This window comes from Capsicum annuum, chromosome 11, assembly GCF_002878395.1.
Source record: "Capsicum annuum cultivar UCD-10X-F1 chromosome 11, UCD10Xv1.1, whole genome shotgun sequence".
In the NCBI taxonomy this organism is placed as follows: Eukaryota; Viridiplantae; Streptophyta; class Magnoliopsida; order Solanales; family Solanaceae; genus Capsicum; species Capsicum annuum.
In genome coordinates this window covers 110,840,222-110,912,310 of record NC_061121.1, presented here as the reverse complement: position 1 = coordinate 110,912,310, position 72,089 = coordinate 110,840,222, and the positions used below count along the sequence as shown (strand labels likewise).

General features: G+C 34.7%; 3 protein-coding genes across 10 annotated transcripts; 2 read left to right on the top strand and 1 right to left on the bottom strand.

The window, feature by feature from the left end:
• The first annotated feature begins 6,956 nt into the window (after nucleotides 1-6,956).
• On the top strand, nucleotides 6,957-7,415 carry LOC124888881 (secreted RxLR effector protein 161-like). Its single transcript, XM_047400170.1, has one exon. It carries the CDS (start codon nucleotides 6,957-6,959, stop codon nucleotides 7,413-7,415), a length of 459 nt encoding a protein of 152 aa, XP_047256126.1.
• A 12,734-nt stretch (nucleotides 7,416-20,149) lies between these two features.
• Nucleotides 20,150-25,156, top strand: LOC107847730 (indole-3-acetaldehyde oxidase). 8 transcript variants are annotated; one of them, XR_007046781.1, is made up of 5 exons: nucleotides 20,173-20,381; nucleotides 21,364-21,480; nucleotides 21,834-21,933; nucleotides 22,956-23,054; nucleotides 23,655-23,714. XR_007046781.1 is itself a non-coding variant. In XM_047398906.1 (3 exons), the coding sequence occupies exons 2-3, from the start codon at nucleotides 23,726-23,728 to the stop codon at nucleotides 24,791-24,793; spliced, it is 342 nt and encodes a 113-aa protein (XP_047254862.1). In that variant the 5' UTR covers nucleotides 23,146-23,164; nucleotides 23,655-23,725; the 3' UTR covers nucleotides 24,794-25,156. The 8 variants fall into 8 exon arrangements, 2 of the variants coding, with proteins under 2 accessions (XP_047254863.1, XP_047254862.1); XR_007046779.1 differs by lacking the exon at nucleotides 23,655-23,714 and adding an exon at nucleotides 23,321-23,487 and having other exon boundaries at nucleotides 20,173-20,414; XR_007046780.1 differs by lacking the exon at nucleotides 23,655-23,714 and adding an exon at nucleotides 23,321-23,487 and having other exon boundaries at nucleotides 20,171-21,480; nucleotides 22,956-23,163.
• A 4,314-nt stretch (nucleotides 25,157-29,470) lies between these two features.
• On the bottom strand, nucleotides 29,471-30,987 carry LOC107847094. Its single transcript, XM_016691336.2, has 2 exons — nucleotides 30,477-30,987; nucleotides 29,471-29,955 (listed from the first exon to the last, which is right to left on the bottom strand). The coding sequence occupies exons 1-2, from the start codon at nucleotides 30,698-30,700 to the stop codon at nucleotides 29,652-29,654; spliced, it is 528 nt and encodes a 175-aa protein (XP_016546822.1). The 5' UTR covers nucleotides 30,701-30,987; the 3' UTR covers nucleotides 29,471-29,651.
• Between the last annotated feature and the right edge of the window lie 41,102 nt (nucleotides 30,988-72,089).

Sequence of the window (72,089 nt, the reverse complement as noted above, 5' to 3'; positions counted from 1 at the left end):
TCCTCTCATCAGTTCTTAATTCTCACATATCTGTATGTAGGTTTCTCTACCTTCTAATTCATTTATCTTTTTTCGTATTTTATTTATTCCTTCAACAAGCTATAATTTTCTATGTTTTTTTTTAGTAAATATGCACTTTTTGATAGAATGGATAATTTTAATTTAATTTCATCATGTGCTTTTAGAAAAAATTATTTTTATTGTGTATTTTGCTTTCCGAGAATAAAGTTCATGTGTTGGTCAAACGCCGTAATTTTTTCGATCAGTTGATGACCATCTTGGATAGTAACACACATACAAAAATTAATGTATTGAAGTAATTGACATTTTTGCTGAATTTTGAAGCAAAAGTGGAAAATGGAGTTTAGGGTTTTGGGGGAATAGATAAACAATGGCGAAGAGGCGGCAAGGGGGAGGCTCAACTACTAGGAGTGTAGATTTGAAGGGATTAGATATTAGGGTTTGGGGGTAGATATGTATATATGTTAAAAATAGTTGGGCCTTTAATTATTACTAGCAAAATGTGAACTTTGATCCTTATACTATTGAGTATTAACAAATCATTATCATTTGTTCTTTTTAGTTGTCATACCAAATTTTACGATCTGCTCAATTTTTTCTTAAAATAATTTGCATAATTATTTAAAAATTAATTTAATATATATGTCTTTAAATATCTACTTTACAATTTCATCCCTTCGGTGATAGCTATTTGCACGTCCATTTCTATATTTGACTGTGTGGTAAGTACAACTTATTTAATTTCTTTATTAAATTATAAATATTCTTATTCATGATTTCTTTATAATATAAAACATGAAATGCTTATTTTTCTCTATTAATGAGTGTATCTTATATTTTTTTTAAAGTCACATGCTCCACATAAATATAGTTATTACTTGATATGAATGTGTAATGAACTTTTACTTTTATTGTTTTTTTTCAAGCATTCATAAAAATATTTCGGCAGCAAAAAATATCGTGTAGTAGAGATTCTAAAACTGACCAAACTTTCAAAAAAGCAGGTATCGATAAAAATCCTAGAAGACATGAATTATATAAACTGATGCTATTTGAAAAAATAAGATGCTCTTTTGGGACATTGACAAGCAAGAAGAGCAGAGTTGAAATGATAAGGATTGTCAAAAGGTTTACTAACAATGATTTGGCTTCTGCATCGTCTTCCATTTTTATTAATGTTTCTGCTGAACAAAGATATCTTTTTAAAAAAGAATCAGCACTTCCATCAGAATCAGGATTGAATTGTTGTGTGACATAGTAAATGCATACCAAATTATTATGGATTGTTGATAAATCAATTTTAACAAAAAACAAAATACGTTACAATATGTTGTCTTTCCCCAAGGAGTCCCATCAAAATACCTACTTGTTTATGTCGATTATTCACAAATATAGTTCACAACAACTTAGGTAACTGAAACTTTTATCCTAATAGCTTTTGTGTTTGTTTTCTTTGATTAAAAATGTCTTACCATATTCTGTATTGAATGAAATTTCAACACATCCTTCAAGGATAACACCTAAATGTGAATCGTGGTTGGAAAGAGATGCATTCTTTCAATGGAAAAAGGTGTTTATATTTAGATTTTGAACTTCTAATTAAATTAATTTAATCATTAAGTTTAAATTAACAGATATTGATTATGAATGCTCTAAAGATTTAACATAACAGGAAGAAAAAATGCATCTGCTATTGTAAAATTCATAAATGCATATGTACCAATGTAAATAGACAACAATCACTATAATATGTGAATGTCATGTGAGCATCCAGTAGTATAATATTTCCACGGTTGTATAAAACATACATTTTGAAATCTTATGATATGTCTGTAATAGTGATATTGTTGTATATTAAAATGTATTTATTTAATTATGCGTTGGGCCCATGCAAAACACGGGCATCCTTATCTAGTATTTATAGAAAGATGAATATGAGGACGACCAATGGTATATTTGTAATTTAGTAGAAAATAAAGGGCAAAATTGTAGTTGTATTCACAATTATTAACTCTAGAAGCATCTGTTGAGCAACATAAATTGTAGAAGTAAATTTCAGAGAATTCTTTATATTTTTAATTTTTTTCACACTTTTGATTTCCATTACCTCATTTGGATATCAAGTTCATGTGTGCTTTCTAGCATATTTCTCCTAATTCGCTTCTCTTCTGAATTATATCTTTTGTCTAATTATTCTATGTTATACCTTTCATCAGTAGCATTGCTTTTCTTTTTTTGCCTTTTCAAGTTCTTTTCAAAAAAATATATTTTTGTGACTTATTTCACTGTTGTTGAAGTTGAATGATATATTAAACTCTCAGTTAAAATAGAGCATGGTTGTAATTTATTTTCTTTAAAATTCTTTTCAAATTTTAGAATCTGACCATTCAGATTCTGTTCAAATCCAATTTGCTTACTTTTTTTTTCCTTTTGTTTCCAGCCACAAAAAAAAAAAATCAATTTTCGCTTCTATCTCCTATCAAATTCTTTCATTGTTGTTTCTTACACCTATTTGTGAAGGTATGCTCAAATGATTTGGTGTTAATACTTGAGTTCTTAAACTGTTTTTATCTCGTTGACTCATTAGTAAGTTCATTGTGGGCTATCTTCAGCTATAAGCAACACCTAATGTCAACTTTCTGCACGTGGACAATCAAGGGCATTTTTGTCATATTAAAAAAGAAAAGTGTATTGCTTGCTTATTTTGTAAGCCTCAAAGTTTGTACATTCATTTTTAGTGACAAAAAAATCCTTTTTTTGTAAATGTCTATCATATCCCAAAGTTGTATAATATCTCACGACACTCCACAGTTTTCTTCATAATTTTCTATACATATTTTTTGTGAGTTCTAATACACAATACTCATTTCTATTTTCATTTATAAGTGGTAAAATTTCAATTTCATTTTGTTCATGAAATGTCCATAGGTAAGTATGAATTAAATTATTTCTTTGCACATTTGGTTATAGTAAATTATTTAGTAGAGAAATAAAGAAACAAATAATTATATTACTCCCTTCATTTAAAAAAGAATGACCCATTTTAACTTGACACAAAGTGTAAGAAATAAAGAAAATTTTTGTATCTTATGGTCATAAATTAAAGTTATTTCAAATGTACCAAAATACTCTTTATCTTGTGGTTCCAAGCATGATTCGTAGAAAGTTAGAACTAAAGAATTTCCAAGAAAAGAAAAATTCACCCTTTTTAAAATAAATTAAAATAAAAAATAGGTCTTTATTTTTTAAATGAAGGGATAAAAAAAACATCTACAAGACATTCATCTATCCACAATTCACACAATTTAAAAATAATTTCAAGTTGAACTTTCTTCGATATCTAAAATAATTTTAAAATATAATTTGTTAAACCTTAAAAAGTAATTTAATCAGTGAGTCTTGTTCATACTTAATTATGATATATGAGAATTTATGTGATAATTTTTTATTAAAACTAAATTAAAATAATATACTTGAATCAAATGGAAAAAATAATTTTAAAGTTAAAGAGAAATTATATTTGAAATTTATTTCATTTAAATATTTTTTTTTCAATCGTGGTATCCAGATGAACTTTCTCTTCAAATTATTGAAAATTAATTTATGTTTAAGGTAACACTTACAAATATAACTAAGAGTATAACATTTTTTTCATAATTTTAAAATATTTTCATATAATTTTTTATGTGGACCCCAATACAACTCTATTTTAAATGAAAAAAATCTACATATAATGGTCATTTCATTAGAATGTTTTCAATGTCACAAATGATGTAATCTTTCACATGGATTCCACACACCTCGACTATACTTCTATTTTAATATGTAATATAAAAAATTAAGTGCATTATATCAGAATTTCTATTTTAATACATCTTATTCTCAATTCAAATTATATATTTTTCTTTTTAATCTGTTTTAAAGAAGAATTGACAATTTTATTTGGTTAGTATGTTATAACTTTATCAATATTTTAGTCGTGTTGAATTTCATTTATTTGACAAAAGTTCACAAGGTATACACTTCTATTTAAAGTTGCTATGTCTTGCTTTGATGATAAACAACTTACAACAAGGGACCAGGTCCCTGGATCTTCAACGCTAAAGTATAGTTGACACGCGTCTGCACAATTTTGCCATCTAGTGTAACTAATTGCGCAGGTGCTGCTTGTACTGTTTAGGACACCTGGTCCAATTTCATTTTAACCCTAATCATTACTCTACTATAAAAGGAAAAGGATACTTCTCAATTGATAGTTTTTGCAAGATTGAAAATCGGAGTGTTAAGAAGAAGAAAAAGCAAAAACTCATTTTTAGATCAAGCTCTCAATTCAGTGTGTTCTTAAAAAAAAAATTGCTCTTGAGTCAAATATTGGTCTGTAACTGAACTACTTATGCTGTAATAGTAATGTTTTCTTTTTTGCTTTGAGTGTGCTTAGGTAGATTTGCCTGAGCCTGTGACTGATTAGATTTAATCAGTGTTGAGAGAGTCTTGGAAGAGTTGTCAAGGTGAGGATATATTAGAGTTATTGCAAGCACGATGAGCCTAGAGTTAGGTTCAAATCGAGTCTGTAATTAAGAGTTTAATTATAGTGGATTGTTGAAGAGCTTGTAAGGGCAAGCTGTGGTTTTTCCTTCCTTGAGAAAGGGATTTACATGTTAAATCAATGTGTTTCTTTATTTTCTTCAAAACCTTAGCATCTTTGTTGCTTCAATTCTTTATTGTCTGTGACTGACTTTGAGGGAGCTGGTCCCTCACAGTGTGGTACAGCCCTCCCAGTTCCAGCAGTTGGTATCAGAGCATGTTCACAACTAGTGTGTTTTGGTTATCATGGCTGCTTCACTTAATCTAAAAAGGGGAGAAAATGTTCCTATATACAAGAAAGTGAGAACAATTGTGGGAGTTATTCTAAAATCCTGGGAAAGCAGAACAAATGCTATCACTAGGCAAGGAGTGGAGAGGAAAGAAACAAAAAGGGAGATATACCTGACATTGAAGACTTTAGAGTCTGACTCAAGTGAGAAAGAAACTAATATTGTCCTTCTGGTAACAAGGATTGTTAGAGCAATGAAGAAAAATGGTCAGCTTAGTAAAAGAGATGGCAAAATTAAAGTGTGTTACAAAGGTAGTAGTTGTGAAGATTTCATTGGGGACTACCCAATGCACAAAATGGATTATCAAAAATTGCTTAAAACTAGAGGTAAAAAAGATTAAAAAAAAGAATCAGAATCCTAAAAAGTCAAGAAGAAAGGATGCAGCTAGCTATATAGTGAAGCAGGTTTTGACTGCATGGGAAGACTCCTCCAGTAAATTTGAGAAAGAAAAAGAGTATGGAGATGGTTTTATGCTGAAAATGGATGATATAAAAATCACCTCTGGTTCCTTATTTTCCCTTATGGCAACTGCTGAAGATAAAGAAGAAAATAGGTTAGTTGAAGATAGAACATACCACTCATAAAGATTGCCAGAACTATGTTGATTGATAGTGGACTTCCAAAGAGCTTTTAGGCTGAAGTTGTAAGTAATGTCTGTTATGTGACTAATAGGTGCTTGATCAGATCATCCCTTAAAAATACTCCATATGAATTGATGTCCAAAAATAAGCCCAAACTTGACCACTTCAGACCTTTTGGGCGCAAGTGCTTTATGCTGAATAATGGAAAGAGTGCACTGGGAAAATTTGACTCTAAAATTAATGAAGCTGTGTTTGTGGGCTATTCCTCAACAAGCAAAGAATATAGAATCTTTAACAAAAGAACATTGTGTGTTGAAGAAAGTTTTCCCATGGTCTTTGATGAGTTAAGAAATCTTATGAACTCAAGTGATGCTGAAAATTCAGAAATTGAAGAACTTATTCATGTTTAAAGGGATGATGTTGCTGAAGATGAGGCTCAAGGGCTAAATTATGCAGATAAGAATGATGAAAATGATAGTGATCCATGATCTAAGGCACAGATCCCAACTTCAGTAGAAGAGAAACAAAAAGGGACTAGTCAAGATTTATAGGGACCTGGTCTCAGTGGAAAAATCTTAGAAGGACAAATCGGAGACACAAATCTTCTCATCCACTTGAAAATATGACTACACCTTTGGAAATAGGAGTCTAAACAAGAGCTCAAGCTAGAAATTTTATGGCATTCTCAAAATTTTATCCCAAATTTAACCTAAGAATGTAAAAAAAGCTCTGAAAGATGCTGATTAGATCAATGCAATGTAGAAAGAACTTTAATAATTTGAAAGAAGTAAAGTCTGGCATCTGGTCCTAGGCCTGTTGACAGGATAATTATTGGGACCAAATGGGTGTATAGAAATAAGCAAGATGAGCATGGAACTATCAATAAAAAACAAAACAAGGTTGGTTGTTCAAGGTTATAACTAGGAAGAAGAGATTGACTATGATGAGACTTTTGCAACTGTGGAAAAATTATAGGCAATCAGATTTCTTATTTCATTTACTACATATATGGGGTTCAAATAATTTCAAATGGATGTCAAAAGTTCTTTTCTGAATGAAAACTTAAAGGAAGAAGTATATGTCAAACAACCACAAGGATTTAAAGATATAGACTTTCCTCATCATGTGCTCAAACTAGACAAAGACCTCTATGGTTTGAAGCAAGCACCAAGGGCCTTGTATGAGAGACTCTCAAAGTTTTTCCTAGAAAATGGCTTCACAAGAGGGAGAATTTAAAATATATTATTTCTAGACTAAGGCCAGCAGCCTACTGATTGTTCAGGTATATGTTAATGACATAATTTTTTGTGCTACTTCTGAATCCCCATGTTAAGAGTTTGTAAAGCTAATGGGGAGTAAATTTGAAATAAGTATGATGGGTGAGTTGAGCTTCTTCCTGGTGTTGAAGATTAAACAAACTTCTCAAGGGACAATGATGTGTTAAGATAAGTACATCAAGGAGTTACTGAAGAAATATTACATGGGAGATTCCAAGCCAATTGATACTCCAATTGGAACCAGCTCAAAAATGGATAATGCTGAACTATATCCTTCAGTAAAAGAGACAATGTATAGAGGGATCATTGGATCCTTGCTATACCTCATTGCAAGTAGGCCAGATATTGTATTCAGTGTAGAAATATATGCCAGATTTCATACCTACCCAAATGAGTCTCATTTGAAAGATGAAAAAGGAATTCTTAGGTATTTGAAGAGGACAACAGACTGGGTCTTATATTATCCATCTGGTGATAGTTTTAACTTGGTGGGCTATACTGATGCTGACTATGCAGGATATTTAGTAGATAGAAAAAACACCTCAGGAATGACACATTTTCTTGGTTCATCCTTAATTTACTGGGGATCTAAGAAGCAAAACTCTGTTGCTCTATCTACTACTAAAGCTGAATATATGGTAGCTGTCTCTTGTTGTGCTTAATTGCTTTGGATCAAGCAGCAACTGAAAGATTTTGGTATTGTCTCAGACACTATCCCTCTAATGTGTGACAATACAAGTGCTCTAAACATGGCTAAAGATCCGGTGCAACACAAGAGGACTAAGCATATTAATGTGAGGCATTATTTCCTAAGAGACAATATTGAGAAAAGGGCTACCTGTATGAATTTTTGCGAGACTGAGGATAAGATAGCAGATATCTTTACTAAGGCACTTCACAAGGAATAATTTGTGAAGAACAGGTTGAAGCTAGGTCTGATCAAAATGATCTGACTTACTATATAAATTAGTGTTCCTCCATAAAATTAGCTATGATCAGGAGACATGTATCCTTGGTAAAATGTGTATTTGGTAGTCCAACTCAGTACCATACCTTTGTAGGCATACACCCATGGGAACAACTTTGGAAGAACACAGATAAAGTATACACAAACGTATGAACTCACTCAAAGAAAGAGAGAGATATAGTCCCATCTCTTAGGTTAGTATTATGAATGTGCATGTATTTTTTGTTCTGTTAGGAAAGGTCGCATGTTCTCTCTCACTGTCAAAAAATTTTCCTTATCCAAAATAGAAAAGATGAATCAATTTGATATCAAACTTATCTTTCTTGAAAAAAGCTCATCTTTGTATTAGCTACATGGACCCTACCCAAATCAGCTATCCTAACCATTCAAAGTCAAACCTTTTTTATGAAGATTTATCCCTGAAAACACATGATTCCTCTGACGGTGTTATAACTAGTAATGCTTGGGTTGCTAAAAATCACATTTTGCTGTCACATAACCCAAGAGGAAGTTTGAATAGTCCTAATAAACAAAATGAAAGCCTAAAAACAAAAGTCTTCAGAGTAAAATCTAAAAATCCTACTGAAAAGCACTAGACTTTTGAGGTAACTGGTCCCAAGAAGAAGAGAATGACTGATGATGAACCTAGTAGGGCTTCTAAAAGAAGAAAAGCAAGAGACAATTACTAAAGATGTAGAAATTGGGAGATTATAGGTACAAATTCAGCAATTTTTCAAAGGAGGGCCCAAGGGTCCTTGCAGATCTTAAGAGTAAGAATGATAAACTCAAGAAGAAGGTTACAAATCTAACCAATGAGGTTCTGATCTTGAATACAGATATCAGGATGCTAACTAAAGAGTTGTTACACTGTCTTAGGATGGCCTTACTTAATCCAAACATTCTCTTTAAATCCTTCATTTTTATAACTCCTCCAACTTCTGTGGCATTTTTTATGGAATAAAAAATATATCTCTTGCTCTGTAGTGATACCTAAGTTGTTAAGTATAACAGAGTTCTTATTTTTGTGCTCTTTATCTATTTTTAACTTTAATGCTAAATGTTGTTCTTTATGTTAGTGTTTCCCCAGTGGCCATGAGTTAACTAGCCTATGCTTACTCTTACTCTTGAGTTAATGTCCTTACTTTTCAATGATGCCAAAAGGGGGATTACTAAATTCAAGTGATTGTGTAGGAACTAACCAGGTATAAATTCCATGTAGATAGAGAGAAGTGTGTGATGAGCAATAGAGAAGGTATGAAGGCATATTGATAGGGGAAGGGTGATTGGTAATTTTTTATATGTTGATAGAGAGAAGTGTGTGATGAACTATAGAGAAGGTATTGAAACACACTAGATTTTGACCCTCGGAAAATTCTTAAGCTTTAAACTCACCTGTCTTAGTAATGACTTATCATACGAGTCATATGGTGTGGATAGGGTCAGGTGACCCTAGTTGTAAAATGTCCAGTGGATGGTGGTTGGGTTTTCTATCCTAGTTACAACTTAGTGGTACGATTCATTTAGGGTGGTGATGAGTCTTTAGGACAGACCTTAATCAAATCAGTAACATAGTGGCTTGACTTGGCTCTGAGTATGAGTGGCTCACTAAGAGCCATAAGGATAGGTTACGAGTGGTAGGGTTGAGTCATATATTGTCCAGCATCTAATCCCTTGGGTTTTGTCGTGGATACGACTAGACCATATGAGTCGTATAGTCAAGTCACGAGTGGGATCATGGAGCTATAAGAAGGACATTATATTGATACCCAACTCACTATTTAGGATACGACTCATGGCTACGAGTCGTATACTGTGGTGATGAGTTAATGTGTAGACTCGTAACCAAAGATGACGTTTTATAGCTTTTAAGTTAAAGGAACTTTGGACATTTCCAACTTAAAACCCTTAAGACCCCACGTCCCCAAAATATTTTTGGGGCATTCATTCCATACTTTAAAAGGTTAAACATCCACTTTATCCTCTCAAGTAATATTTGACTAGGGTTTTTCCAAAGTGGTCATCTCAGGGTTTAGGAGTCAAATTCTCTTCATGAATCTTTGTAATTCATGTATGTTACTTCTCTCTCATTGTTATTTTTTAAAAAAAATATGTTTTAATGTATGGCTTTCATGATATTGTTATGGTCTTAAAAATAAAGGTTGGGGGTTTTGAATGTTTATGGTTGAATAATGTTTCTCATGGTTTAATTATGGTTTTTCATGTTTTAAATATGGTTTTCAACATATGAGTGCATGAGTATGGTGGTTAAACTTGATAATGGTAACTTTCTCTAAACTTTTGACTTTTGAAATGGTTAAACAGTTATGGATGGTTTTGAAAACCTTGTGGGGTACACAGGAATCCCCCAAGTGATTTTAATAATGGAGTCTGCAGGGTACAAGGGAATACCCTAAGTATTGGCTAATGACATTGCTCACAAGCTATAGTCAGTCTGACAATACCACTTTATAATTCCTTAATAATTAACTCCTAGAATTAGTGGTTTTATTATGTGCTAAATGCCTTAATTGGGCAATAATGGGGATTGTGATATCTAGCCGTGAAGGTGTGAGTCTGAAGGACTAACACTGGAAACTCATGTTTGCCGATATGAAGGTTGGTCTTAGTGACCTTATGCTTGTGGGGTACATGGGAATCCCCCAAGTCTATATTTATATATATGTATCATGGAGGGGGAAAGGTACACAGGAATCCCCAGCCTTTTATGATATCTCTGATTCGTGTAGCTTTACGTACCGTGACCCATAGGTAACATGGACCTATATAGCCCATGGGTAGAATTATGATGTTAAATCTTGTTCCCTGTCCCAGCACGATATATATGTATATATGTGATTGGATATGGTTATTGACTTTAAATGATGTCATTATCTTATCTTTATCCTTGAGTTACATACTAGTGTTCACTCTGCTAACCGTCTTCAAGCACTGTACCCCTACGCGATGCAGGAACCGACCATACTTTCACTCCTTCTGCTCAGTGACTTGGTGATTCGGGGATAACTTTTGAGTCAGATTGAAGTGGTGAGCTTCTATACTTTGGAAGACCCTACTTTATGCTATGGAATTCTTTATATCATTTTTATTTCTTTGGTTTTAGTATTGGCTATGGTCGGGGCAATGTCTGGATCGGATACTCTTTGATTCTGGTTAGAGGTTTCGTCAGATTACATGGGCATAGGCGGTGTCAGTATTAGTGTTAGCATTGGTCTTAGTATTGGCATTAGGTTTTGTATTAGTTGGACACTTGGTTGTGACTGTTTGGTTATGGTTATAGATTTCCTCTAATGTCTTTAAATTATTATTGCTTTATCTTGTTATATGTTTAAAATTCATCTGACCTGGGGTGTAGGGCGATTAACGGTTCGGGTATTAGGGGTGGTCTCTAGTTTTGGTTTGACTTGAGTTATCCGACACGACTAGACCCTAGTTCGGGTTGTGTGAGATTGGTATCTGAGCCTAGGTTCATAGTCAATTGGGTATCCTTAAAGTTGTATCGAGTAGAGTCTCTTTTAAGGGTGTATAGTGCGCCACACTCATAATGGAGAGACTATAAGGAATTTAGGAATGTTTCTCCTTCTTATGTTCTATTTTTGAGCTATAGAGTCTAAGGTACTAAAATCTTCACTAATCCTCATTTGTTCGCTTTTCAGATTATGCCTCCCATATGATCTGAAGCTTACGAAAACTCCTCTATCCCACCTAAGGACAACATTGATAGGACACATCCTACTTATAGGGTCCAGACTCGGTCTAGGGGTTCAATTCTTAATTACTCTTCTGGAGTTCCATCAGTCCTCTCCAGTCCTTCTAGAGCTCCTCAGGCTAATGTGACGAATGCTGAGTTTTGTCAGTCTATCCATATATTGGCATAGTTGGTAGCTTCTTAGTCTGAGTGTGGTGCTTCTATTACTCTATCTTCTGAGACCAAAAGGGTTGGTTAATGTCGAGGAAAATCCTTAAAGTTTTCTTGATAAGATGGAAAAGATTTTCTATATAATGCATGCCACTAATGTGGAGGGGGTGACATTCGCTGCCTATCAACTAAAGGATGTGGCTTATCAGTGGTATGAGAAATAGGACTAGTTGATGGGTGACGATGCTGAGTTAGCCCTGTGGGAGAATTTTCTAATGCTTTCCTGGACTGCTTCTTTTCTCAAGAGCTGAGGGAGGTAAAGAAGGAAGAGTTTGTTAACCTAAAGTGAGGAAATATATCAGTCAAGGAGTATGCCTTAAAGTTTCACTAGTTATCGTGATATGCTTTGGAGTTAGGTTCTAGCATGAGGGCTAGAATGAGGAAGTTTGCTTCTGGGTTATCCCGAGACTTGATTTTGGAGAGTAAGGTTGTTTTGTTGAACAAAGACATAGACATCTCCAGGTTAGTTGTGTACATGCAACAGGTTGAGGAAAAGAAGAAGAAGTAGGCAAAAATAGGTGAAAAGTAGAGAAAAAAGTTTATATTCTTTGATCAGGGTGGTGGTCAATAACAAAGTGGCAGGGATAGTGGAAAGTGGTGCAAAAATAAGTGAGGGTAATTCTGGGTCTTACTCGACGGCTAGTGCTCCCTACCCAAAGCCATCTGGTGACAAATATTTTTAGGGTGGTGATTATTTTTGGGCACAGGGTGCCCAATCTCAGGCTAGTAGGGCCTAATCAGCTCAATCATATCCACCCTGCAGATTTTAGGGTCAATTGCATCGGGGTTTATATGATGAGTGAAGGAACAAGTGTTTCAACTGTGATAACAAGTGTTTCAACTGTGATCAGCCAGAGAACATACTTAGAAACTATCTAATGGCCAAGGTTTGTTCTGGGGAAAACAAGTTTTCGGTTGCCTCTTCATTAGTTTTGAAACCAAAAGGTGCACCATTTGGCTCTGGTACTGGTTGGAACTGACTCTATGCTCTTACTACCCTCCAGGAGTACAAGGCATCATCAGATGTTGTTACTGGTATATTGAAATTCTTTTCCCGTAATGTGTACTGTTTACTTGATCTGGGGTCCACTCTCCCTTATGTGACCTTATTTATGGCTATGCATTTTGTTTTTGGTCCCAAGTGTATTTCAGATCCTTTTTCTACCACTACCCTGGTGAGTGACTTTGTAGTGGCTAGAAGAATCTATAGGGGTTGTGTGGTATCAGTGGATAGTCGGGAAACCTTGGTAGATCTATTTTAATTTGACATGGTTGATTTTGATGTCATATTGAGGATGGATTGGTTGCGCTTGTGCTATGCTTCTCTAGACTGTCAGACCCGTAAGGTTGTCTTTAAATTCCTTAATGAGCCAGTTATTGAATGGGAGGATAGTTCCCTAGCTCTAAAGGAAAGGTTTATATTATAACTTAGAGCTCAGAAATTAATCCCCAAGGGGTGTCTCTATCACTTGGTCCGGGTTAAAGATTCTAACTTGGAGGGTCCTTCTTTACATTTTGCTCTGGTGGTGAATAAATTTCCTGAGGTCTTCCCTAATGACCTTCCTGGTTTCCCTTCCGATAAAGAGATTGATTTTGAGATTGATCTTGTTTCGTAAACTTGTCCTATCTCTATTCCCCAATATTGAATGACTCTGGCTAAGTTAAAAGAGCTTAAGGAGCAATTAAAGGATCTTTTAAACAAGGATTTCATCCATAAAATATGTCTTCATGGGTGCATTGATATTATTCGTGCGTAAGAAAGATGGTTTCCTTTGTATATGTATTGGTTACCGGAAATTAAATAAGGTGACGGCAAAGAATAAACACCCTCTTCCAAGGATAGACAATTTGTTTGATCAACTTTAGGGTGCTAAGTTCTTCTCCAAGATCGATCTTTAATTCGGGTATCATCAGTTAAAGATTAAGGAAGCGGATATCCCTAAGACTGCCTTTCGTACCCAATATGGGTATTTTGAGTTCTTGGTTATGTATTTTGGGTTGACTAATGCCCTGACGATATTTATGGACTTGATAAATAGAGTCTTTCGTCAGTGTCTAGATTTGTTCATCATTATATTCATATACCACATTCTAGTGTACTCTAAGAGCGAGATGGATCATATCGATCACCTCCGCATTGTGTTGTAGACCCTGAAAGAGCAACAGTTGTATGCCAAATTTTTGAAATGCGAATTTTAGTTAAACACTGTCAGTTTTTTGGGACATGTTATTTCTAGTAAAGAAATCATGGTGGATCCGCAGAAGGTTTCAGTGGTAAAGAAGTGGCCTAGACCCATAACTCCAATCAATATTCAGATCTTGAAAGGATATTTATGGAGAGTTTTTCGACTATAGCTACCACTTTGACTAAATTAACTCAGAAAAAGGTAAAGTTCTCTTGGTCTGATGCTTGCGGGGTTAGTTTTGAGAAGCTGAAGAATAAGATGACTTCACCTCCGATCTTGACCTTACCTGAAGGCAGTGATGGTTTTGTGGTCTATTATGATGCATCCCGTGTGGGTCTTGGGTGTATTTTGATGCAACATGGCAAGGTGATAGCTTATGCCTCTAGACAATTGAAGGTATATAAGAAGAATTATCCGTCTCATGACTTGGAGTTATTGGTAGTGGTATTTGCATTAAAAATCTAGCGTCATTATCTGTATGAAGTGCATATGGATATCTTTTCTAATCATAAGAGCCTATAATATGTTTACTCAGAAGGAGCTAAATCTCAGGCAAAGGAGGTGGCTTGAGCTGCTCAAGGCATACGACATGAGTCTCCACTACCATCCAAGTATAACTAATGTGGTTGTTGATGGTCTTAGCTGGTTATCCATGGGGATTCTAGAATATGCGGAGGAGGGAAAACGAGAATTGGTGAAAGATATTTACCGTTTGGCTAACCTTGGAGTTCGTTACTTGGACTCTGAGGATGGTGGTGTGTTTGTGTAGAAGTTGGCACAGTCATCTCTTCGTACTAAAATAAAGGAGAAACAGGTATTGGATCCTATCTTGATAAGGATCAAAGGTGATATAGGGAGTAGAAAGTAATGGCCTTTGAGATTAGTGGTGACGGTACCTTGTGGTACCAAGAAAGATTATATGTTCCTGATACAGATGGATTGAGAGAGAGAATCTTGACTGAGGCGCATGAGTTGTAATATGTTGTTCAACTGGTTTGATAAAAATGTATCATGACCTTAAGGAGATGTATTGGTAGAATAATATGAAGCGGGATATGGCTAGTTTTATGGCTAAGTGCATGGTATGCCAATAGGTGATAGTTGAGCACATAAGGCACGAAGGATTTTATCAAGAAATTGAGTTCCTGCATGGAAGTAGGAGGTTATCAATATGGATTTCATTATTGGTCTTTTTAGGTCTCAGAATTAGTTTGATTCGGTTTGGGTCATCGTGGATAGGATGACAAAGCCTGCTCATTTCTTGCCAGTGAGGAATAATTTTGTGGCAAAGAATTATGCAAGGTTATACCTCCATGAGATTGTGAACTTACATAGGGTGCTTGTTTCTATAATCTCAGATCGTGGCACGTAGTTTTCATTGCATTTTTTATGGTCGTTTTAGGAAGGTTTGAGGATTAAAGTTAGTCTTAGTACTACTTTCCACCTGCTGTCGTATGTGCAAGTAGAAAGGACTATTTAGACATTTGAATACATGCTTCGAGCTTGTGTGATTTACGATGGTAGTAGTTGGGTTGGGCATTTGCCTCCTATAGAGTTTGTTTATAATAATAGCTACCACTTAAGCATTGAGATAGCTCCATTTAAGGCCTTTTATGGTAGGAGGTGTAAGTATCCTATTAGGTGGTTCGAGGTTGGTGAGGTAGAGTATTTGTCCCGTATTTGGTTTACTAATCCAAGGAGAAAGTGAAGGTTATTCTGGATAGACTTAAGGCCGGTTAAAGTTGCCAAAAGTCCTATATGGATGTGCAATAAAGAAAGTTATAATTTGAGGTTGGGGATAGGGTATTCTTAAAGGTATCTCCCATGAAGGGGGTGATGCAGTTTGGGAAGAAGGGGAAGCTCAGTCCCCTTATATTAGTCCATACTTAGTTTTGAGAAGGGTTGACAATGTTGCGTAAGAATTGGAGTTGCCATCTAGTTTGAGCTTTGTTCACCCGGTGTTCCATGTATTAATGTTAAGAAAGTATGTTGGTGATCCATCGCAGATTGTGCCTATCAAAGATATTGGTATTTTGGATTCCTTATCTTACGAGGAGGTCCTGATTGAAATTTTGGATTGGTAAGTTCGTCGATTGTAGACCAAGGACGTAGATTTGATAAAGGTTCTACGGAGGATCCACAAGGTCGAAGAGGCTACTTGGGAAGACGAAGAGGACATGAAGTCCAAGTATCCATTCTTGTTTCCCGGTTGGGAAAATTATACTCAAGGTATGTGTTGATCTTACCATCTTTATTTTCTTAAATTTGTTAAAAGAAAGATTGATTTCTTTGGCATTTTTATTTTATAGCTTATTTAAAGGTAAGAGTAGAGATGTTTGGGGTTTAATCGTGCTAGTCAATGCCTTGTCCCATCATTCGGCGATGAATAATCCAAGTAGGAAAGAATTAAAACACCCTGGATTTTGGCCCTTGAAAACTTCTTGAGCTTTGAGCTCATTGTCCTAGTAATGACTCATCATATGAGTCGTATAGTATGGATACGGGTTGGGTGACCCTAGTCGTAAGGTGTCTAATGGATGGTGGTTTGGTTTTCTATCTTGGTTATGACTTGGTGGTACGAGTTGTTTGGGGTGGTGACGAGTTGTTAGAACAAACCTTAATTAAATCAGTAACTTAGTGGATTGACTTGGATCTGAGTACAAGTGACTCACTGAAAGCCGTGAGAATAGGTTACGAGTAGTAGGTTTAAGTCGTATGTTGTCCAGTGTCTAATCCCCTGGGTCTTGTCTTGGATACGACTAGACCATACGAGTCCTATGGTTAGTTCATGGGTGGGATCATGGAGTCGTAGTAAGGACAGTGTATGGGTGTTAAACTCACTCTCTAGGAAACGACTCATGGCTACGAGTCGTATGATGTGGTGATGAGTCAATAGGTTGACTCATAACCAAAGACGACTTTTTACAACTTTTAAGTTGAGGCACTTTGGACATTTCCACTTAAAACCCTTAAGACCCCACATCCCTAAAACGCTATTGGGGCTATTCATTCCACACTTTACAATATTAAACATCCACTTTATCCTCTTAAGTAATATTGGCTAGTGTTTTTCCAATGTGATCATCTCAGGGTTTAAGAGTCAAATTCTCTCCGTGAATCTTTGTAATTTAGGCATGTTACTCCTCCCTCATTTTTATTTTACTAAAAACACATGTTTTAAAGTGTGACTTTTATGGTATTGTTATGGTTTTGAAAATAAAGGTTGGGGGTTCTAAATGTTCATGGTTGAAATATATTTCTCATGATTTAATTATGGTTTTCCATGCTTTAAATATGGTTTTGAACATGTGGGTGCATGGGTATGGTGGTTGAACTTGATAATGGTAACTTTCTCTAAACTTGTGACTTTTGAAATGGTTAACTAGTTGCGGATGGTTTTGAAAACCTTGTGGGGTATACGGGAATCCCCAAGTGATTATTTAATGAAAAAATTGCGGGGTACACAAGAATCCCCTAATTAATTTTAATAATAGAGTCTGCGGGGTAAAAGAGAATCCCCTAAGTATTGGGTAATGACATTGCCCGCAAGCTATAGTCGGTATGTTAATACCACTTTATAATGCCTTAATAATTGACTCCTGGAATTGGTGGTTTTGTTATATACTAAATGTTTTAATTAGGTAATAATGGGGGTTGTGATAGATAGCCGTGAAGGTGTGAGTTCGAAGGACGGACACTGAAAACTCATGTTTGTCAACATGAGGGTTGGTCTTAGTGACCTTATGCTTGTGGGGTACATGGGAATCCCCCAAGTCTATATTTGTATATATGTACCATAGAGGGCGAAGGGTATATGGAAATCCCCGGCCTTGTATGATATCTCCAGTTCAGATGGCTACACGCACTGTGGCCCGTTCAGGGGGTAACACTGGACCCATATAACCCGTGGGTGGACTTAAGATGGTAAAGCTACACAATCCAGGTAAAGGTATTAAAATGTATGCTAAACCTTATTCCCTATACCGGTACGATATATATTTATATATGTGATTGCATATGGTTATTTGATCTTATCTTTTTCCCTGAGTTACATACTAGCGTTTACTCTGCTAACTATCTTCAGGCGCTGTATCCCCACGCGATGTAGGAATCAGTCATACTTTTACTCTTTCTGCTCAGTGACTTGGTGATTCGGGGACAACTTTTGGGTCAGATTGAAGCGGTGAGCTTCTATACTCCGGAAGACCTCATTTCATGTTATGGACTTCTTTATATCATTTTTATTTCTTTGGTTTTGGTTTTGACTATGGTCGGGGCATGTACCGATCGGATACTCTTTGATTCTGGTTAGAGGCTTTGTCAGACTACTATGGACATAAGTGATGTTGGTATTAGTGTTAGCATTGATATTGATATTGGCATTCAGTTTGGTATTGGTTGGACACTTGGTTGTGACTGTTTGGTTATGCTTATAGATTTTGTCTATTGTCTTTAAATTATTATTGTTTTATCTTGTTACATATTTGAAATTCATCCGACATAGGATGTAGGGAGGTTAACGGTCTGGGTATTGAGGCTGTTCTCCGATCCTGGTTGGACTTGAGATACCTGATACGACTAGGCCCTGGTTCGAGTCGTGTCAGGTATGAAGGCATATTGACAAGGAGAAGGGTGATTGGTAATTTTTTATATCAATTGACAACAAGGGACCATGTCTCTAAGTTGCATGATGATAGAAGTATGATGATTGAATGATAGAGGGAACATTCATCTTTAGTAGTAACAATCACTCTAATTAAATGTGATGAATGAATGCAGATGCTCAAAATCTTTGTGGTTGGTTTGTCATCATAAAAAAGGGGGGAAATTTCTATATATTATTTTGATGATAAGCAACTTACAACAAGGGACCAGGTCCCTAGATCTTCAAGGCTGAAGTACTGCCGACAGGCGTCTGCATAGTTTTGTCATCTAGTGTAACAAACTGCGCAGGTGATTGCTTGAGCCTTTGACTGAATAGAGTTAATCAGTGTTGAGAGTCTTGATAGAGTTGTCAAGGTAAGGCTGTAGTAGAGTTACTACAAGCAGAGAAGCCTAGAGTTAGGTTGAAATCGAGTCTGTAATCAAAAGTTTGATTATAGTGGATTGTTGAAGAGCTTGTGAGGGCAAGCCGTGGTTTTTCTTTCCTTGAGCAAGGGGGTTTCCTCATTAAATCAATGTGTTCGTTTATTTTCTTCAAAACCTTAGCTTATTTGTTGCTTTACTGTTTTATTGCCTGTGATTGACTTTAAGAGACCTGGTCCCTCACAATGTGGTGCAACTCTCCTAGTTTCAACAAAAGTTTATTTATTATAAAGGCAATTTGGAACATTGCAAAGATTTTTCATATATCTTAAATTCAATGTCCAACTAAAATGATATCAATTGAAATAACGAGAGACGTAATTTGTAAGAGGATGTGCAAATACTCACATATGTTTCATAAAAGATAAAAAAGTAAAATTATTTTTGGCCACCCATTTAATTTCATAAAGTAAAAATTACTATATTATAATAAAATAATAAAAAATACTCATAAATATTGAATAAGTGTTTATCTATCAAATACAATAAGTGATTCCTCCATAATTTCAAAACTTCACATGATACATTTCATTACAAAGATTTACAATACATATAATTTATAGAAACAAAATTATTTTAAACAACTTACTTAAAAATGTAATATTAACTACCTCAATCATGTTAACTTTTGTTAATTCTTTTGATTCTCTTTATTTAAGGTAGTAAATTTTTCAACAGGTAGACAAATTACTTTAAAAGAAATTTTTTGCTTACTATATTAAATTGACCTCCTATTTTTGACGTATACAAGAGAAGACATAGTCAATCCTTTAATGTTATGAATCATTAAAAGGTTCATCGAGTAGGTCTTTGTTTTCGCATGTCAAATACCCATAAAATGAATTTAAATGTACGAGTATATGATTAATTATGAAAACTTAAAGAAGTTGTAAGCAATTATTTGATTTTATAAAAATAAGAAGTTATATTTTATTATATAGTGTGATATCTACTTATATTTTTTATTGTGTCTATTCAAAAATATTAATGATTATTTTTTTAGAAAAACTAATTAAATAACTATAAATATATTTAAAATATTAATATTGAACCCGTATACGGACCTTCATTATTTAGTTATTATTTATTATTATTTTATATATATTATTATTATTTTATTTTTATTACTATATAGAAAAGGGAAGCAAGGGACGATCAAGGGCGAAACTGTGGATTTGAACATTTCTAAGGGCAAAATGGTAATTATGTCTAACAGATATTTACCTCTTTGGCTAAATGATGCTCAATGATAAAAGAGCTCCAGAGTATTCATCTTCCACCGACTCTCTTTCATCTTCTCCGTTGTATATTATAAAAATTTTGATCTCAAAATTCATCTACCCAGATGATTATCATCAGCTTCAGCTACGCCATCAGATTTACCGATTATTAACTTCAGCTACGCCATCAGAGTCACCAGCTTCAAACGATTATCCAGAAGCTAATCCTAATTGTTATCACCAACTCAGATTTCTTATGATTTTTGGTTTCTCTTCTTCTGATTCTCTTCAAACTTTTCAAGATTGCTGTCACAATTATTTTGACTTCGTTAGGAAAATAGCTGATTTATTTTTAATTTTTGTTTCCCAGTTTTTGTACAAATATAATTTCTCTCATATTTAGGTTAGTTTATCATGGTATACCTCTTTATGATGAAGTTTGGTGATATTAATTTGAGTATCTGCTTTAAACTCAGTGGCTATTTGGTGCAATTTCAACATAAAATTGTTCAATTTCTTTTCTCATTCTCTGTTTAATGACCATAGATTGATTTTCCTTACTAGCTTGTCGTTGGTTATTTGTTGTCATAAAGGAAAATATGTCTTACTTGAGTTATTGTAACTTGCACAGAAGCTAAAAACCCAGTGTAGTTACTCTTGAATAGCTTCATATCGAACATCTCATTCAGGAAGACTACCATTATGCATTAGTTGAAACTGAATGTAGAGGCGTAATCTCATATTTTATCCGCCTTGACTTCCCAGAACATACCATAAGAACATCTACTGAAAATTGTTCTCATATTACACGAGTAATTTAATGACATAGAACTTATATGCGAGCCACATTTTCGTTTAAGATAAACGCATTTAGAACTATGTCAACTTCCAAGTAAGTAATACATTGAATTTGTCCCCGTATTGCTTTTGTCTTTTCCTGAAAGTACCTTACTAGATGGACTGTATATTGAATTTGTATAGAAATTCTTATAATTAGGTCTGTCTTTCTGGCTTTCCTAAATGTGTGGTCTTTTCATAAGCACCGATCTTTTGCGTACACGTCTTGGTTTTGTTGTTCATAATTGATTAATTTTCTTTCAAGTTTCCTTTTTTATAATATTCAACATTTTTTACTTCTTAATGTATGTTTGCGTTGATTGTAATCTATATAAACCCTGGGAGTTTTTTCCCTTTTAAACCTTTTCTTCAATGCAGATCCCCTTCTGCGTGGTGATTGGATGGATTATGGGTCGTCCTATGGATTTGAACTTCCAAATGTTTGAAACAGCATTGTTTTTCATGAGTGTCCTTGTAGTAGCATTCATGGTGCAGGTATGCATGAGTGTCCTTGTGGTAGCCGCACTTTTTTTTTTGTATGTCGTCTTTTAATTTAGATGTTGAGGTTGGAGAAAAGTTAAAACATAGTCGACTTTTCAAATTGCTTGAATATTACAACATAAAGGCAATGTAATTGTTCTAAAAGTTGAAAGTTCTGTTAGTCTTGCTTCAGAGCTTGACCCCGCTAAAGATATACTCACGTCTCTTTTTCCTCCTCCGTCTCGATCCTTTATTCTTTGCTTCACTCTCAGTGGTTTGCGCAGCAACACAGGCTATGTTTGAATATTAGCTTAGAAGGCTTCCGCTGCTGAACATTATTTTCCTGTTAACTTTTCCTCTTTCTGCAGGACGGAACTTCCAATTACTTAAAGGACTTATGCTACTCCTCTGCTACTTGATAGTCGCTGTGAGCTTCTTTGTGCCTATAGATCCAGATGATATATATACGTGAGTTATATTCTCTTTGTGAAATTGCTATATAGCAGCTCATGGTCTTCGATTTATATAAGTTTTTGGTTGTTTTTTTTAACTGATAACATCTGCTACTGTCACCATAATTCTAATCTTCGTTGCTTTCTTAAGCATTTCATCTGTGGTTAAATAATATCACTGGTTAACCATTTTTGGTTGTGTCAAACGTAACATTGTATTGATAACTACCCATCGGATGTTTTAGTTGAGATATACAATTCTATGGAATATCTAGAATGTGTGCTAGGTCCTGATCTGACAACTAAGCAAAAAAAATGCTGCTTTAATGCACATGAGGATGCAATCTAGAGAGCCAGCTGAATGTAAAACATCCTTAGTTAGTTGGAATGAGTTGGTGAAGACTTTCTCTTGAGTGATGAATTCAGTGCTGATTTTTAGTCAGGCACATGTAAACTGGTGCATATTGAGGACGTATTAGTGAAGTAAGATGTTCTTCTGTTGAGCCTTTAAGAACTAGAAGATAACGTCCAGCAAATTCTGTTTCAACTTTACATAGAAGTCGTGCCACTGCTCATTTCAGACTATGAGCTGATTAGCAAATCTCAGATGAGAAATAACGTCCAAGTAGTCTTTAACAAAATAGATCCATCATGTATGTGTACTGGTTGCGTAGCTTTTTCCTCTTGAATATTTTCATTCACGTTCTTTTATTTTTTCCGTATGACATCCAAACGAGTAAAATATGCACCTTCATAATGGATAGGTACAACATTAAATTCTTCTTCTTAAAACTTGTTTGGTTATATGCTAGCAATTTTCTCTACAAACTTGAATAAAAAGTATTCTCTCACGACCTTTTCCAAGTGAAATACATGTCCAGACACATTTCTACTTTCAAATACCATTTTCAGCTAAATTTCCAATACTATTAATTCTTTTTTCAAATATCACTCGATTCATATCCAAACGTCTACCAAATGATCAACTGCAGCACTTACTTATGGCAAACTAACAATAAAGATGCTTATTAATTGCAGGTTGAGATCGATATTTTGATAGGACTATCAAGAATTTTGCCGTCGGGCATTATATACGACTGTGGTCAAAGCTTGAATCCAGCTACAGACATAGGATAGGTTCTTCTTCTAAAAGACTACTCCTGTTTCACCTAGATATTACCATGTATAATGAGGGGTGGATCGGGATTTGGTCGAACCCAATAATTTTGATGTAAATCCTATATGAGTTAAGTTTCATAGCTCAGTCATTAGCAATTGAAATTGTTGTCCTAAAATCCAAATCCATAAAATTCAAATCATGTACTGCTTTACTTATAACGAATGAATGAAGGTGTCCATAACATGGATTTTATATTTTTTTAGCTGTTTTTCTTTTTCTCTAGATTTTTGGTGGACTTCGGACAGTATTTAATTGAAGTTGAAAAAAGAGTAATCTGGATGTTGAAGGTGAAAAAGAGTATTTCGATGTTGCAGTTGTGCTTAGACATGAATTTCACTACTGATTTGCCAGAAAATATTAGTTGAAAAAAGAGTAATCTGGATGTTGAAGGTGAAAAAGAGTATTTCGATGTTGCAGTTGTGCTTAGACATGAATTTCACTATTGATTTTGCCAGAAAATATTTCCACTTGAAGTAATACTCATTCAAAGTTTTCAATGTTTCACTTGCATCTATGAATATGAAAGTTAGTATTCAAAAAATACTCTATTTTTGCAGATTGAAGGGGCATTTGTACAAGGAATTGGATATTTTATGCTTGAAGAATATCTACAAATGAAGACGGATTGATGGTTACAAATAGCACTTGGACATATCATATACCGACGATTGACACCATACCTAAATGTTTGAAAGTTCATGTGCTAAACAGTGGACATCACCAAAAATGTATTCTATCGCCTAAAGGTACTGTTCTTTCTCCATTTAATCCTCTTAGCTTGTTGTACTGACTGCTTCAGTGACTTGTGAGGGACTGTTACCTAATTTTCCACTTGGTTGAGCAGGGAACAATTTTTTGTAGAGAATGTCAACTAGATAATGGTTAAAACCTCACCTAAACTATCTTATTTAGCAAGTTTCATACCCCAACTCTCCAATGTTCCCTTTCCCTACTGAACGATCACCATCTATGTATTAAAAACACATCAACTACCAGCTCTTCAAGTTGGAGTGTGAGATGATTTTTCAGGTGTGGTGTGTTTTGGCTATTAACTCAATATCAACTATATATGGATTTTGATTCAAATTAACATTGCCACAACCAATGTAATTTCTGAATATTAGGTGGAGTATGTTAACACTGATGATTAGAGTTAGAGGCAAATGTCGCCGCACCTGTGACGAATCCTCCAAAGAGGCATAGAATCATGTGTTCTCCGCTCTAAGCTGTGTTGCTCAGACCCTACAAAAATTCATAGAATCATGTGTTCCGCATTTTAATTAATGTTTCTCGGAACCTCCAAGAATGATGCTGTACCTGTGTCTGATCTCCAAAATGCATAGCTAGCTTTGAGGATTCGACACACACCAGTTGTATTTTGAAGAGTCCCGAACAACAGACTAAGTACATTCCTGTCGGAAACATTTCTTGATAGCATGACTTGAAATACTGAATGTTATTACTTTCTGCAGCTTCTGGTGCACCACCATTGCTTCTAGCAGCTACAGTCCATTCTGCTATAAGAGCAGCCATTAGAGAAGCCAGGAAACAGCTAAAAAGTTGGGACAAGCTCGATGAGTCTGCTTCAAAATTCTATCTGGATGTACCTGCTATAATGCCGGTTGTGAAGACAACTATCGGCCTGGACTACGGGGAGAAATACTTGGGAACTTTGATTCACAAACCACCCACCTAAAATTTTCGATTCAGAGTGTCCGTTGCCTGAATTTTAAGAAAACATGCTCTAACATTCCATAATTCGCATGCTTGTTATGGTACGAGGATCGATTGGAGCATCAACGTGTATTGTGATGCCCCGGGTTAAGGGTTTGCTTGGCAGACATTAAGCTAGATTGATGGCCTGGATTTTACGTAAAGGTGCTCTAATGTCTTGGATGAAGCTAAATAATTACTACATTGTATTACTTCATAGTAGTTATTTGCAGTATTATGTTGTATATTGATAGAAATTTGAACCAATTTAACTTTGTTATGAATATGTGAATAAAGACTATATACATAACCTATTATCCATAACAGTAAAATGTTTATTTTATTAGCTTCATACCAAAATACCCGTGCAAAGCACGGGCATACCTATCTAGTATTATATAGAAAGATGAGTTGAAATAACGACCAAGTGCATTCTTGTTCAATAACAAAAGGTTTAGCTCGAAATAAGTGTACAATATGCCCTGAGAATATGCATATGATGCGAAACCGTACAGTTTGTTATAATTACTGACGTATCCTCTGCCTATCATATCAAGGTTTAGTAGTTGGAAGTTGTCACGTGTGATCGTATCATCATATTTCATTTTTCACTTAGACACTTCAAGTGGACGTTGTTCACTTTTGACACTTTAAATAGCCATAAAGTGTATCATTTTGACACTTTTTGCTGAATTAGCAAAGAGAGTGTATTGCACTCGCTTTTAAGCGCATTTGAGGGGTATTTTCATAATTTTTAATTTTAAATTCTTTTAAAGTTATTAAAAATCTCACATTGTCTTCTCTAATTTTTTTTTTTAGCTTAACCTCCATTAATGGAGATGAAATCAACACTCAAAAATAAATTTCACTCCATTAACATGCCTACATCAATAATACACACCATGAACACCAAATAGTACTCCTCCCATTAATCAACGGAACACACCCAATTATAAGAAATTCAAGAGGAAAAGTAATGAAAATTTATAGTCAAAATTTCCTTTAGCTTAACCTCCATTAATGGAGGTTGAATTTTTCAAGAATGATAAACACATCTCCTTATTATCTAACTATTATATTTCATAACTAACAAAGTTTTTTCGATCAGTTATAATTCTTCACTGGTAAGAATTCGTACATATTTTTAATTTTTTTTCTTTTAATTTGAATTTTTTCTTGTTGCTATGGCTATAAAGTTCTTAAATATATCTTATGGTGTGAATACATTTTTTTGGTGAAGCAACAAGAAATGACATTTAGCTATAAAGTTTGGTTTGTGAAGCTTTTGTGTTTTTTAATTAAAGATGGTTTTCCGTTATTGGATTCTTGAATTAATAACAAAGAGGAATTAATGGGTATCGGGTTTTCTCCATTTTATAGGTTTTTCTTAATCTTTTGGACTGTTGAGAAATGACATTTAGTGTTGGGAATAAGGAAGATTGTGTGTTGTGTTAACAGGATTTGGGGGTGGGGTTGAGGAAAATAACGGGAGGGGGTGGGGGTGGGGGGAGGAAGGTGGGAGGAACGGGCTATGGAGAAGATGACTTAGGGGTTTTGATTGTGGGGGGGAGGGGAGGAAAATTAAATTCTATAATTTTTTTATAATTATTTAAGTTAAAAAATTGCCAAGTGTCAATATTTGATTGGTGTTTTTTTATTTTAATTAAAATAGTTATTTAACAATTAATTTGAAGAAAAATGACAAATGTCATAATATTATTGGTCACTTTACACGTCATCGGCGCGTGTAATACACACACGATATATTTTTGCTGATTTAGCAAAAGGTGTCAAAATGACACATTTTATGACTACTTGAGGTGCCAAAAGTGAGCGACGTCCACTTGAGGTGACTAAGTGAAAGATGGTGCGTACTTGAGGGGTCTAACGATGGGTTTTACCTTTATTTAAAGTAGCATGACCATTCAATTTCCTTTTTCTTATTTTTAAAAAATTGACGTGACATCCGAATTAATTATTTTATTTTGCCATTTTTAAATTTTAATTAAAGCAGACAAGGCTATTCACTAAAAACAAATAAAAATAGTATTTCTTCAATTTCTATAGTGTTAAAACACTCGATTAAGAACATAATTTAAGAAATAAAATTTTGTGATTTTAAACTAAAACTGTATAAAGTATTAAAATATTCTTTGAATTTTAAATTTAATTCATAACCACCATTTAAGCTTGTTCTTTATTAGAATATTTAATTTGTTTCAATTGAACACCCCAACTTTCAATATAAAGTGTTGCAATTTGATAGTTTCAGTTCAATTTAATTATTTCATTTATATGATTTTATTCGTATTAGGAAGTTAAGTCAACTATATAAAACATATCATCTCCTTTAATTCTGCGCATTCGCCTCAATAAGCCGTAAATTCTATGTCGTTTTTTTGGTGGTTTATGTCATTTTCTACTTGAGATTGATGTGTATAATCAAATCAAATGGCATCATTTATGTGATTAGTGTAACTATCTGATGGACAAATGAAAACACATTCCACAAAAGTTTTTTTCCAAAATTCGAATCGTAAGTGTTTAATTGAAGTGCTTTATTAGAAGATGAGGTGAAACCTAAGTTTTAAGATATTATACGTGCCATGTCGAATTTGAATAAAAGAGATGCCAAATTTAAAAATAGTCATTCTTTTACCTTTTTTTTTCAATATTTTAAAAAGAAAAATAATATACTTGAGCGGAATGAAGGAAATAATTGTACATAAAAATATATTATAAATTCGTTTCATTTAAATATTTGAATTTAATTTTTATATATGAACTAAAATAGTTTAATTTATTTTTCACACTTACCAAATTAAAATTTGATTAAAAAAAGGTATATTTTGGGTCTGATTTTTGTCACGAAATATAATTTTCTTAAATTTTAAAATTAATCAAATCAAAGTTTTGTTTGTTCAATATATTGTTTGTTTTCTATTTCTTTTGATTTGTTTCATTTGGGTTGTGCTTATATTCTTAAATATTTGCTCCTTTATCTTTCAAGAATAATTTGAACAATTTTTTTTCTATTATGCCTTTGTTCAATAAATGTTAGTAAAATTTAATTTGGGTTATATTAGTAAAATTACTTTTAATTTTATAGGAGTAAGAAATTTATTAAGATGTTTGTCTAACCCAAATAAAGCAAATAAAAGGAATGGGAGAAGTATGACATAATACATAAATCATCCTGCATGTAAAATTTCTTTAAACCAACATGCAAATAACATAATTTTTTTAATCCCTTAAATAAAAATTTTAACTCCACCAATATTAATTTAATAGATAATTTTCAACTATCGATACTGTATCTTTAGTAATTTTATATTATTTCATTATGAAAATGAATATATGATATATTTATATGGGTACAAAGAATCTCTTATTTTCTTAATGTAAATATGATAGTTAATTTTATTTATATTGTATATTGGATAAAAAGACTATATTTTAAGAAAATACTGCTTTTAATATTTTATAAAAAATATTAATATACCGACACTTATAATTTTAATTTATCCTCTTATATAATTTTGTAAATAATATTTAAAAATAAAAATATTAAATTAGTTATTTAATTCAAGAAAATGTGTTTAACTTGAAGTTAAAAATAAGGATTAAAGCATATTATATTTTAATTAGAGAAATTTAAATAAGTTGTAATCTATTATTTAATTTCATAAAAATAAAAAATATAGTTTTTTAAAAGTGTGATCTCTATTATCGTTTTCTATCTTGTTATTTAAAATATTAATATATTTTTTTGGATTAATTAATTAAATATCAATAAATATATTTAAAACTGTAATTTTAGGCCCGTAAAATAGACCCTTCATTATCTAGTAGAAGCTATATATAGAAATGAAAAAAAAAAGGAAAAAAACTTAACGAAATAAGGCAAAAATAAAAAGATAAAAATAAGAAGAAAAAACCAAAAAGAAAAAAAGGGAAAAATACGAAAAAGACAAAAATGAGAAAAAATACAAAAAAAAAATGAAAATAAAATAAATTTAAAAAGAAAAAGATACAAATGAAAAAACATAGAAAAAGAAAAAAAACGAAGAAAGAGAAATAGAAGTAAGAGATAGAAGAAAGAAAAAAAACTAAAAGAAAGAATCGAAAAAAGAAAAAGAGAAAACAAAAATAGAAAAAAAATCTAAAAGTAAAAAAAATGAAAAAGAAAGATGATGAATGCAAACTAATGAGCGATTATGATATATCCGTCATCATCGTGACTTGTATAGGAGTAATTGTATTTTCGAAAATATAAAATATAAAATACAACAAAAAAAAGAAAAAATGAAAAAAACAAAACAAAAAGAGGAAAATAAAAAGGAATAAAAAGAAAAAAGAAAAGAAAAGTAGAGGTTAGAGATAGAAGAGAGGAAAAAAAGAAACAAAAAAAATAAAACGAAAAAAGAAAGGCTATACATTGTAATTTTAAAATTTGGGCTAGAAATACTTCCATTTTGTTGAACCCTAGGCTATTTTTATAAGTCCCTCTTTTAAATATGCTTGAAGTATTATTTATAATACTTTTTCTGTAATTTTTAAAAGTGTAAATTTTATTTTAAAAAGAGTTGAAGATTTTATGTTTGAATTCACACGGAACATTATTTATTTTGGTCCACTACTGCAAATCAAGCCAAGCAAATTGAAAGTGTGTAATACTCATATTTTCTTGACAAATAAGAGACAATTTAGCATGTATGAAGATCCAGCAAAAAAAAAAAAGAAGACCAAGCAGTTTCAATGATCTTGTAACTGCATTACATTCGTTTAAATTTGAACTCCTTTGTAATTATCGCCAAGCAGTACATTAACCGAGAAGAAGTTCACTGTGGACATTGCGCAACGGACAAGGCAACGGACATAAACTTAAGGTAACGGCCAACAACTTTATTGAGGGGCGAAAACTTGATCCCAAATTGTTCCAATGCATCAGCACAATCAGTGTGCAAAGATGCTAAATTAGTGAGCATTGTTCCTGGATCATTCTTAGTGAGTGCCTTCATGGCTTCTTTAAGATCACTTACTGCACTATCCATAGCCTCTTTACATGTATTTTGAATTGATATTTTTGATTGTGGTTCAATCCCTGTGATTTGTGGAAGAATGTTGGTGGTCACATTTTGAATCCTGCATGTAAAGGTGGTAAAATAATTAACTCATAAAATCATAACACGTACAATGCGCTTAAGGTTTGGGTGTTTTAATGACCCACCCATTTTTTAATTTAAAATTGCAATGATATATGTAGTCCAAATTGAATTTTTAGAAACTGTCTAAATATTTTAAAGAAAATTTTTTACTATATGTGACCATGAGATTACAAGTTCAAGCTTTCAAAATAGCTCTTTATAGAAATATAAAGTCAGATTGCATATAATAGATTCTTGTGGTTTTATTCTTCCCCACACCAGTGCATAATAAAAACTTTATTGCACTGAACTAACCTTTTTAACAAATCCCTCAAAAAAGATTCCACTAAGTGATTAAATAAATTTTAAGAAAACAAACAAAGAATTAAACCAAGAATTTAAACTTAGTAAAGTCGAACACCCAATCGCTCAAATTTTAGCCTATTTTAACCCATATGATTTCTGGATAGGTCAGCGCAACCCCCTCCTCCCTCCCAACCAATTGATACCCCTGCCTACCTGTATGAAATTTGTGTACATGCGTTTATGCTCTTAACCATTGCTTCGTTCCAATTTGCTGCCCCATTGACAACCCTGTTGCACAAATTTGGTATAGTGCAAGTCTTGCAATATGGGCTCACCGGAACTTCGCTATGAGCCTCGCTCCTCTTTGTGAGGACAAGAATGATAGCCATGGTTAATAATGAACAGCAATTCAATTTTCGTGAAGTCATGGTTTTCATATTTTTCTCAGAGAAATTGTTTTGTTTTTTTCCTTTCTCTGGACCTGCTGGAATTGGGATGTAAAAGTTTGAAAAAAAAAAAATTAAATTGAGATGTAAACACAAGAAAGTTTTTTTCAATGTTTATATATGTGAGTAATAATCGCATTGTAAGAGCCAATAAAATCTAGAGGTTCTACATGTTCGTAGAACTGACGGTTCTCTTATGCAGTTAAGATTTTCATTACTAAAAAAAATAGATGTAAGATTTTTATTTTTATTTTTTAATTTTTAAAAGAGAAGCTACAAAAGAAGAAAAGGACCAATTATCTATTTTAAGCAATACCCTTCATGAGGGAAAAGAGGTTTACCCTCCATTTCTTATGTTAGCTTGGTGCTAGAACTGTTGCCCTGTCGATCTGTTAGTTAGAGGGTTAACTTCACCCAATCCACCATAATAATAAAGTCAGACAAATAGTATAAATACCATAAATCTAACCATTTTGAAAGTAATTACATTCTTTGAAAGTAATTACATCCTTTTCTATTTTTTAAATTACTTTACTCTCTCTCTCCTTTTATTAATATACATAACATAGTCTACATATATATAACATTCTGTGTATATATTGAGATTTTTATAATATGTTTAGGGAGTTTGAATTTTTTGTAATATTAGAAACATAAGTTGTGTATTTGTGTAATTTTTTATATAAATAACATAAATACCAATCCTTTTGAAAGTAATTACATCCTTTCTCATTTTTTAAATTATTTTTCTCTCTCCCCTTATTAATATACATAATATAGTCGACATATACATAACATTGTGTGTATATGTTGAAATTTTTGTAATATGTTTAGGGAGTTGAGATTTTCTGTAATATTGGAAACATAAGTTGTGTAATTTTTAGATAGTTTGTATAAATAATATATTACAATAGAACTACCAAATTTTGTTTAATGTATAATGTCGCTAGACTTTAATATAAAACATGTGACTCTATTGTGGTGAAGTTTCCCGACTTTAATATTTACAGTAATACTAGTTCTGAAATACATGTGTTGCACGCGTTACCAAGCTAATTAGCATAAATACTTTTGGAATATTATGCTAAGTGTGCGATGAATTGATCGAAAATTGAAGATACAAGCTCAGATCCGATGAATGTCGACTCCACTCAACTCAAGCGATATACAAAACTTTTTTTTTTTTTAAAATTCAAATATATTAAGTTTCTGTCCCATTCCTTTCAAAAATGTGTATTACATTTATTATGTCAGATCCAAACTACCGGATCGTGAGAACACCTATTTTAATCCACCTAAATAGGAGAATCCCTTGCCACCCTTTATTAAAATAAGTGAAAGTCCAACAAGTAACAAAATACCAATTTATTATTACAACAGATTTTACGAATATACATACGTGCATAAAGATACAAACTACCCAAGGACCTAGTCTAAACAAGTATAAGAGATTCTAAATGAAAAATGATAAAAATTGGACACATCCTCCATCATGAATGAGAGGATTATAAGTTGCTGATGAGAGGATCACTATCTGCGTCAATCATGAAACCAACACTGATTCCCAGAAAAGACTACACCCCAAAAAAGGTATAGCAAGAGTAGCATCAGTATAACCACACATACTAATAAGACTCATCGGTCGAACCAAATTGAATAATCCAAACATAACATAAATATTCAAAAGAAATTATGTATCTTAACATTGACATCACCTAATTCATCATCGCCCTATTCCCATTCCCCGTGTTGTTCACCATTAAACTACTATATCTTTTCGGGTCCCCAGCTCATCTGCTTTCCTTATTTGACAATTGACAATTATCTAACCTTACTTTTCCCACCTCAAGAACTAACCAGTTTCCCTGCTAAGCCCTTTAGTTAAGAACCCTGAGGTACCACTCTTACCCTTACGACTTCACTCTTTTAGATCCATAATAAGTTAACCATACTCTGTGATCATGAACTTGCACCAAGGCTCATATAAGACCCCACCTAAACACCTCTAAAGATAACCCACTCGGGCATGCTAAGACCAACCACAAGACATTAATTCATTAACCCAGACTATAACTGATGACTTAGACTACCTTAGTACAACAAGTGATACTCAGATAACACATAGAACCTTAACAATAGCCAAAAAAGTCAACAAGAATTATCAGTCAAGTCAAATCAAGTCAACCACCAAAATATAACAACATATGTAATACCTAGGCCACTTATGAAATTGTTAAACTCACTTGTACCTTGTACATACACGCTAAGGGTTTTATGGCCACCTACTGGTCATGACATGTAGGGGACAGTTCCGTCTATGTACTCAATCCCAGACATAAATATCTGCCAACTTTATTCCACCAAAATCTTGTGGGAATACCCAAATACTAGAACATTGAATAATCAATAATGGAATATAAGAAAATTACATCACACGAAGATAGTAACCAACACTTGTAACATTCATAGGCTTTACATATAAATTTAATGAAATGTGACCCTACCTAATAGCGCGCATCAACACATAATACTACAGAATAATTAAAATGCTCATATAACAATATGGTATTACTATGTAACCATCATGTACACTATCGTCTAGAGCCTTGAACATATCACCTAACTACCCTTCTTGCTAAAATGATGCTACTCACTTCATTTCTAAACCCTAGGTTCTTTGGAACTCACTAACACCCACACATTAACATTATATTCTCTAAAGATTTAGACTAATGACCTGTGATTCACCCTCTTAACTACATCAATAAGATCATACCAAGGCATACCACCCCAAATTCTAAGATAACCACTCAACATAAACATAAAATAATCACAATACATCACCTTTTACCACTTTATCCCAACTTTACAAATTTTAGCTATCCAAATATCGTATACACAGGCCTCATCATAAAATATCTCATCCATCTACATTACCACATAAACTGAGACTATTTCTTAATTGTAACACGGTGCTTAGAGCCACGAGTGACTACAAGCTAATCTATGTCCTCACATAGCACTAAAAATACTAAAATAGCTGAAAATCACTAATGTGGAAACACCAATTTAAATAATAAGTTTGGCAACATGCCCAGGCAATAATATCTGAATAAAACTCGTAAAGCTAAAAATATACTCTATCTGACTGTATGAAAGCCTCTAAATAAGATAATATTGAAGACGAAAATAATACTGAAAATAAATGGTGATAACTGGTCCTCAAAATGATGAGAACTCACTAAAGTGTTGTTGCTAATGTAGTAAGATCGTACTATACATGGTCTGGATGCTGAATGTGAGAACCTATATTATAAGACAATATAGCGCAAAAGAAAGTACATGATCAATACTTTTAATGTACTAAGTACATAAGATGGGAAATAACAAATATAATCTAAACATGATGCATGTGACATGATAAACTAATACAAGAGCTAGTAATAAGCATGTATTGTATGATAAGCTAACAAACTAAATACAAGGTCATACAAGTATCTAAATTTGAACTATAAACTATGGACTGTGGGAGCTATTAATACCCGACATACCCTAATCTGAGCTAATAGAGGTCCAACCTGTAACCCCAACTAGTAGGGCATTTTGTACCTTGCCAAGGGTACGAACACTAACTGACGCGGATCCACTAAATTGATGTCCAAAAGGACTAAGGTGTCAAGTTTGTTCTGCCGGTGATCCTCTAGAACCTACAATAGAGCCATAGTTCTAGGATTTAAGAACTTCTACTAAAGGTGTCAGCCTAACTGACAGGTGAGCCTTTATTTTTACGTTCGCTTGGTGCAAAGTACTACTCCTATATAAATGACATTGATAACTGAAATGATCGATAATAGTAATATTTTGAAGACTGAAAACAAATAAATTATCTAAGAGAATTCAAAATATGAAAACTGGAGGATATACTATTCATAAGTATATGCATGAAATCCTAGGTCACCGGGTGTTCATAACCTATCATTGCTAAAGAATGCAACTATTATGACAATTCTATAAACTGAGAGAATTAAGGAATTAATACTCATCAAGTCCAACAATCATGGATTTCAAAATTTTAATTAGGGTTTATACTTTTGAACATGCAGTGGTACTGAAATTCATATTAAAATATTGGTTTATAACTCAAAAAGATCAAGAAATTTACAATATTCATGAACTCTAAGCTCTATTGAGTTAAATTTGGGACTCACTAGGTGAAAGGAGAACCATTGATTAAATCCCACTAACCTGGAGATGGAAACCTAGAATACATCTTTTAAATTAGAAGCTTGAAGGAGATGAACCGTAGTTGCCTTGAAAAAGAGCAATTGCCTCTGTTCTATGTTTTTACTAAGTATCGATTGTAGTTAAAGTAATGAGGGGACTAGGGTAATATAATCTAAATAATTAGCCTTGGGGTAACTTAAACGATGTAGTTTAAGGATTCAAAAAGTGAGAAAAGACTGGAATGCCCCTTATAAAATATAATCAAAAAAACTGCTATACGTGACATACAAGACCTTCCCACGATCGTGAGACCTTTCCATGATCATGGGACCTACCTATGATCGTGGGTGTTTTTTGTGGTTGGATAGATGATTTAGGGTTCTCTAGACTCCACCAAACAAGCCTTAGTATGGTCATGGGACCTACCGACAATTGTACATTGGTTCGTAGGTTGGAAGTCCAAACCAGATCCCCTTTAGGACACATAATTGTACCTAAAATCATGGTTGCATGATTGGGAGGTATACTTGTCAACTTTTAGGTGTTTGGGGATTTTTCACTTAAGCAAGAGCATTGCACGATCGTACAATGTAACTAAGGTTCTTACTACTAGATAGTGCTTTACTAAAATGGCCATAAATGTTTAATCTAATACGTATTAAGGAAAAAACTGGATGTGTTAGAAAGAAGGCTCAAAGACCTTTCATTTTGTGGATCCTGATCTTAAAAATACGTAATAATATAGGAGATATTCTCATTTAAAGTTGTCCATAGCAAGATTCATCACAAGAAATCAATCTGTAAGAAGGGTTTTGGCTTGTCCATGCACTAGGAGTTACTTATGGCCTTAATACCTGTCTAAATCACTTCTAATACTATCGAAACATACAGTTTGATTTTACATGTACTTGAAGAATGGTTCTAATTTAGCTTGGATTTTGGGGTGTTACATTATCTCCCCCTTGGGATCATTCATCTCTAAATGAGAAATAATTAAGCTAAAAACTTAGGGAAAGAACTACAATCCCAATGTTGAAACTCTAAGATATAATTATTGATATGATACTGAGTCTATAACTAATACATATACTAAACTGAATTCGTGAATGCATGATATGATTTAAGAGTAACTACATGACATAAAACAGAATGAATTAATTAAGGAAAACTATTAACTCAAGTTGGAATAGAATTTGAAGAAAAAAGATGGGGGTACTTAGCCGTCATATTCGTTTCTTCTTCCCAAGTAGCTCCCTCAACTAACTAGTTCCGTCAAAGAGCCTTTATTGAAGTGACTTCCTTATTTCTCAACTTACGAACCTAATGATCAAGAATCTCAATTGGGACCTCCTCTTAAGAGAGACTGCCATCTTTTACATCCATGCTATCTAAAGGGACAACTAATGCTGGACCACCAATGTATTTCCTCAACTGAAATACATGAAAGACTGGATGTACTAATGCTAAGTCTGCAGGCAAATCTAACTCATAAGCTATATTGTTGAAATAGCCCACAACCTTATAAGAACCAATATAGCGGACTGAAATTTCCTTTGTTACCAAATACCTTTACCCCTTCATAGGTGAAACTTTTAAGTAAACAAGGTCAAAAATAGCGAACTCAAGTCCCCCCAACATCTACGTAGGATTTTTAATGACTCTGAGCTATTTTCAGTCTTTCTCTAGTCAACTGAAGTTTCTCCAATTCCTTATGATCTAAGTCTAGTATTATCAAGGTAGATTTACCAACCTCAAACCATCCAATAGAAGATCTACACCTTCTACCATAAAGTTCTTTGAACGGGTCCATCTAAATACTAGAATTATAATTGTTATTTTAAGTAAACTTAATTAAAGGAAAATGATCATCCCAACAACCCTTGAAGTCAATCATATATGCCCTCAACATATCCTCTACGGTCTGAATGGTCTGCTTTAATGGACCATCAATCTATGGATGAAAATCTATATAGAGATGAACTTACAAAGAACCTTTTGGAAGGTCTTCTAAAATTTATAGGTAAACTGAGTACCCCTATCTAAGATAATAATCAAAGGGACTCTATGAAATATTACCAACTTTCTCATATATAGTTTAGCATAGTCCTCTGCTAAATCCAAAGTGTTAACTGGCAGAAAATGAACTAGCTTAGTCATTTGGTCTATAATAACCCAAATAAAATTATGTCGATGATGTGTACAAAGCAACCCTGTAATGAAGTCCAAATTCACAACTTGGCTATGAGCTAGGAGTTACTTGGCCTTAATAAATGTCTAAATCATTTCTAATACAACCAAAATAAGAAGTTTGATATTGCATGTACTTGAAGAATGGCTCTAATATTGGCCTGGATTTTAGGGGTGTTACAGTATCTCCCCTTTAGGTTAATTCGTTCGCAAATGAAAACTAAGTTGAAAAGTTAGGGAAAGAGCTGCAATCCTAACACTAAAACTCTAAGATCTGAATACTGACACGATACTGAATCTATAACTGATACATGGACTAAACTGAACTCATAAATGCATGATATGATGTAAGAGTAACTACGACATGAAAGAAAAAAATTAATTATGGGAAACTATTACTTCAAGCTGGAATGGAATTTGAAGAGAAAACATGGGGGTACTAGCCATCAAATCAGCCTCTTCTTCCCAAGTAGCTCCCCAACTAACTGGTTTCACCAAAGAACCTTTACTGAAGCGAATTCCTTATTTCTCAACTTAAAAACCTGATGGTGAAAAATCTTAACTGGGACCTCCTTGAAAGAGAGACTATCTTTCACACCCACTCTACCTAAAGGCACAACTGATGCTAGATCACCAATGTATTTCTTCAATTGAGACACATAGAAGACTAGATGCACTGATGCTAAGTATGCAAGAAAATCTAACTCATATGCTATATTGCCAAAATGAACCACAATCTTATAAGGACCAATATAATAGGGACTGAGTTTTCCTTTCTTACCAAATCTCTTTAGCCCTTTCATGAGTGAAACTTTCAAAGTAGATAAAGTCACCAATAACAAACTTAAGTTCCCTCTTCCTCACATATGCATAGAATTTCTAACAACTTTGAGCTGTTTTTAGTATTTCTCTAATAAATTGAACTTTCTCTATTGTCTTATGGACTGAGTATGGTCCTATAAATTTAGATTCACTAACCTCAAACCAACCAATAGACTATCTACACCTTCTACCATAAAGTGCTTTAAATGAGGCCTTGAATATGGGAATAATAACTGTTACTGTAAGCAAACTCAATCAAGGAAAATGATTGTCCCGACTACCATTAAAATTGATCACACATATCCTCAATATATCCTCTAAAGTTTGAATGGTCCACTCTTTCTGGACATTTGTCTGCAGGTAAAAATTTGTACTGAGATGAACTTGGGTACCAAAAAACTTTGGAATGTCTTCTAGAACTGAGAGGTAAATTGAATACCCCTATTTGAAATAATAGTCAATAGGACTCCATACAATATGACCAACTTTCTAAGATAAATTTTAACATAAGCGTAGATTAAATTTGAAGTGTTAACTGGTGGAAAATCAGCTTACTTAGTTATTCGGTCTATAATAACTCAAATAAAATTATGTTGACGATGAGTATGAGGATACCCTATAATGAAGTCTATATTTACAACTTCCCACTTCCAAGTAGAAATTCTGATGTCCTAAAGCATACCACTAGGTCTCTGGTGTTCAACCTTAACCTGCTAGAAATTTAGAGACTTACCTACAAATTCTGCGGTATCCTTCTATATGTCATTCCACTAGTAGACTTCTGGTAGGTTAAGATACATTTTATTGGCTCCCGGGTGAATATAATATCGAGAATTATGAGATTCTACTGACATCCTCTGTCTTAAGTCATCCACATATGGAACATATAGTTGGCCCTGACAATGAAGAACACTATCGCTCCCTTGGGAGAAAACCTCCATCTCTGACTTTGAATGACCACTTTCAACCTAAGAAAAATAAGATCACTATCTTGCTTTTCTTTCACTTTAGCTATCAAGGAAGATTCTAAACCATTTTGAACAAAAATACTATCTTCGACTAAATCAACCAACCAAACTCCCAATCTAGAAAACCTGTTAACCTTACGAACTAACTCTTTCTTCTCATACTCTATGTGAGAAACACTTCCCATAAATAATCTTTTAAGAGCATCAATCACTACAATTGGATTTACCTAAATGGTAAGACAATCATATCATAATCCTTACAAACTCCAACTATATTTTCTGATGAAGATTTAGATCTTTCTGGCTGAACACATACTTACGGCTCTTGTGATTAGTGAACACATCAATATGGACCCTATAAAGGTAATTTCTCCAAATCTATAAGGCAAAAACAACTGTTACTAACTCGAGATCATGAATATGGTAGTTCTTCTCAAAAGACTCGGTTGTCTAGAGGCATATGCTATAACCTTGCCACGCTGCATCAATACACAACCAAGACCAACTCTGAAAGCATCAAAATAAATCAGAAAACCATTTGAACCCTCTGGTAGAGTCAAAATTGGAATAATGGTGAGTCGATTCTTCAACTCTGTAAAACTCTTCTCACACAAATTGGAACATCAAAATTTGACCTTTTTCTGAGTCATTCTGGATATAGAAGAAGAAATAGAGGAAAATTCTTTAACAAACCATCTGTAGTAATTGGCTAAACCCAAGAAACTTCAGATATCTAATGGAGAGATGGTTCAAGGATAATTCTTCACTACTTTAGTCTTTTAAGGATCAACTCGTTTGCTTTCACTAGAAATGATATGACAAAGGAATGCTACTTACTTCAACCAGAATTCATAATGCAACTTACTTCAACCAGAATTCATACTTGCTGAACTTAGAGAATAACTGGCGATCTTTAAGAGTCTATAAATAATCCTTATATCGTCTACATGTTCATTCTCTCTATGAGAATAAAGAAGGATGTCATCTCTAAAGACAATGAAGAACATATCTATGTACTGATTGAACACCCTATTTATCAAGTCCATAAAAGTTGTAGGAGAATTTGTTATTCCAAAAGACATAACAATAAAATTGAAGTGACCATACCGAGTTCTGAAGGTTGTCTTCAAAATTTCATGTTCTCTGACTCTAAGTTGATGATAGGTTGATCTAATTTCTATCTAAGAAAAGTAATTAGCACCCTAAAGTTGGTCGAACAAGTCATCAATCCTAGGAATAGGATACTGTAATACCTAAAATTTTCCAAGCTCTAAACCTCTTTAAAGATAGGCCACAAAGTTAGATTTCCAACACTTTAAGATTCGCCTTAATTCGATGTCTGGGCAATGAATTATGGCAAAATTTCCCCGAAGGACATAATACACTACTATGAATCGACTTAGGAAACAAGTCGTAACCACTCGTGACGAGTTGTCATGAGTGAGTCATAGTCACAATAGTATGTAACCAAGAATCCCTTCTAGTGGTTACGAGTCTAATGCACAACTCATAGATAGAAGTCATTGTATGGATTCGCAGCCTAACCAGTAAAGGATCCAAGAATCAAGCATCAGACTCGACTTCACCCAACTACTCGTGGTCAATCATAGTGAGTCGCTAAGTGGCAAGCACTAGTCAGAACAGAATATATCCAAAATCCTAAGATCGCAGGTTATGACTCAGACCACAACTCATAACCAGTCATAACAAGTCGTGAGGTGAGTTGTAATGATTAGGAACGTGTTTTCCTGCACGTTTTTCCAGAGATTTTTATGACTTTTTCCACTCGCTTAAAAACCAAAACCACATTATTTTGGCTACAAAAGGGGTGGAATAAAAGACTCCAAATCCCTAAATCATAACATAATTATCAATTTCACCTAAGAGGAATCAAAGAAGCGATTCCTTTCTCTCTCAAGAGAATACTAGATTTCTTCTAACAAGTCCAATTCTCAAGAAGATTTCTTCAAGACTTTTACTTCAGGTATGTGAGATATTCATCAATGGATTTCTTTTACCCATTGAGTCCCAAAATTCTCCAAATTTACAAGTTTAATACCCTTTGTCATGCACTATTTTTGCCAAGGTTAAACAAGCACAACTTACAGGCTCTAAAACAATTGAAATATTGTACAGAATCACCATCTGATTTTTATGGAAAATAGGGAAACCTATTTATTTATAAACAAGTGTGAATAATGTTTTAGTCTGCGAAAAATCAATTGAGATTCTAGGTAAGGGTTCAAATTATCTCAAAGGGAAGGGGTTAGGCACCCTTCAGGATCTACAAATGTGGTACCCGGCTAGACTAAATTTATCAAAGAGGGAGGAGGTATATTTAAAATAATGTAAAAAGTGTATGTATTAAGTATCAAATAAATTTTTTAAAAATATAAATATTTAAAACTATGTAAACCTATATGCATATTAAATATATAAATAAAACCTATTGTTATAAAAACATATAAAGATATGTATAAAAATATATAAATTATATGTGAAAAGAAAAAGTATTGTATGATGTACGAAAAAAATATATTTTGATGTGCCAGGAAAAGAAAAAGTATTTACAAATGATATTTTTTATTTGATTAAAATTACAAAAAAGTAAAATTTATTTGCGAAGAAAAGACTACATAATATGTGGATCACTTGATTAACTTGATTCTTTTATGTAAATATTAACGGCCTAAGTTTTTCCTAAAAGCGATGAAAAGTATGTAAATAAAGAATATCCCGCCCGATACCCAAAAGTAAAGTTTCCACTATCTTTTATCTTTATGTACAATTATACAAACGAGAAATAAACTACAAACATAAAGCTCGAAAAATATGTATATGTTCTTGGTAAAGTAATAAACATGAATAAATAATCACAAAAGTAAGTGAAATTATGTACACCCGCATTTGCATGTAGATGTATATATAAAAATAGATTTTTGTTATAAAGTGGGTTCAGATTAAATTTTAGACTGACCATGGCTACGAAGTGGTTGTTCGACTAATCGGCCGTCCTAAATCACCTTGCCAAGATACGAATCATAAAACCTTTTGTGTTGCCGTAATATTTTAAAGATTTTGTCATTGGCCGAGTTTATTTATTTTTATTATGTATTTATATACGTAATATCCGTCTTTTATTTTTGGAGGCCTCGAAAATCGACAGAGAATTTCTTCATCGGCCAAGTTTCGGCTCTTGATATAAAATAATAATTTTTGAGAACATAAATTCCATCTTTTCTAATAGGGTGGCCTCAAAAATCCGATGAAAAACTATTGTCATCGGCCATGTTTTGATGTTTGATACAAAATAAGTAAACTTGAAAAAGTAAACTCCGTCTTTTATTATGTGATGACCTTAAGTATCCGATAGAGAGATAATTTTATTAGCCATGTATTTATTTCATCAATTTAAATAAATGAGTAAAGAAAATGAATCAAAGTTGTCCAACATCTGTAAATCTGAATTGAAGTTAAAGCAAAATTAGTATAATAGCAAAACAAAATGAGAGAAAGAAAATGGCCTCCTTAAAGCAATGACAGTAATTCACAATAAACTCACAAAAACCAAATGACAATGAATAAAAATAAAATAACGATGGAAAACAAACAGTGGAACTAACAATAATGAAAACACATACATAAATATAATTTTCAAAAGATGAGCCACCGGATAATACTTATAACAAGTAAAATCAGTTCAATAGTCAACAAAATCAACAACAAGAAACAAAACAATAGACAATTAACAACTAAGCTTGCACAAAGTATGTAAATGGAAATAGTTGGAGCAAAATTATTTTAATTCTTGGAAATTTTTTGCAAGAACATAACAACACAAAAATCAAAACTTTGTTCAATGGAGGACACACAACAAAGTGATGATAAAAGTGTTGTCACTTCCACGATCTTCGTCGGATCAATGCCAAAATCCATGAACTTCGACCAGATTTGGCCGACAACGATAAGGGAAACGAAAATAGGGAGAGGACCAAAGGAAAGAGGGGTAGTGTTAGTGGGTGATGGTGTTTGAGTCTGGTTTGCCGACGGGAGCGGTGATGCTGGTATGCCTGGCTGCGGCGACAACAGGTTTCATCGGTGAAGAAGATAGTAGTGCAAGAGACAGTGGATAGAGCGTGAGGGAGATGGCGGCGATTTGGTAGTTTTGGTGGTTGCCGGAGCTCATTCTACTAAGCTCAAGCAGTGATAATGAGCAACTGATCAAAGAAAGGAAGAGAAGGGAGAAAATTTCCTTTTGAAGTGTATTTTGTGTATTTGTGAATATATGTGTATTTTGTGTATTTTTGGGAGAGAAAAATAGAAATTGGGGAAAGAAAAATGTGTGTTGAGAGAAAAGATGAATAAATTTGTCTTCCATCCTTTAACTATTTATAATAAATATTGGCACCTATTATTATCCAAAGGATAAAAAGGTGTCTCCATTTTTTCTTAATAGCACACCCTTTGATCCATAGGGTATTGACAAAAGAATTTTCATCCTTTTGACCAACAGACAATGTTATTATTCAAAGGGTGGTGTCATTGAATGGTCGTTGTCAGATATGACAAGACATCATTGAGTGATCGTTGTCAAATGTGACAAGACATTATTGTGTAGTTTTATCGAATGTGATAAGACATCAAATTATTATACTGTATGTTGAAATAACTGATCCGACTTAGCTTTTGTAGGTTGTAATAAATATACAAAAATGTAGGTATCGATATGTAATTACAGAAAAATGTAAAGAAATATTGACATTATTAAAATGTAATTAATTTAAAAATATTATAAAAATATGACATCATGTCGTGCACGTGTGCAAATGATTGTAAAATGTTAAAAACGATAATGAATTAATAAAAATTCTAATGTACAAAGAATTATCAATAAATTATGAAAAGTAAAAATATGACAACAAATTGATAAAATCTTAAAGTAAGGATGATTATCAATAATTGGTCAAGAATTATAAAAAATGTATGAAAATTATATTTTGTGCCCTTTAACGATCAGGATGGCTGAAGGCATTAATTTTAAGAATGGAGAGCAAAATTGGGTGTCAATACCTTTTTTTATAGGGCTCTATGAGAAGTATGAATTTCTTAATTTAGTTAGATAAACTCTCAAGTTCTCCATAAAAATATATTCCTTCATGATAATTGTGTTTCCATATATTTGATTATGCAAATGTCTACATTATGATTAGTTTATTGGATTCTTGGGTATTAATCATGATTTCCCTATACCATGGATTGTTCAATATTTTTCTAGATCAGTTTGCATTAGATAGTGTTGGTGGGTTATAAAAACCCGATACCTAGATATTCATATATGTCACAGATGTCAAGTTTCAAGTCATTTAGAGCATACTTGTATAATTATATTAAGAATACTATCATGTTGAGCATATGTCAGTATCAGTCATGTTAATCCTTTCATCAGTATCAGTGTCATTCAGTTGGGAGTAAAACTTAGCACCGCGCAAACCTAGGGATGAAGGCTCACTTTCCAGTAGAAGACTGAGACCTTTAGTAGAAGTCCCTAAGTTACAGAACTACTTAGCCATCATAGGTTATGTGAGTTCACCTTCTAGTCGAGCACTAACAATCTCTTAGGGGTCACCCTCCAGTAGAGGACTGACACCCTAGTCCTTCGGGACATCATGTTAGTGGATCGACACAACTAGTATTGGTACCTGTGGCAAGGTACTAACACCCCCCCCAGCTAGGGTTACATGTTGGACCTTGATTAGCTCAGATTAAGGTATGTTGATTATATGATATCTCCCACAATTTTATTTTTATCATTCAGATTATATCAGTTCAGGTTTGCATGACCTAGTGTCTATATATCAGTTATTTAGTTATTCAGATCATTTTAGTATATATTTGTACTTGTTGCATTCGATATTCATGTTCATGCATTCATGTATAGTATATACACATATTAGGTAGTATTTATCTCACATACCAATACATTCAAAGTACTGACCGCATACTCTTTTTTACGCTATGTTGTCTTATAACATAGGTGCGGATGCTCAGTTTTCCTATCATACTTAGACAGTCCGTGAGCTACTCAGCTATAGCATTGGTGAGTCCTTATTAGTAAAGGACTAATTATACTATTTATCATGCTTTCTTGTATTTCAGTTCATGTTTTATTTCAGTAGTCAGAGATAGTTGGGTACCTATCCCAACAACTTATCATGTTTAGAGAATTTCAGACAGTCAAATAGTTAGATATGTTTTCAGTGATGTGTTTCAAACTCTTTGTTATTGTATCGATTACTTAAACATTTATCTAATGACTTCTACACAGTATTTTGTTATTTCCTTTTAGTATTTACAACTTATTGCAGACCATGGGTTAGCTTGGGGTCACTTGTGGCCTTAAGAATCATGTTACGACTAGGGGGTAGTCTCAGGTCGTGACAAACTTAGTTTTAGAGCACAAGGTTTAAATTTCCCTGGGGTGTCTGAAAGCCCCATAAGTAAAGTCTTGTTCATAAATGTGAAGCGCGTCATACTTATGAGCTAGAGGCTACGAGATGTTTTAGGAAAGTTTCCCTTTTTTCAGTATGCGTGTTTTGCGGTAGAGTGTAAACTCTATTAAATTTCCCTATTCTAAGTCATCCTCTGTCCATTTACAGAAAATGCCTCCCAAAAGTAATAACGGAAGGAGGAATAAGGACCAGCCCATGCTGCCACCAATTCCTTAAGACCCTCTGAATGAGCAGGTCTCTTATGCTGAATTTAGGGTTGCATTCACAATTTTGGCCAAGTATATAGATGCTCTAACTAGAAGGCAATTACTCTAGCTAATCCAGTAGTAAATGCAAAAACAGCTAGAACTTAGGATTTTACTCGGATGAATCCTCCAACCTTCTCTGGATCTAAGTCTGAGTAGGATCCACAAGAGTTTTTAGACTGTACAAAAGGTCATAGATATCATGGATGTTACTCCGAGTGAGAATACTGATTTAGCTGCTTACCAACTACAAGAAGTATCTCATACTTGGGTAAAGTAGTAGAAGGAGGATAGAGGCACCGATACAGGGCCTGTAGAGTGGGATGAGTTTGTTACTGCTTTCTTAGATAAGTTTTCCCCACTCGAGTTAAGGGATACCAAAGTTCAGGAGCTTATTAATTTAAAACAGGGTAGCATGAGTGTGAAGGAGTATACACTCAAGTTTACCCAGTTAGCAAGGTATGCTCTTACTATGGTGGCTGATTCCAGGTTTCAAATGAGTAAGTTCATGTTTGGGGTTTCTGAGGATGTGGTCAAGGAGTGAAAGACCAAAATATTAATTGAAGAGATGGACCTTTCCAGATTAATAGTTCACGATCAGAAGATTGAGGACTAGGGTATCATGAATAATGGTCGCACTAACCCCATCTACAGGAGGTATGGTAAGAACCACAAGGGTAAGTGCATGGCTGGTTGTAATGTTTGTTTTGGATGTGGCAAGTCAGGCCAAAGAATCAGAGACTTCTTAGTGGTTGATCAGAAGGGTAAAGATTTTTGTTCGCAGGGTCAGGCTAGTTTTTTATAAGTACCAATAGGTTAGCCGAATCAGCAGGATGCCACTTCTAGTACAACCAGTGGCCAACGTTGGAATTGACTCTATGCTCTTCAGACTCAATAGGATCAGGAGGATTCTTCTGATGTGGCTACGGGTATATTTCAAGTCTTTCACCTTCATGTTTATGCATTATTAGATCTTGGAGACACACCATCCTTTGTGACTCCCTATATAGCAGTAGACTTCGGTGTCATCCCAAAAATTCTTTCAGAGCCCTTCTCAGTGTCTACTCCAATCGATAGTTCTATTATAGTAGATGGGTATACAAAAATTTCCTGGTCACAATATCTCAGAAAGTTACTTCAATTGATCTCATAGAGTTAGAGATGACCAATTTTGATTTCATTCATGGCATGGTTTGTCTCCACTCCTGCTATGCATTAGTTGACTGTAAAAATAAAATACTTCAGTTTTAGTTCCCTAATGAGCAAGTGCTAGAATGGAAGGGTAGTACCCTAGTACCTATAGGTCAATTTGTCTTTTTCCTCAAGTTGAGGAAAATAATTTCTAAAGGGTGTATCTATCATATCGTTCTAGTCAAGGACTCAAGTTTCAAAACTCCGTGTCTGGAGTTAGTTCTAGTAGTAAGTAAATTCCCAAAAGTTTTTCCTGAAGATCTTTTGGAGTTCCTCCCGAGAGGGAAATCAATTTCGAAATAGATCTCCTTCTATGCACCTAACCTATTTCAATTCCACCTTACAGAATGGCGCTAGCCGAGCATAAGGAATTGAAAGAGAAATTGATAGATCTCTTAGATAAGGGTTTCATTAGGCCTAGTGTATCCCCATGGGGCACTGCAATTCTGTTCTACGTAAAAAGGATGGTTTTCTCAAAATATCCATCGACTACCGTCAGTTTAACAAAGTCACAATTAAGAATAAGTATCCTCTCTCCAAGATTGATGACTTGTTCTACTAACTTATGAGAAAAAATTATTTCTCTGAGATAGAACTCAAATTCGGCTATCATCAGCTTAGTGTCAGAGAATGTGACATACTAAAGACAACCTTCAGAACTCAGTATGGTCATTTAGGATTTGTAGTTATGTCTTTTGGACTAACAAATGCTCCTACAAATTTTATGGAGTTGATGAACAGAGTGTTCAAGCAGTATCTGGACATGTAGGTCATAGTCTACATAGATGACATTCTCATCTATTCTCCTAGTAAATGTGATTATGCAGACCATTTGAGGATTGTTTTGAGGGCTGTAAGGCCCCGAGTCTGTACCCCAGATGCTACATGGTTTTTACGACCCCAAAAGACCACAAGCTAACCCATGAATGATATCTACTGTGATCACTAAATAATAATACTAAAAATCATATGGAAACTAGGCTGAATTGCCATAATGTTCCAATCTGAATATTGATAAAGAATATCAACTATAATAATAAACTGCAAAACTGAATACTGTATGATAGTCTAGTATGAAAAGCCTCTAACTGAACTGTCTAAAAGTGGAGTTGATGGGACAAGCCCCCAACTAACTCCGACTACTGAAATACTAAAATAAGACATATCCTCAATAGATGAGGACTCACTACTAAATCTAACACTTCTGGCTAAATCTGAATCTATCTATGCGTGGTCAGGAACCTGAGCATCTGAACTTATGATATGAGACATCATAACACAAAAAGAAAAGTATGCATCAGTACGTGGAATATACTGGTATGCTAGATGAGGAAGGCTGAATGCAAGGATTCATATGCATGAATAGTAACTGACTGAATGATATAGAATAACTTATTATGAGTGCATAAAAATCTAAAACTACAGTAAATACTGAGTATGCAATACTGTGCATATGCATGTATACTATATCTGAGTACTGAGTTTTGATAACTGAGTAACTGATATTTGAGATTACTGATAACCGAGTTACTGTTAATTGGGTAAGTACGTCTGACAGTCCTGATTCTGTAGACCTAAATTGAGTTCTCTACTGAGACTGAGTACTGATACTGAAACTGTGAAAAGTAATCATCTAACCGATATTCCCCTTTTTTGAATAGATTTGGGGTCCAACCTGTAACCCCCACTTGAAGGGTGTCAGTACCGTGCCACGGGTAAATACAAGCTGAAGAGTTACCCTCATCTAGAAGGTACTCTAATGAGAATGGTGGAACCCTAAGCTGGCAGGTTAAAACACCTTATCAACCCTCAAATGGCAGGTTGATGTCTCAACCTACGCTGGCTACGTAGTCCTGGAATGCAAGGACTGCTTCTAAGGATCACACCATCTACTGGCAGGAGAGCCCCCATCCTTGGGTTCACTCGGTGCTGAATCCTACTTCCAACTGAATATACACTAAACTGATTATACTGAGCTGAACTAGACTGATACTTAGTTTCACTGAGTTCTATAACTGACTGAGTGTGATACTGATCATGACACTACTAAGACTATTCTATAACTACTGTTGCTCTAGGTAGGAAGCTAAATTTTTGGGTATTAGATACCCCCAGGACTCGATAGAGTGAAAGTAAAGTAAAGCATGATCTTGAAAACATAACGATGTCCACTTGTTCAAAATTCATTCATAGAGACATTTTATCAAACATTTATAGGGCAGAAACTTGTACATGATTGGGACCACAAAATGACTTGTCATGATTCCAATATTCACTTCACATAGGCATTTTAGCAAACACTTGGGAAGCATGGATTATTTCACATGATAATGGCCAACATATGAACATCAAGAATATAATACTCAATTGCAAATTCAAGGGTTTAGCATGCAATTCATATAATTTATTACATAAACTATTTTAATTTCATGGAAACTTATAATTAATCATGAATTGAAACCCAATTACTATCATGAACATGATTACAATCAATTTTAAGCATGGAAATCATAATTCTATAAACTTGTAGTTTTAAAAATGGATTCTTGGACTTTATAGGTGAAAAGAATCCATACATGAACACCTAACATACCTTGGAATGTTAATTCTTGAAGGTTCTTGGAGAAATTCTTTAGTCTGTTCTTGATTTCTTGAAGCTAGGGTTTTGCCCTTTGAGAGAGATGCTTTGTTTCTTGAGTGAATAATGAAATAATAAGCAATTAGTTCTCCTTGAGGGTTAAATTTCATGTATAGGACTGACTTCGGTCATGGAAAAATACCTAATTACCCCTGGGAATAATTTAAAATCGTCACTGGAAAACTCAATTTCTGCCCCTAGCGCGACGCGTCGCTATCGCGTTGTGTCACTGGAAATTGAAAATTAGGAACTGAGGGCTTGGCGTGACACAGTACAATCATGGTACCCCTACTGATTTCATATTTTGGACTCAGCGTGACGCGGTGAAATCGTGGAGCTTCATTGAAAATGGACAATTCTGAAAATACTGCTTGGCGTGACGCACCATGATCGCATAGAACATTGGAAAGTGACAATTTCCATTTGGCATGCCTCCACGACATATTGATGTCCCAGGTGGTACACTGTCTTACAAAAATAGCTCTAACTCTTCACCCGGTCATTGGATTTGGGCAAATTTTATATCGTTCGAAAGCTGACTGAGTTTCCTACGCAATGGTAAGCTCTAAACTGAAAAATACTGAGTATTTTACAAATTTATATGGGATAACTCATGTACTGAGAGTTAAATTAAGCTAGGAAAATATGAGGTATTAAAATATCTCCCCCTTGGGAACATTCATCCTTGAATAAGACTAATTAAACTGAGAAACACTGATAGGCTGAGTTTACATACTGAACATGCATATCTGATGCATGGAATACATGACTAAACTAATTTATGAATGTATGACTGAATATGCAACGATAAAGAATACCAAGTTTAGAACTGTAACTGAACATGGAAATGAGTAAATCTAAGGAAGACTGTTACCTTAAGCTGAATCTAAATTTACGAAGAAGAGGTGAGGATACTTAGTCTGCTTATCTGCTTCTACTTCCTAAGTAGATCCCTCAATGGACTGATTCCACCAAAGAACTTTCACCAAGGAAATTTCTTTGTTCCTCAGTCTGCAAATCTGATGATCGAGGATTTGAATTAGAACCATTTCAAAAGAGAGATCATTCTAAATGCTTACATCCTCTAAGAAGACTATTACTGCTGGGTCACCAATGCATTTCTTTAGCAAGGAGATATGGATCACTGGGTGTACTAAATCTAGACCTGAAGGCAACTCAAGCTTGTAATCTACCTTTCTGAAATATCTCAGGATTCTGTAAGGACCGACATAATGGGGACTGAGCTTTCCCTTCTTGCCGAACCTCTTCACTCCCTTCATGGGTGAGATTTTCAAGAACATAAAATCATCGATCTCAAACTCGAGATCCTTTATCTTCATATCTGCATATGATTTCTATCGACTTGAGGATGCCCTAAGCCTTTCCCTGATCAATTGAACCTTCTTTAAGGCATCAAACACTAAGTTTGGCCCTACTACTATGGCCTTACCGATGTCAAACCAACCAATTAGAGATCTACATCTCCTACCATAAAGAACCTCAAATGGAGCCATCTGAATACTGGAATGATAACTGTTATTATTTGCGAATTCAATCAAAGGAAAATGGTCATCCAAACTACCTTTAAAATCAACAACGCAGGCTCTTAATATATCTTCTAGAGTCTGAATGGTCCTTTCTGCTTGACCATATGTTTGAGGGTGAAAGGCTATACCGAGGTGAACTTGGGTACAAGACCCTTTTAGAATGCTTTCCAGAAGTAAGAGGTAAATTGGGTACCTCTATCTGAGATGATAGACATTGGAACTCTGTGTAACCTAACCAACACTCTGATCTAGAGTTTGGCATAGTCCTCGGCTATATAAGAAGTATGAACTGGCAAGAAATGAGCTGATTTGGTCATCTTGTCTACAATGACCCAAATAGAATCATACTGATGATGAGTACGAGGCAAACCCATCACAAAGTCCATGTTCACTTCTTCCCATTTCCATGTGGGAATACTGAACTCCTGCATGGACCCACTAGGATTCTGGTGCACAATCTTAACCTGCTGACACATAGAGCACTTAGCTACAAACTTTGTAATGTCTCTCTTCATCCCACTCTTCCAATAGATCTCCCTCAAATCATGGTACATCTTAGTGTCCCCTAGATGAATCGAGTAACGCGTACCTATGCTTCTGTAAGAATTTGTTTCCTTAAGTCGTCTATACCTGGCACACATAGTCGACCTTAGCAATGCTACACACCATCTCCCACTTGGGAGAAAACCTTTAATTTTTGATCTCTGACTAACTTTTTTAACTTAACAAGACTGGGATCTCTATCTTGTTTTTCCTTCACTTCAGAAACTAGAGATGATTCTAAACTATTTTACACCCATACACTGCCCTTTGCTAAATCGACTAAGTGGACACCTAGTCGGGCAGGCTGATGAACTTCCTGTACTAAGCTGATGAACTTCCTGTACTAGCTTCTTTTTATCATTCTCAACATGAGTAACACTACCCATAGACAATCTACTGAGAGCATCATCCACTATATTGGCCTTGCCTGGATGGTACAGAATACTTATATCATAATCTTTTAGCAATTCTAACCATCTTCTCTGACACAAATTCAAATCTTTCTTCGAGAACACATATTGCAAGCTTTTGTAATCTGTGAACACATCAACATGCACCCCATACAAATAATGCCTCTAAATATTTAAGGCAAACACTACAACTGCTAACTCAAGAACATGGGTAGGGTAATTCTTCTAATGAGGCTTAAGCTGTCTAGAGGCATAGGCTATGACCTTAACTCTCTGTATGAGTACACAACCCAAAACTACTATGGATGCATCACAGTACACAACAAACCTATCTAAACCATATGGTAGAGTCAAAACTGAGGCTGAGGTGAGTCGAGTCTTCAACTCCTGAAAATACTTATCCCAGGAATTTGACCACTGAAACTTGACTTTCTTCTAAATCAATCTGGACATGGGGGATGAAATAGATGAGAACCCTTCAAAAAATCAACGGTAATAGCCAGCTAAACCCAAGAAACTCCTGATATCTAAGGAGAAACGGATCTAGGCCAGTTTCTCACCACCTCGGTCTTTTGAGGATCGACTCTAATGCCATTACCTAAAATAATATGATCAAGGAATACTACTTACCTTATTCAAAATTCACACTTACTAAATTTGGAAAAGAACTGATGGGCTTTAAGAGTCTGAAGTACAATTATGAGATGATCTGCGTGATCATTCTTGCTACGAGAATAGACAAGAATGTCATCAATGAAGACTATAACGAACATATCTAAGTACTGCTTGAACACGCAATTCATTAAGTCCATGAAAGCTGTTGGGGTATTTGTAAGATCAAAGGATATGACTAAAAACTTAAAGTGACCTTACCGGGTTCGGAAAGTTATTTTTGAAATGTCACATTTCCTGACTCTGAGCCGATGATATCCTGATCTGAGGTCTTTCATAGAAAAGTAACTGGCACCCTTAAGTTGGTCAAACAAGTCATCTATTATAGGAAGTGAATATTTATTCTTGATTGTGACTTTGTTCAAATGACAATAATCTATACATATTCTGACGGAACTGTCTATCTTATGCACGAATAAGACTGGTGCACCCCATGGGGAAACACTAGGTCTGATGAATCCCTTATCTAGGAGATCCTTTAATTGTTTTTTTAACTCTCTGAGTTTAGCTGGTGCTATTCTGTATGGTAGAATAGATATAGGCTGAGTGACTGGAAGAAGTTTAGTTTGAAGTCAATTTTCCTTACGGGAGGAACTCTAGGAAGATCCTCGGGAAACGTATTTAAGAATTCATTTACTACTAAAATTAATTTAAGACTAGGAGTTTCTGGACTAGAGTCTTTGAATTGTACAAGATGATAGATACATCCCTTAGATATCATTTTTCTCACTCTAAGGTATGAAATCAACTGACCCTAAAGCACTGTAGTACTACCCATCTATTCAAGGATTTGTTCATTTGAAAAATGAAAATGAACAATTCTGTTTCTATAATCAACTAAGGCATAACATAAACGGAGCCAATCTATGCCGCGAATGACATCAAAATCCACCATCTCCAGATCTACAAAGTCTGTTGAAGTGACTTTCTGAGATATCATAACCGAATAGTTCCTGTATATTCGTCGGGCTATGATAGACTTACCCACTGAGGTAGAGACTAAGAAAGGATCTGCTATAATTTCAGGACTGACTCCAAAGTTATTGATTATATAAAGAGTTACAAAAGATAAGAAATCTCCTGGATATAGCAAAGCATAAACATGTAAGTGGAAGATCTGTAACATTTTAGTGACCACATCAGGAGAAATTTCCTGATCTTGTCTGGATTAAAGTACATAAAGTATGTTTGGGCGTTTCCCAGTGGTGGCACTGGAGGTGGCACCCTGCTGATTTGGGCGACCGAACTAAGCTGAATAATGGTTATACTGATCGTGAGAACCTAACAGAGGACAATGTCTGACTCTGTGGCCTGACTTGCCACACCCAAAACATACATCACTGCCAGCTCTGTAGATACCGTGATGGTTTTTGCCATATTTCTGACAAATAGGATTCGTTCGAGCACTGTTGACACTACCCTGAGATTTAGAGCCTGGTGCCCTATCTTTGTTACTATGTTTAAACTTAGGGACTGGAGCACTAACTGAGGATAGAGCAAGAATCAAAGATTTTGGATGAAACTGGGAATGGTTATCGCCTTCTGACTTAGATTGAGTGAAGTTGAAGCTACTTATCCTAGCTCTCTTGTTCTCTCTCTCCGCCTCTTTATTCTTAGACTCTTCTATCTTATGATCATGGAACATGAGCCTAGATATATCCATCTCATTAATCAGCATCTCTATTTTGCACTTCTTAACAATACTTTCTGACACCTCTGACACAAACTTACTCATTCTGGACCTACTGTCTGCTACTACATGGGGAGTATACCTGTATAACTAAGTAAATTTAAGGTAATACTCTTTAACACTCATACTTTCTTTACTGAGATTAATGAACTCTAACACCTTGTCTTCTCTCATCTCTAAAGGAAAGAATCTATCTAGAAAAGCAGTAGCAAACTCTTCCCATTCTATGGGCTCTACATCTGTGCCCCTATATACCTTCCACTTATTAAACAATGTATGAGTTATATATTGTAGCTGATAGCCAGCTAGCTTATCTCTCTCATTGAAAGTCACCCCCATGATATCTATGACTTTCTAAACTTGATCAAGGAACTGCTGCGGATCCTCTTTGGACTTAGATCTTGAGAATAGGGGAGGATTCATTCGGGAGAAGTCCCGAATTCTAGCTGTAGTAGTATTGGCTACTGGGTTAGACTGAATAGTAGCTATCCATTTATTTTGAGCTGCTATGGAATTGGCTAAAGTAGTGAACACAGCTCTGAATTTTGCATGGAAGACATGTTCATCTAGGGGATCTATCTGAGCGGGCTGAGGTGCTGACTTGTTTCTTGTTCTTCTTCCGTTGGTCTTTATGAGAGGCATATTCTATAAATGGAAAAAAAATGAATTAGAATGAGAGTTTAACTTGAGCTCACGCTCACTCGCACGACATGAATACTGAAAGAAGGGGAACCTTCCTAAAACATCTTGTAGCCTCTTGTCCATAAGTTTGGCACACTACACACATATTCTCAAGACTCTAATAGACGCGACTTTCAGACTCCTTAGGACTTTATTGAACCTTAGGATCTGATACCAAGTTTGTAATGCCCCAAGTCTGTACCCCAGGCGCTACACGGTACTTACGACCCCGAAGGACCACAAGCTAACCCATGACTGATATCTGTTGTGAGCACTGAATAATAATACTAAAAATAATATGGAAAATAGGATGAATTTCCATAAGGTTTAAAATCTGAATACTGATAAAAAATATCAACTGTAATAATAATTTGCAAAACCAAATACTGTCTGATAGTCTAGTCTGAAAAGCCTCTAACTGAACTATCTGAAAGCAGAGTTGATGGTACAAGCCCCCAACTAACTCCGACTACTGAAATACAAAAATAAGATATATCCTCGATAGATGAGGACTCATTACAAAATCTAACACTATTGGTTGAATTTTAATCTATCTATGCGCGGTCAGGAACCTGAGCTTCCGAACATATGATATGAGACATCATAGCACAAAGAGAAAAGTATGCATAAGTACGTGGAATGTATTGGTATGCTAGATGAGGTAAGACTGGATGCAATGGTTCATGTGCGTTAACAATAACTGACTGAATGATATAGAATAACTAATTATTAGTACATAGAAATATGAAACTATTATTAATACTAAGTATGGAATACTATGAATATACATGTATACTGTATCTGAGCTCTTATTGAAGCTGGGTACTAAGTTCTGATAACTGATTAACTGATATCTGAGATTACTAATAACCGAGTTACTGATAACTGGGCGACTGTGTTTGATAGTCCTAATTCTGCAGAACTGAACTGAGTTCAATACTGAGACTAAAATTGTGAAAAGTAATCATCTAACCGACATGCCCATTTTCTGAATAGATTTAGGGTCCAACCTGTAACCCCAGCTGGAAGGGTTCCAGTACCGTGCCAAAGGTAAAGACAAGTTGAAGAGTTACCCTCATCTTGCAGGTACTCTAATAAGAACGGTGGAACCCTCAACTGGCAGGTTAAAATACCTCATCAACCCTCAACAGAAGGTTGATGTCTCAACCTATGCTGGCTACATAGTCCTGGAATGCAAGGACTACTTCTATGGATCACACCATCTACTAGAAGGTGATCCCCCATCCTTGGGTTCACTCGGTGCTAAATCCTACTCCCAACTAAATAGACACTGAACTGATTATGAGCTAAACTAGAATTTTACTAAGTTTCACTGAGTTCTATAACTGACTGAGTGTGCTACTCATCGTGACACTACTGAGATTATTCTGTAACTATTGTGGCACTAGGTAAGCATCTATATTTTTGGGTATTAGATACCCCCAGGACTAGATAGCGTGAAATTAAAGCAAAGCATGATCTTGAAAAGCATAATAATGTCCACTTGTTCAAAATTCATTCATAGAGACATTTTATCAAACACTTGTAGGGCATAAACTTGTACATGATTGGGACCACATAATGACATGTTGTAATTCCACTATTCACTTCACATAGGCATTTTAGCAAACACTTGGGGAGCATGGATTACTTTACATGATAATGGCCAACACATGAACATCATGAATACAATACTCAATTCATATAATTTATCACATAAACTATTTTAATTTCATGGAAACTTATAATTAATCATTAATTGAAACCTAATTACTATCATGAACATGAGTACAATCAATTTCAAGCATGGAAATCATAATTCTATAAACTTGTATTTTTAAAAATGGATTCTTGGACTCTATAGGTGAAAGGAACCCATAGATGAACACCTAACATACCTTGGAATGTTAATTCTTAAAGGTTCTTGGAGAAATTCTTGAGTTTGTTCTTGATTTCTTGAAGCTAGGGTTTTGCCCTTTGAGAGAGAATGCTTTGTTTATTGAGTGAATAATGAAATAATGATCAATTAGTACTCCTTTAGGGTTAAATTTCATGTTTAGGACTGACTTGGGTCATGGAAAAAAATACCCAACTACCCCAGGGAATGATTTAAAATCATCATTGGAAAAACCCAATTTTGGGCCCTGACGTGACGTGATGCAAGGAAATTGATAATTGGGAATTAAGGGCTTGGAGCAACGCGGTACAATCACAGTTCCCCTACTGATTTTGAATTATGGACTCAGCGCGATGCAGTGAAATCATGGAACTTCACTGGAAATAGACAATTTTGAAAATGCTTCTTGGCGCGATGTGCCATGATCGCATAGAAAACTAGAAAGTGACAATTGCCATTTGGCATACCTTCGCGATGTGTTGATGTCCCAGGTGGTATACTGTCTTACACAAATGACTCTAACTCTTCACCCGGTTATTGAATTTGGGCTAATTTTATATCGTTGGAAAGCTGACTAAATTTCCTATGCAACGGTAAGATCTAAACTAAAAAATACTGAGTATTTAAAAATTTATATGGGATAACTGATGTACTGAGAGTTAAATTAAGATAGGGAAATACGGGTATTACACAAACCTTTAAGAATCATCAGCTATTCGCCAAGTTTAGCAAGTGTGAATTTTGGTTAAAATTAGTAGCTTTTCTTTATCACATCATTTCTAGTGATGACATTAGAGTTAACCCTTAGAAGACCGAAGTGATAAGGAACTGGCCTAGCCCCATCTCACCATCAGATATCAAGAGTTTATTGGGCTTAGCTAATTTCTATAGATGGTTTGTTGAGGTATTTTCTTCTATTTCTTCTCCCATGTACAGACTAACTCAGAAGAAAGTCAAATTTTAGTGGTCCAATTTATGCAAAAAGAGTTTTTCATGAATTGAATATTCAGCTTACTTTTACCCAGTATTGACTTTACCAGAGGGTTCAAATGATTTTGTGGTTTATTATGATACTTATAGAGTTAGTATTGGTTGTGTTTTGATGCAGTGAGGTAAGGTGATAGCCTATGACTCTAGACATCTCAAATCCCATGAGAAAAATTACCCAACTCATGATCTTGAGTTGGTAGTAGTTGTTTTTTCCTTACAGATATAGAGGCATTACCTATATGGGTTTCATGTTGATGTATTCACTGATCACAAAAATTTATAGTATGTATTCACACAGAAAAACCTAAATCTTCATCAAAGAAGGTGGCTTAAATTGTTAAAATATTATGATATGAATGTGTTTTATCAGCCGAGTAAGTCCAATGTTGTGGCTGATGTCCTTAGCAGGCTATCTATAGAAAGTGTTGCCCATGTTGAGGATAATAGAAGTTAGTTTGCAAGGTTCATCAGCTAGATAGATTGGGTGTTCGGTTGGTTGATTTAGTCGAAGGTAGTGTTTGGATTCAGAATGGTTCAAAATCTTTATTGGTTACAAAGTAAAAGAAAAACAAGATAGAGACCCCATTTTGCTTAAGTTAAAAAAAGGCAATTTGGGGTTAGAAGGTTGAGGTTTTCTCCTAAGGGGGATATGGTGTTCTTCGTTATCAGTCTAGGCTGTGTGTTCGAAATATGGGTGATTTGTGTAACTCCCCGAGAGTACACCCTGGGCACCACATGGTGCTTACAGTCCTGAGAGACCACAAGCTAACACATGATATGGTACCTGCTGTGAGTACTGAATAAAATATAATATATGCAGAAGAATAACTGATAAGTCATAAGGTTTTAAGTAATGAAAAATGATAGAATCTGCAAACCCAACTGATAAAGTAATCTGATAAAGTCAACCGAAGTCTGAAAAATGAATAACTGATTATAGTGTCTGAAAGCCTCTAGACTGACTAAATGTGAGTTGCTGGGATATGCCCCAACTAACTCCAACTACTACTGAACTAAAAGCATAAAGTAAAATAGTCTATACTCAAAATAAGAGTACTCACCACTGCTATGACTGATAGTCTGAGAAGTCTAAGCACGATCCGAAAACTAGGCGTTCGAACCTATGATATGATACATCATAGCACAAGGAAAGAGTATGTGATTAGTACTTTGAATATAATGGTATGCTAAATGAGGTTGGATGATATGTATGGTTTCATGAACATGAATAATAACTATCTAAATATATGCGTGTATATATATAACATGTAATACTGGATAGAGTGTATGAAATCTGTAGTCACTGAGGATAAATGAAGTCTATAAATTCTGAGAATACGTGAAATCTATAAGTATTGAGGAAGCATGGCCAAGCATAAAATATGTTCTAAATAAAAGTTGTAAATATTGAAACACTAAATTTTGGTAACTGAATCACTGATATCTATATGCTATAGCCAAGCAATTGAAACTGAATTACTAGACTGATTGTTGGACTAAGACAGTAAGAGCTATCATCTAACCAACATGCCCCAAATGAGCAAGTTTAGGGTCTAACATGTAAACCCAGTTGGAAGGGTTCTAGTACCGTTCCATGGGTACTAATGCTGGCTGTGTGAATCCACTATACTAATGTACTATCCCGAAGGACTAAGGGTATTAAGCCTAGTTTGACGGGTGACCCTTGGAAGGTAGTCAAGCCTAATATAATAGGTGACTCCTCTTATCCTATGCTTGCTACATAGTTCTGAAGTTCAGGGACAACTACTAACGACTCTGTATATCTGATGGAGAAGTCACCATTCCTATACTCGCTCAGTGCTAAATCCTACTCCTAACTGAACTGACTCAAAATACTGAGCTGTTATGAGTTTAACTGATTATGATAACTGGCTGAACTGATATTACTCATAATATGTCTGAAACTGTTCTGAATCTACTAAGACTAAGTAAACAACTATGTTTTAGGGTATTCATAACCCTAAGGACTCAATAGTAATAATAGCAAAGTAGTACTAATCTTTAAGGACATAACATGGGAGCATTTATTTAAAATCCACTTTTATAGGCATTTCATCAAACACTTGATGTGCATGTTGTACATTAAGCATGAGAATAGTTTAAAGCTTGTAGTAAAAGCACAATTTCAACACCAATATCATTAATCATGAATTAAATCAGTGGACAATATCATTTAAATATGTGGAGTGTAAAAATCAACATCAATTTCATAAAAACATAGTATAGGACAAGATTCATGGGATTTCATGGTTAAAATCACTATTTCAAATCATAAATAACTTGAAAAGATAATAACTTTGTATTTTAATTGGATACTTGGGATTCATGGGTGAAAGGGACCCATGAATGAATACTTAACATACGTGAGAAGATTTATTCTTGAAGGTTCGTGGTGAAATTCTTGAGGATTATTCTTGATTTCTTGAAGCTGGGGTTTTATCAATTTGAGAGAGAGTGATTTATTTTTGAGAGAAAGTGAGTAAATAATGACATAATAGGTTATTTAGGGCATTAATATCGAGTTTAGGATTGATTAGGGCCATGGAAAAATACCAAATTACACCTAGAAAGTAACCAAAATTGGTCATTGAAAAGTCTTGATTTTGGGCTTCACCGCGACGTAGTGGCATCGCAGTAAGCCATTGGAATTTGGATGACACAGTCCTTAAAAGGGATGAGAGTGAAATTGACCCTTGGCGTGATGCTGCACCATCGCGGATTCTCACTGGATTTTAACAATTGGGAAAATGGCACTTGGCGCGACACGGTGGGATCGCGTTCCCTCACTGGAAAATGATAATTGTGAACTGGAATAGTATCACGATGTGTAATTATCATGGAACTTCACTAGAAACTAATGAGTACCATTTGAACTGGCTCTGCGACATGGTTCTGCACTAGGTGGCACACTATTTTACTAAAATTGCTTTAACTCTTCGCCCGGGTATCGAATTTGGGCGAATTTTATATCATTGGAAAGGTGAATGAATTTTATTTGCAATGGCAGGTCTTAAAATGGAAAATTATAAGTATTTTTAAAATTTTATTTAGGAATACTCATATACTGAGAGTTGAACTGAGTTAGAGAAATATGAGGTATTACAATATCTCCCTCTTAGGAACATTTATCAACGAAAAGCTTGGAAGTACTAATAGACTAAGTTTACATACTGAGCATGCGTAACTGAAGCATGGAATAGATGAATGATACTAATGATAGAATGAGTTTCAATACTGAACATGCACATTTGATGCATGGGTACATGGCTGAACTGATTCATGAATGGATGATTGTCATGAAGATGATATGCAATGATAACTGAAGTTTTTAGCTGTAATTGAACATGGGACTGAGTAAATCTAATAAAGACTATTACCTTAAGTTGAGTCTGAGTTTGCAGAGAAGAGGTGAGGATACTTGGTTCGGATATCTGATTCTGCTTCCTAAGTAGCTCCCCCAACGGACTAATTCAACCAAAGAACTTTGACCAAGGGGAAATTTTTGTTCCTCAATCTGTGAATATGAAGATTGAGAATATCGACTGAGACCTCTTTGAAAGAGAGATCATTCTGAATGCTTATGTTTTCTAAAGGAACGACAGCTGCTGGGTCTCTGATACACTTCTTTAGCAAGGAAACGTAGAATACTGGGCGCACTAAAGCTAGATTTGAAGGCAACTCAAGCTCGTAAGCTACCTTTTTAAAATTATTGAGAATTCTATAAGGACCGACATATTGGGGACTAAGCTTCCCCTTCTTGCCGAACCTCTTCATTCCCTTCATGGGAGAGATCTTTAGGTACATAAAGTTGCCAATCTCAAACTTGAGATCCTTTCTCCTCACATTTGCATGCAATTTCTGTCGGCTCTGGGCTTCCTTAAGCCTTTCCCTGATCAACTGAACCTTCTCGAAGGCATCAAATAATAAGTCAGGCTTTACTACTATGGCCTCAACTACCTCAACCAACCAATTGGAGATCTATATCTCCTACCATAAAGAGCTTCAAATGGAGCCATCTAGATACTAGAATGTAGCTGATATTATATGCGAATTTGATCAAAGGAAAGTGGTCATCCTAACTACCTTTAAAATCAACAACGTAGGCTCTTAACATATCTTCTAGAGTATGAATAGCCCTTTCTACTTCATCTGTCTAAGGAGGTGAATGGATGTACTGGGGTGAACTTGGGTAGCAAGACCCTTCCGCAATGCTTTCCAAAAATAAGAGGTAAACTGTGTGCCTCTATCTAAAATAATGGATACTGGGACTCTGTGTAACCTAACCAACTCTCTAAGGTAGAGACTGGCATAGTCTTCAGCTGAATAAGAGGTATTGACTCACAAAAAATGGACTGATTTGGTCATCCTATCTACGATAACCCAAATAAAATTATGTTGATGGCGAGTACGAGGCATACTCATCACAAAGTCCATGTTCACTTCTTCCCATTTCTATGTGGTAATACTAAACTTCTGCATGGACCCTCTAGGCTTCTGATGCTCAATCTTAACCTGCTGACACGTAGAGCACTTATCTACAAACTCTGTAATATCTCTTTTCATCCCACTCCACCAATAGATCTCCCATAAATCATGGTACATCTTAGTGGCCCCTAGATGAATCGAGTACCGCACACCATACACTTCTGTAAAAATTTGCTTCCTCAAGTTGTCTATACCTAGCACGCACAGTCTACCCTGGAAACACAACACACCATCTCCCCTTTCGGAGAAAACCTCTACTTTCTGATCTCTGATTGACTCTTTCAACTTGACTAGACTGGGATCTTTATCTTGATTTTCTTTCACTTTGGAAACCAAAGAAGATTTCGAACTATTCTGAACCCAAATATTACCCTCAGTGGAATCAACCAAACAAACACTTAATTTGGAAAGCTAATGAACTTCCTAAATTAGCTTTTTCTTATCGTTCTCAACATAAGCAGCACTACCTATAGACAATCTACTGAGAGCATTTGCCACTACATTATCCTTACCCGGATGATACAAAATACTCATGTCATAATCTTTCACCAACTCTAACTACTTTTTATGATGCAAATTTAAATCTTTCTGAGAGAACACATACGGCAAGCTTTATGGTCTGTGAACACATCAACATGCACCCCATACAAATAACGCCTCCAAATCTTTAAGGAAAACACTACAACTGCTAATTCAAGATCATGGGTAGGGTAATTCTTTTCATGGGGCTTAAGCTGTCTGGAGGCATAGGATATGACCTTATCTCTATGCAATAGAACACAACCCAAACTTTCTCTAGATGTATTGCAGTACATAACAAACCCATTTGAACCATCTGGCAAGGTCAAAATTGGGGTTTAGGTAAGTCGAGTCACTCCTAAAAACTCTTCTCACAGGAATCTAACCATTGAAACTTGACTTTCTTTTAAGCCAATCTGGACATAGGGGATGAAATAGATAAAAATCCTTAGACAAACTAAACGATAATAGTTAGTTAAACACAAGAAACTCCTGATATCTGATGGAGAAATGGGTCTAAGCTTGTTTTTCACTGCCTTGGTATTTTGAGGATCAACTCTAATGCCATCACCGGAAATAATATGACCAAGAAAAGCTGTCGATCTTAGCCAAAATTTACACTTACTGAATTTAGCGAACAACTGATGGGCTTTAAGAGTTTACAACACTATTTTGAGGTGATCTGCATGATCGTTTTTGGTACGGGAGTAGACAAGGATGTCATTTATGAAGACTAAGACAAAAATGTCCAAATAATGCTTGAGCACTCAATTTATCAAGTCCATGAAAGCTTTTGGGGCATTGGTGAGACCAAATGACATGACTAGGAATTTGAAGTGACCATACCAAGTTCTGAAAGCTATTTTTGGAATGTCACATTCTTTGACTCTGAGATGATGATATCTAGAACTGAGGTATATCTTGGAGAGGTAATTGGCACCCTGAAGTTGGTCAAACAAGTCATCGTCTTTCTTACGCATGAATAAAATTGGTGCGCCCCATGGGTAGACGCTGGGTCTGATGAACCCCTTGTCTAAAAGGTCCTTTAACTGTTCTTTCAACTCTTTGAGTTTGGTTGGAGCCATTTTATATGGTAGAATAAAAATAGGTTGAGTGTCTGGAAGAAGGTCTACTTCGAAGTCAATTTCCCTCTCGGGAGGAACTCCGGGAAGATCTTCGGGGAACATATCTGAAAATTCATTTACCACTAGAATTTACTCAAGGCTAGGAGTCTCTAAAATAATGTCTCTGACTCAAAAAAGATGGTAGATACATCCCTTAGATATTATTTTCCTTGCCCTAAGGTATGAAACAAATCGACCCTTAAGCATTGTAACACTACCCCTCTATTCAAGGACTAGTTCATTTGGAAACAAAAAATGAACAACTCTATTTCTATAATCAACTAAAGCATAGATTGAATAGAGCTAATCTATGTTGAGAATGACATCAAAATCAATCATCTCTAAGTCTACAAAATTGACTGAGGTGACTTTCAGAGACACTGTGATCGGGCAATTTCTGTATACCCGCCGGGCTACAATATAAATACCTACTGGGGTAGATACTGAAAAGGGCCCTGCTAAGATTTTGAGACTGTCTCCGAAGTTGAGACGAGTATATAAAGAGTTACAAAAGAAAAGCTCCCAGGTTTAATAAAGCATAAATATGTAAATGAAAAACTTGCAACATACCAGTAGCTACGTTAGGAGAATTTACTAATTTTATCAGAAATGAAGAGCATATAATCTGTTTGGATGTTGACCATTGGTAGCATGAGAAGTAGAACCCTGCTGAGTCGGGCGGCCGACTGGAACTGATGACTGATGGGACTGGCCCTGTTGGCGCAAATCCCTACCTTTCTATGAAATTACCTAACACTCCCTAATCTGATGGCCTAGCTTACCATACCCAAATCATACATCACTGCCAGCTCTACACTCACCTTGATGGTTCTACTATATTTCTGGCAAAGAGGATTTGTATGAGCGCTGTTAACACTGTCTTGGGACTTAGAGCCTGGGCCCTATCCTTATGATCATTCCTGAACTAAAGTATTGGAGCACTAGCTGAAGATGAAGATGGGACTGAGGATTTTTGACAAAACTGAGGACGGTTACCACCTTCTGACCTTGGCTGACTGAATTAAAACTACCCATTCTAGCTCTCTCATTCTTCCCCTCTCTTCTTAGACTTATGCTCTTCAATCTGTTGAGCATGGACTATCAACCTACACAAGTCCATCTTCCTAATTAGTATCGTGGTCCTACACTTTTTGACCATGTTGTCACATATACCAGACACAAACTTACTCATCTTAGACCTGCTATCAGCTACCACATGAGGGGCATACCTGGATAACTGAGTGAACTTGACAGAATACTCTCTCACTATCATGTTGCCCTGCTTCAAGTTAATGAACTCTAGAATTTTATCCTCACTCAACTCCAGTGGAAGAACCTATCTAAGAATGCAGTAGAAAACTCTTCCCATTCTACAGGCCCTGTATCTATGCCTCTATCTTCTTTCTACTGCTTAAACTATGTTTGGTCACATCTTGCAATTGGTAAGTAACCAATTCAGTACTCTTTCTAGAAGTTACCCCTATAATATTTGTGACTTTCTGTACTTGATCGAGGAACTCCTGTGGATTCTCTTCGGACTTAGATCCCAAAAAAAAGGAGGGTTCATTCGGGTAAAGTCCCGAATTCTGGCTGTAGCAATATTGGCCACTGGGTTGGCCAAAACAGTGGCTGGCTGTACATTCTGAGCCGCTACAGACTGGGCTAGAGTAGTGAATACAACTCTTAACTCTGCATGAGAAATGTGCTCATTTAGGGGTTCTTCCTGAACGAGTTGAGGTGCTGGCTGGTTTATATTTCTTTTTCCGTTTGTCTTTCTGGGAGGCATGTTCTATAAATAGAAGGGAGAATGAATTGGATAGAGTTTAACATGAGCATTATACCCACTCGCATGACATGAATACTTAAAGAAGGGAAACTTTTCCTAAACATCTTGCAGCCTCTTGTCCATAAGTGTGTCGCGCTTCACACCCATGTATAAGACTCTAATTGAAGCGTATTTCAGACTTTCTATGACACTTTAAAACCTTAGGCTCTAATACTAAGTTTGTAATGCCCCGAGAGTACACCCTGGGTGCCACATGGTGCTTACAGTCCCGATGGACCACAAGCTAACCCATGAGCTAGTACCTGCTGTGAGAACTGAATTAAATTTAACATACACGGAAGAACAATTGATAAACCATAAGGTTTTAAGTAATGAAAAGTGATAGAATCTGCAAACCCAACTGATATAGTAATCTGATAAAGTCAACTAAAGTTTGAATACTGAATAACTGACTGTAGTATCTGAAAGCCTCTATACTAACTAAATATGAGTTGATGGGATAGGCCCCAACTAACTCCAACTAACTACAGAACTGAAAACATAAAGTAAAATAGTCTATCCTAAAAATAAAAGGACTCATCACAGCTTCTTCAATTCTCTAAGCTTGGATGGATCCATTTTGTAGGGTGGTATCAAAATAGGTTGGGCATATAGAAGGAGATTTATTCCAAAGCCAATTTCCAATTCAAAAAGGACTCTGGTAGATCTTTAGGAACACTTCTGGAAACTTATTTACCACTAGAACTGATAGACTTCAAATCCTCAACCCAAATAATATGATAGATGTACCCTTTGGAAATAATTTTTCTAACCTTAAGGTAAGAGAAGATTTGACCTATAGGCACTGAGTTATTACCCTTTCACTCTTAAACTGGTTTATTTGGAAACTAAAAGTAGATTGCTATATTTTCATAATCAATAGCGGCATAGAAATATTATAGCTACTCTATTCCAAGAATGACATTAAAATCTATCATGTCTAACTCTACTAGATCAACTGAGGTGACTTTATGAGAAACTACGACTAGGCAATTTTTGTATACCTGTTTAGCTATGACTAAATCACCAACTAAAGTAAAGACTGAGAAAGGTTCTAAAAAAGTTTTGGGACTATACTAACATTTACTACTATATAGGTAGTTACAAAAGAGAGTATGGCTTTGGGATCTATTAATGCATAAACGTGAATGTTAAAGACTTATAACATACCAGTGACCATATCATGAGAACCTTCCTGATCCTATCGATTCTGAAGGTCATTGAACCTGTTCTAATATTATCCTTTAGTTGCACTAAATAAAGCACCCAACTGAGTAGGGTAAACTATTGAAGAGATACTAATTCTGCTGACGAGCATCTCTACCTCTCTACAAAGCCACTGGACACTCCCTCAATTTGTGACCTAGTTTGCCATACGCCAAAAAAATATCATTACTAGACATATACTCACCCTTATGGTTCTTATCATATTTCATAAAAACTGGGTTTGTACGACCATTGTTCACACTACCTTGGGACTTAGAGCCTGGTGCGCTATCTTGATTATCTTGTCTGAACTTGGACATTAGATCACTAGAAGAAAATGGGGCTAGAGTTAAAGATTTTTGATGATAATGAGAATGATTATCGCTATCTGACTTCTAAGAGAAGTTGAAACTACCTGTTTTAGCCCTCTTATCTCCATTTCTCTTTCTTGGATCTTTTTTTACTCAATCTATTGGGCATGAATCATTAATATAGAAATATCTTCTTGGCCAATATTGTAGTCCTATACTCCTTAACCATTTCCTCAGAAACACCGAGTGTAAATTTACCCACGTAGGCCCTAGAGTCAACAACTATAGCCGGAGCATACTTTTCTAATTGAGTGAACTTAAGAGAATACTCCTTCACACTAATGTTGTCCTATTTTAGATTAATGAATTTCTGTACCTTGGCCTTATTTATCTCAAGTGGGAAGAACTTGTCTAGAAATGCAATAACAAACTCATCCCACTCAGCTAGTCCTGCATCCATACCACTCTCATCTTTTTACTATTCAAACCAGATGTGAGCTACTCCTTACAACTAATAAGTAACCAAGTCAACACATTTAGTTGGAGTGACACACATGATCTTAGTAACTTTTTGAATACTATCCAAGAGCTCTTGTGGATACTTTTCATACTTAGACTTAAAGAATACTAGAAGATTCATCCGAGTGAAGTCTCAAACTCTATCTACTACCGTATTTACTACTGGATTGGCTGGTGCAATAGCCTGTTGCTTATTTTAGGTGGTCATAGATAGGGATAATGCTATGAAAGAAGCCCTAAATTTGAAATGTAAGACTTATTTGTTTAGATGGTTTGCTGGAGCCAGTGGTGGTGCTTGATGATTCCCATTGTTGTTACCATTTTCATTCCTTCTTCTATTAGTTCTCCTAGGAGGTGTATTCCGTAAACATATAGAGCATAAGTTATAAGAAGATTTTAATAGAGTTCATGCTCTATTACACAATATGAACATAAAAGAAGTGAATTTTTTTCAAAAATAGCCTCTCAACCATAAGTGGGGTGCGCTTCACACCCATGAACAAGACTCTACTTAACACAGATTTCAAATACCCTAGGACACTTTAGACCTAATGCTTTGATACAAAATTTATCACAATCTAAGGCTACCCCTAGTCGTATCACGATACTTAGAGCCACGAGTGACCCCAAGCTAACCCATGGCCTGGTATAACACTAAGATTACTGAAATAACTAAAAATTATGGATGCATAAATGACAGTCTAAATAATAAGTTTGGCAATAAGTCTAGGTGGCAATATTTGAATAAAACCTTTAAAGTTGAAAACTTACTCTATCTGACTATATAAAAGCCCCTAAATAATATATTTCATGGGGGCAAAATCCCAACTAATTCTAACTATCTAAATACTAATATAATACTAAAACATATTGATAACTAGTATTCAAATGATGAGGACTCACCAAAGTATTATTACTGATGGTATGAAATTCATGTTAAAACATGGGTTTATAACTTAAATATATCAACGATCTGGAATATCAAGAAATTCATAATACTCATAAAACCAATATAGAGCAAATAAAAGTATACAATAAGTACCTTGAATGTACTTATAATAATAAAAGTATTCAATAAGTACCTATATTATAAGATAACATAGAGCAAATAAAAGTATACAATAACTACCTTGAATGTACTAAGTACATGAGATGGGAAATAACTTATATAAGATAAACATTATGCACATGACATGGTAAACTGATGGAAGACCAAGTAATAACATGTATAGTGTGATAAGCTGAGCAACTGAATACAAGGTTATTCAAGTATCTAAATTTGAACTATGAACTATGGATTGTGGTAGCTACTACTATTTGACTTACCCTAATTTAATCTAATAGAGGTCTAACCTGTAACCTCAGCTGGAAGTGTGTTCTGGACCTTTCCAAGGGTAGGAACACTGACTGACATGGATCCACGAAATTATTGTCCAAAATGACTAAGGTGTCATGTCTGGTCTATCAGTGACACTCTTAAACCTATAGTGGAGCCATAGTTCTAGGATTTAAGGACTTCTACAAAAGGTATCAACCCAACTGATAGGTCAGCCTTCATTCTTGTGTCTACTTAGTGCCAAGTACTACTCCTAAATAAATGACTTTGATATTTGAAATGCTCAATAATTGAAATATTCTGAAGATTGAAAATAAATGCATTATGCAAGAGCATTAAAGACATGTAAATTTGAGGATATAATGATCATAAGTATATGCATAAAATCCTAGGTCATCGGATGTTCATAACCCACCATCTCCGAAGAATGCAACTATTATGACAATTTCTTAAACTAAGTGAATTAAAAAATTTAATAACTCAAGTCCAACAATCGTGGATTTCACAATATAATTAGGTTTTATAATTTTGAATATGTAATGGTATGAAATTCATGTTAAAAGATGGGTTTATAACTCAAATATATCAACGATCTGGAATATCAAGAAATTCATAATACTCATAAAACCTAAGCTCTGAGGAAGGAATTAAATAGAGAAATTTAGTTAACTTTGGGATTCAATGGGTGAAATCCCATTGATAAAATCTAACATACGTGGAGATGAAAATACAAAGGAAATCCTTGAAATTGTAAGCTTAAAAGAGATGGACAATAGTTACCCCGATAAAGAGAAATTGTCTCTTTTCAAATAGTATCGATTACTTTCAAAGTATTGATGGGCTTAAGATAATATTAATCTAAATAATCATCCTTAGGAAATATTAAACAATGTAGTTTAGGGGTTTAGAAAGTGGAAAAAAAAAATACTAGAATGCCCTTTATAAAATTTAAACTAAAAAAACTGCTAGAAGGGACATACGAGACCTTTCTTTCATCGTTAGACCTTCCCATAATCATGGGACCTACCTATGATTATGGGTGGCATTCGTGATTAGGTGTCTGACTTGGGGCTCTCTGTACTCTATCTTATAAGCCTTGGTGTCATCCTTGGACCAACCTACAATTGTACCTTGGTTTGTAGGTTGGAAGTCTAAATCGGATCCCCTTGAGGACACACGATCGAACCTAAGATCATGGTTTCAAGCCATAGTTGTGGTTACCTATAGTGGTTGGGAGGTATACTCATTAACTTTTAGGTTCTTTGGGCTGTTTCACTCAGATGAGAGCATTGTATGTCGTACTATGTAACCAAGATTGTACATATGCTCGTAGGTTCTCAAAGCTGGATAGTGCGTCTCTAAAATATCCATAAATTTTTAGTCTAGTACTGGATTTAGGTCAAATTGGATGTGTTTAAAAGAATGCTCAAAGGCCTTTCATTAGGTGGGTTATGATAACAAAAATACTTCATAATCTAGGAGTGATGCTTATTTGAAATTGACTATAGCAAGATTTTTCACAAAAAAATCAATTGGTAAGTGGGGTTTTTACTTGCTCATGTGCTAGAAGTTACTTGTGGTATTTATACTTATCTAAATCACATCTTATACTACGAAAACATTAAATGTAATTTAATAAATACTTGAAGCATGATTCTAATCTTAGCTTGACTTTTTGGGGTGTTATAGTTACATTCGTACTTTCTAACCTGGTTCTACACTACTCAATTAACCAACAATTGTATAAAGGACAAATTAGTTTGATTTCCATCCTTTCCAAGATCATTGATGCATCATTCCTGAAAATCCAGAGGTTTGAACCCATTCATACCCAATTTTTCTCTTCCCCATAGCTCCATTACATGGGAGAAATCCCTAAGGGTTTTGGAGCCTCCCCACATTTTGTTTGTTCCACTCAAAAGGGGTAAATATAAAAGGGATCACTTTAAGGAATTCTGGTCGAGTCATGTTGCTATAATAGCGTACACGTCACTATAGCTACACCACTATTGAGGAACAATTACTGCTATAGTGGGATGATGTCAGTCAGACCATAATATTTTAATTTTTAAAATTTGACTTGTGTTGCCCCATACAAGTTTACAAACATTATTCTGATAATTTTCATACCCCGTACGAATATCAAGACATGTTCTTGTAACGATGGATTAGGCTGTTACATATACACATTGAATTCAATAAAATGAATAACATATTCTTCCACCATGAATATCATAATAAGTTTCCACGCCCATTTACTTTGAATTCAAAAATAATAATTTTGAAATCAAACCTAGAGTGATAATGGAATACAAAGTCTTGTTCTTAACTTTTCTTTAAACAGATATTTTAATGAATATTATATATTATAACATATTGTCTTTCAATTTCTACTCAACACCTTCCAACTTTTACTATAGGATAATATGATAAGATTATTATTTAATATTTAATTAATTAGAAGTTTCAAAAATAATAATCCAACTTTGCACTCTGGCCTACTTTTGTATTCAGGGTCAACTACAAGAGCTTAATTCAGACTTGGTATTAGTGATTAAGATTGAAGGTTCTTTAGGTGATTTTTGTTGTTTTATTAAATATGGAACTTTAAAGTTTGTGTAAACATGGGCATAAATATTTGAAATTCCAAGAAGGGAAGTTTTTCCTAAATTCTACTCAATAGCAACTTGTGCAATTGCCAATTGACCCATTAGTTAGTTGTAAATCTTTCGTCTTTTAGGAAAATTTGGTTGTAAATCTTTCGTATTTTGGGAATTTCAAATTTTATACGAAGTTTTTCTTTTGTAAATCAATTTTTCG

Bases quoted from the DNA above. Each gene is read 5' to 3' on its own strand.
- LOC124888881 (XM_047400170.1), top strand. From the start codon at position 6,957: ATGGGAGATTCCAAGCCAATTGATACTCCAATTGGAACCAGCTCAAAA.
- LOC107847730 (XM_047398906.1), top strand. From the start codon at position 23,726: ATGGTTACAAATAGCACTTGGACATATCATATACCGACGATTGACACC. The intron at 23,844-24,569 runs GTACTGTTCTTT...TACTTTCTGCAG, and splicing joins ATGTATTCTATCGCCTAAAG to CTTCTGGTGCACCACCATTG.
- LOC107847094 (XM_016691336.2), bottom strand. From the start codon at position 30,700: ATGAAAACCATGACTTCACGAAAATTGAATTGCTGTTCATTATTAACC. The intron at 29,956-30,476 runs GTAGGCAGGGGT...CTTTACATGCAG, and splicing joins TGTACACAAATTTCATACAG to GATTCAAAATGTGACCACCA.